Source organism: Cetorhinus maximus, unplaced genomic scaffold (assembly GCF_964194155.1).
Source record: "Cetorhinus maximus unplaced genomic scaffold, sCetMax3.hap1.1 HAP1_SCAFFOLD_724, whole genome shotgun sequence".
Lineage (NCBI taxonomy): Eukaryota > Metazoa > Chordata > Chondrichthyes > Lamniformes > Cetorhinidae > Cetorhinus > Cetorhinus maximus.
The window spans coordinates 25,512-92,500 of NW_027596666.1; the positions used below are offsets into that span (position 1 = coordinate 25,512).

The window sequence follows — 66,989 nt, forward strand, 5'->3', positions numbered from 1 at the left end:
CAGATCCGTCCTCCCGTTCCGTCCCTTAGTGACCCCGATCCGTCCCTTAGTGAACCCGATCCGTCCCGTGGTGACCCCGATCCGTCCCTTAGAGACCCCGATCCGTCCCTTAGAGACCCCGATCCGTACCTTAGTGACCCCGATCCGTCCCTTAGTGACCCCGATTCATCCCTTAGTGAACCCGATCCGTCCCCCCGATCCGTCCCTTTGTGACCCCGATCCGTCCCTTAGTTACCCTGATCCGTCCCTTAGAGACTCCGATCCGTCCCTTAGAGACCCCGATCCGACCCTTAGTGACCCCGAGCCGTCCTCCTGATCCGTCCCTTAAAGACCGCAATCCGCCCCTTAGTGACCCCGATCCGTCCCTTAGTGACCCCGATCCGTCCCCCCGATCCGTCCCTTATAGACCCCGATCCGCCCCTTAGTGACCCCAATCCGTGACCCCGATCCATCCCTTAGTGACCCCGATCCGTCCCTTAGTGACCCCGATCCATCCCTTAGAGACCCCGATCCGTCCCTTAGTGACCCCGATCCGTCCCCCCGATCCGTCCCTTAGAGACCCCGATCCGTCCCTTAGTGACTCCGATCCGTCCATTAGAGACCCCGATCCGTCCCATAGTGACCCCGATACGTCCCTTAGAGACCCCGATCCGTCCCTTAGTGACCCCGATCCGTCCCTTAGTGACTCCGATCCGTCCCTTAGTGACCCCGATCCGTCCCTTAGTGACCCCGATCCATCATTTAGTGACCCCGATCCGTCCCTTAGTGACCCGATCCGTCCCCCCGATCCGTCCCTTAGTGACCCCGATCCGTCCCTTAGTGACCCCGATCCGTCCCCCCGAGCCGTCCCTTAGAGACCCCGATCCGTCCCCCCGATCCGTCCCTTAGTGACCCCGATCCGTCCCCCCGATCCGTCCCTTAGAGACCCCGATCCGTCCCTTAGTCACCCCGATCCGTCCCTTAGAGACCCCGATCCGTCCCCCCGATCCGTCCCTTAGAGACCCCGATCCGTCCGTTAGTGACCCCGATCCGTCCCCCCGATCCATCCCTTTGAGACCCCGATCCGTCCGTTAGTGACCCCGATCCGTCCCTTAGATACCCCGATCTGCCCCTTAGTGACCACGATACGTCCCTTAGAGACCCCGATCATTCCCTTAGTGACACCGATCCGTCCGTTAGAGAACCCGATCCGTCCCATAGAGACCCCAATCCGTCCCTTAGAGACTCCGATCCGTCCCTTAGTGACCCCGATACGTCGCTTAGTGACCCCGATCCATCATTTAGTGACCCCGATCCGTCCCTTAGTGACCCGATCCGTCCCCCCGATCCGTCCCTTAGTGACCCCGATCCGTCCCTTAGTGACCCCGATCCGTCCCCCCGATCCGTCCCTTAGAGACCCCGATCCGTCCCCCCGATCCGTCCCTTAGTGACCCCGATCCGTCCCCCCGATCCGTCCCTTAGAGACCCCGATCCGTCCCTTAGTCACCCCGATCCGTCCCTTAGAGACCCCGATCCGTCCCCCCGATCCGTCCCTTAGAGACCCCGATCCGTCCGTTAGTGACCCCGATCCGTCCCCCCGATCCGTCCCTTTGAGACCCCGATCCGTCCGTTAGTGACCCCGATCCGTCCCTTAGATACCCCGATCTGCCCCTTAGTGACCACGATACGTCCCTTAGAGACCCCGATCATTCCCTTAGTGACACCGATCCGTCCGTTAGAGAACCCGATCCGTCCCATAGAGACCCCAATCCGTCCCTTAGAGACTCCAATCCGTCCCTTAGTGACCCCGATACGTCGCTTAGAGTCCCCGATCCGTCCCTTAGTGTCCCCGTTCCGTCCCTTAGTGACCCCGATCCGTCCCTTAGTGACCCCGATCCGACCCCCGATCCGTCCCTTAGTGACCCCGATCCGTCCCTTAGTGACCCCGATCCGTCCCTTAGTGACCCCGATCCGTCCCTTAGTGACCCCGATCCGTCCCTTAGTGAACCCGATCCGTCCCTTAGAGACCCCGATCCGTCTCTTAGTGACCCCGATCCGTCCCTTAGTGACCCCGATCCGTCCCTTAGAGACACCGATCCGTCCCATAGAGACACCGATCCGTCCCATAGAGACCCCGATCCATCCCTTAGTGACCCCGATACGTCCCTTAGAGACCCCGATCCGTCCCTAAGTGACGCCGATCCGTCCCTTAGTGATCCCGATCCGTCCCTTAGTGACCCCGATCCGTCCCCCCCATCCGTCCCTTAGTGACCCCGACCCGTCCCTTAGTGACCCCGATCCGTCCCTTAGTGACCCCGATCCGTCCCTTAGCGACCTCGATCCGTCCCTTAGAGACCCCGATCCTTCCCTTAGAGACCCCGATCCGTCCCTTAGTGACCCCGATCCGTCCCCCCGATCCGTCCCTTAGTGACCCGATCCTTCCTTTGTGACCCCGATCCGTCCCCCGGATCCGTCCCTTAGTGACCCAGATCCGTCCCTTAGAGACCCCGATCCGTCCATTAGAGACCCCGATCCGTCCCTTAGTGACCCCGATCCGTCCTTCCGATCTGTCCCTTAAGAGACCCCGATCCGCCCCTTAGTGACCGCGATCCGCCCCTTAGTGACCCCGATCCGTCCCTTAGTGATCCCGATCCGTCCCCCCGATCCGTCCCTTAGAGAACCCGATCCGACCCTTAGTGACCCCGATCCGTCCCTTAGAGACCCCGATCCGTCCCTTACTGACCCCGATCCGTCCCTTAGTGACACCGATCCGTCCCTTATTAACCCCAATCTGTTCCTTAGAGACCCCGATCCGCCGCTTAGTGACCCCGATCCGTCCCTTAGTGAACCCCATCCGTCCCTTAGAGACCCCGATCCATCCCTTAGAAACCCCGATCCGTCCCATAGTGACCCCGATCCGTCACTTAGCGACCCCGATCCGCCCCTTAGTGACCCCGATACGTCCCTTAGAGACCCCGATCGGTCCCTTAGTGACCCAGATCCGTCCCTAAGAGACCCCGATCCGTCCCCCGGATCCGTCCCTTAGTGACCCAGATCCGTCCCTTAGAGACCCCGATCCGTCCCTTAGAGACCCCGATCCGTCCCTTAGTGACCCCGATCCATCCTTCCGATCTGTCCCTTAAGAGACCCCGATCCGCCCCTTAGTGACACCGATCCGCCCCTTAGTGACCCCGATCCGTCCCTTAGTGACCCCGATCCGTCCCCCCGATCCGTCCCTTAGAGACCCCGATCAGACCCTTAGTGACACCGATCCGTCCCTTAGTGACCCCGATCCGTCCCTTAGAGACCCCGATCCGCCCCTTAGTGACACCGATCCGTCCCTTAGAGACCCCGATCCGTCCCTTAGAGACCGCGATCCGCCCCTTAGTGACCCCGATCCGTCCCTTAGAGACCCCTATCCGCCCCTTAGTGACCCTGATCCGTCCCTTAGAGACCCCGATCCGTCCCTTTGAGACCCCGATCCGTCCCTTAGAGACCCCGATCTGTCCCTTAGTGACCCCGATACGTCCCTTAGAGACCCCGATCCGTCCCTTAGTGACACCGATCCGTCCCTTAGTGACCCAGATCCGTCCTCCCGATCCGTCCCTTAGTGACCCCGATCCGTCCCTTAGTGAACCCGATCCGTCCCGTGGTGACCCCGATCCGTCCCTTAGAGACCCCGATCCGTCCCTTAGAGACCCCGATCCGTACCTTAGTGACCCCGATCCGTCCCTTAGTGACCCCGATTCATCCCTTAGTGAACCCGATCCGTCCCCCCGATCCGTCCCTTTGTGACCCCGATCCGTCCCTTAGTTACCCTGATCCGTCCCTTAGAGACTCCGATCCGTCCCTTAGAGACCCCGATCCGACCCTTAGTGACCCCGAGCCGTCCTCCTGATCCGTCCCTTAAAGACCGCAATCCGCCCCTTAGTGACCCCGATCCGTCCCTTAGTGACCCCGATCCGTCCCCCCGATCCGTCCCTTATAGACCCCGATCCGCCCCTTAGTGACCCCAATCCGTGACCCCGATCCATCCCTTAGTGACCCCGATCCGTCCCTTAGTGACCCCGATCCGTCCCTTAGAGACCCCGATCCGTCCCTTAGTGACCCCGATCCGTCCCCCCGATCCGTCCCTTAGAGACCCCGATCCGTCCCTTAGTGACTCCGATCCGTCCATTAGAGACCCCGATCCGTCCCATAGTGACCCCGATACGTCCCTTAGAGACCCCGATCCGTCCCTTAGTGACCCCGATCCGTCCCTTAATGACTCCGATCCGTCCCTTAGTGACCCCGATCCGTCCCTTAGTGACCCCGATCCATCATTTAGTGACCCCGATCCGTCCCTTAGTGACCCGATCCGTCCCCCCGATCCGTCCCTTAGTGACCCCGATCCGTCCCTTAGTGACCCCGATCCGTCCCCCCGATCCGTCCCTTAGAGACCCCGATCCGTCCCCCCGATCCGTCCCTTAGTGACCCCGATCCGTCCCCCCGATCCGTCCCTTAGAGACCCCGATCCGTCCCTTAGTCACCCCGATCCGTCCCTTAGAGACCCCGATCCGTCCCCCCGATCCGTCCCTTAGAGACCCCGATCCGTCCGTTAGTGACCCCGATCCGTCCCCCCGATCCATCCCTTTGAGACCCCGATCCGTCCGTTAGTGACCCCGATCCGTCCCTTAGATACCCCGATCTGCCCTTTAGTGACCACGATACGTCCCTTAGAGACCCCGATCATTCCCTTAGTGACACCGATCCGTCCGTTAGAGAACCCGATCCGTCCCATAGAGACCCCAATCCGTCCCTTAGAGACTCCGATCCGTCCCTTAGTGACCCCGATACGTCGCTTAGTGACCCCGATCCATCATTTAGTGACCCCGATCCGTCCCTTAGTGACCCGATCCGTCCCCCCGATCCGTCCCTTAGTGACCCCGATCCGTCCCTTAGTGACCCCGATCCGTCCCCCCGATCCGTCCCTTAGAGACCCCGATCCGTCCCCCCGATCCGTCCCTTAGTGACCCCGATCCGTCCCCCCGATCCGTCCCTTAGAGACCCCGATCCGTCCCTTAGTCACCCCGATCCGTCCCTTAGAGACCCCGATCCGTCCCCCCGATCCGTCCCTTAGAGACCCCGATCCGTCCGTTAGTGACCCCGATCCGTCCCCCCGATCCGTCCCTTTGAGACCCCGATCCGTCCGTTAGTGACCCCGATCCGTCCCTTAGATACCCCGATCTGCCCCTTAGTGACCACGATACGTCCCTTAGAGACCCCGATCATTCCCTTAGTGACACCGATCCGTCCGTTAGAGAACCCGATCCGTCCCATAGAGACCCCAATCCGTCCCTTAGAGACTCCGATCCGTCCCTTAGTGACCCCGATACGTCGCTTAGAGTCCCCGATCCGTCCCTTAGTGTCCCCGTTCCGTCCCTTAGTGACCCCGATCCGTCCCTTAGTGACCCCGATCCGTCCCCCCGATCCGTCCCTTAGTGACCCCGATCCGTCCCTTAGTGACCCCGATCCGTCCCTTAGTGACCCCGATCCGTCCCTTAGTGACCCCGATCCGTCCCTTAGTGAACCCGATCCGTCCCTTAGAGACCCCGATCCGTCCCTTAGTGACCCCGATCCGTCCCTTAGTGACCCCGATCCGTCCCTTAGAGACCCCGATCCGTCCCTTAATGACCCCAATCCGTCCCCCCGATCTGTCCCTTAGTGACCCCGATCCGTCCCTTTCTGACCCCAATCCGTCCCCCCGATCTGTACCTTAGAGAACCCGATCCGTCCCTTAGAGACCCCGGTTCGTCCCTTAGTGACCCCGATCCGTCCTCCCGATCCGTCCCTTAAGAGACCCCGATCCGCCCCTTAGTGACCCCGATCTGCCCCTTAGTGACCCCGATCCGTCCCTTAGTGACCCCGATCCGTCCCCACGATCCGTCCCTTAGTGACCCCGATCCGTCCCCACGATCCGTCCCTTAGTGACCCCGATCCGTCCCTTAGTGACCCCGATCCGTCCCCACGATCCGTCCCTTAGTGACCCCGATCCGTCCCCCCGATCCGTCCCTTAGAGACCCCGATTAGTCCCTTAGTGACCCCGATCCGTCCCTTAGTGACCCCGATCCGTCCCTTAGTGACCCCGATCCGTACTTTAGAGAGCCCGATCCGTCCCTTAGAGACCCCAATCCGTCCATTAGTGACCCCGATCGTCCCTTAGTTACCCCGATCCGTCCCGTAGAGACCCCGATCCATCCCATAGTGACCCCGATCCGTCCCTTAGTGACCCCAATCGTCTCTTAGTGACCCCGATCCGTCCCTTTGAGACCTCGATCCGTCCCTTAGTGACCCCGATCCGTCCCTTAGAGACCCCGATCCGTCCCTTAGAGACCCCGATCCATCACTTAGTTACCCTGGTCCGTCCCTTAGAGACTCCGATCCGTCCCTTAGAGACCCCGATCCGACCCTTAGTGACCCCCATCCGTCCACCCGATCCGTCCCTTAGAGAACCCGATCTGTCCCTTAGTGACCCCGATCCGTCGCCCCGATCCATTCCTTAGAGACCCCGATCCGTCCCTTAGTGACCCCGATCCGTCCCTTAGTGACCCCGATCCATCCCCCCAATCCGTCCCGTGGTGACCCCGATCCGTCACCCCGATCTGTCCCTTAGTGACTCCGATACGTCCTTTAGAAACCCCGATCCGTCCCTTAGTGACACCGATCCATCACTTAGAGACCCCGATCCGTCCCTTAGAGACCCCGATCCGTCCCTTAGTGACCCCGATTGTCCCTTAGAGACCCCGATCCGTCCCTTAGTGACCCTGATCCGTCCCTTAGTGACCCCGATCCGGCCCTTAGTGACCCCGATCCGTCCCTTAGTAACCCCGATCCGTCCCCCCGATCTGTCCCTTAGTGACCCCGATCCGTCCATTAGTAACCCCGTTCCGTCCCTTAGTGACCCCGATCCGTCCCGTAGATATCCCGATCCGTCCATTAGAGAACCCGATCCGCCCCATAGTGACCCCGATCCGTCCCTTAATGATTCCGATCCGTCCCCCCGATCCGTCCCTTAGTGACCCCGATCCGTCCCTTAATGATTCCGATCCGTCCCCCCGATCCGTCCCTTAGTGACCCCGATCCGTCCCTTAGTGACCCCGATCCGTCCCTTAGTGACACCCATCCGTCGCCCCGATCCGTCCCTAAGAGACCCCGATCCGTCCCTTAGTGACCCCGATCCGTCCCCCCGATCCATCCCTTAGAGACCCCGATCCGTCCCTTAGTGAACCCGATCCGTCCCTTATTGACACTGATCCGTCCCCCCGTTCCGTCCGTTATTGACACCGATCCGTCCCCCCGTTCCGTCCCTTATTGACACCGATCCGTCCCCCCGTTCCGTCCCTTAGAGACACAAATCCGTCCCTTAGTTACCCCGATCCGTCCCTTAGTGACCCCGATCCTTCCCTTAATGACCCCGATACGTCCCTTAGAGACCCCGATTCTTCCATTAGTGACCCCGATCTGTCCCTTAGTGACCCGATCCGTCCCCACGATCCGTCCCTTAGAGACACCGATCCGTCCCTTAGTGACCCCGATCCGTCCCTTAGTGACCCCGATCCGTCCCTTAGAGACCCCGATCCGCCCCTTAGTGACGCCGATCCGTCCCTTAGTGACCCCGATCCGTCCCTTAGAGACCCCGATCCGCCCCTTAGTGACCCCGATCCGACCCTTAGTGACCCCAATCCGTCCCCCCGATCCGTCCCTTAGTGACCCTGATCCGTCCCACCGTTCCGTCCCTTAGAGACACCGATCCGTCCCTCAGTTACCCCGATCCGTCCCTTAGTGACCCCGATCCTTCCCTTAATGACCCCGATACGTCCCTTAGAGACCCCGATTCTTCCATTAGTGACACCGATCCGTCCCTTAGTGACACCGATACGTCCCTTAGTGACCCCGATCTGTCCCTTAGTGACCCCGATCCGTCCCTTAGAGACCCCGATCCGTCCCTTAGAGACCCGATCCTCCACTTAGTGACCCCGATCCGATCCTTAGTGACCCCGATCTGTCCATAAGAGACCGCGATCCGTCCCTTAGTGACCCTGATCCGTCCCTTAGTGACCTCAATCCGTCCCACCGTTCCGTTCCTTAGAGACACCGATCCGTCCCTTAGTTACCCCGATCCGTCCCTTAGTGACCCCGATCCGTCCCTTAGTGACCCCGATCCGTCCCTTAGAGACCCCGATCCGCACCTTAGTGACCCCGATACGTCCCTTAGAGACCCCGATCCGTCCCTTAGTGACCCCGATCCGTCCCTTAGTGACTCCAATCCGTCCCTTAGTGACCCCGATCCGTCCCTTAGTGACCCCGATCCGTCCCTTAGTGACCCGATCCGTCCCCCCGATCCGTCCCTTAGTGACACCGATCCGTCCCTTAGTGACCCCGATCCGTCCCTTAGTGACACCGATCCGTCCCTTAGTGACCCCGATCCGTCCCTTAGAGACCCCGATCCACCCCTTAGTGACCCTGATCCGAACTTCGTGACCCCGATCCGTCCCACCGATCCGACCCTTAGTGACCCCGATCCGTCCCACCGTTCCGTCCCTTAGAGACACCGATTCTTCCATTAGTGACCCCGATCCGTCCCTTAGTGACCCGATCCATCCCCCCGATCCGTCCCTTAGTGACACCGATCCGTCCCTTATTGACCCCGATCCGTCCCTTAGTGACCCCGATCCATCCCTTAGAGACCCCGATCCGTCCCTTAGAGACCCCGATCCGCCCCTTAGTGACCCCGATCCGTTCCTTAGTGACCCCAATCCGTCCATAAGAGACCCCGATCCGTCCCTTAGTGACACCGATCCGTCCCTTAGAGACCCCGATCCGCCCCTTAGCGACCCCGGTACGTCCCTTAGAGACCCCGATCCGTCCCTTAGTGACCCCGATCCGTCCCTTAGTGACCCCGATCCGTCCCTTAGTGACCCCGATCCGTCCCCCCGATCCGTCCCTTAGTGACCCCGATTCGTCCCTTAGTGACCCAGATCCATCCCTTAGTGACCCCGATCCGTCCCATAGTGACCCCGATTCGTCCCTTAGAGACCCCGATCCGTCCCTTAGAGACCCCGATCCGTCCCTTAGTTACACCGATCCGTCCCTTAGTGACCCCGATCCGTCCCTTAGTGACCCCGATTCGTCCCTTAGTGACCCAGATCCATCCCTTAGTGACCCCGATCCGTCCCATAGTGACCCCGATTCGTCCCTTAGAGACCCCGATCCGTCCCTTAGAGACCCCGATCCGTCCCTTAGTTACACCGATCCGTCCCTTAGTGACCCCGATCCGTCCCTTAGTGACCCCGATCCGTCCCATAGAGACCCCGATCCGTCCCTTAGAGACCCCGATCTGTCCCTTAGTGACCCCGATCCGTCCATTAGAGACCCCGATCCGTCCCATAGTGACCCCAATTCTTCCCTTAGAGACCCCGATCCGTCCCTTAGAGACCCCGATCCGTCCCTTAGTGACACCGATCCGTCCCTTAGTGACCCCGATCCGTCCCTTAGTGACCCCGATCCGTACCCCCGATCCATCCCTTAGTGACCCCGATCCGTCACTTTGTGACCTCGATCCGTCCCCCCGATCCATCCCTTAGTGACTCCGATCATTCCCATCGAGACCCCGATCCGTCCCTTAGTGAACCCAATCCGTCCCTTAGCGACCCCGCTCCGTTCCTTAGAGACCCCGCTCTGTCCCTTAGTGACCGCGATCCGTCCCATAGAGACACCGATCCGTCACTTAGTGACCCCGATCCGACCCATAAGAGACCCCGATCCGCCCCTTAGTGACCCCGATCCGTCCCTTAGTGACCCCGATCCGTCCCTTAGTGACCGCGATCCGTCCCTTAGAGACACCGATCCGTCCCTTAGTGACCCCGATCCGTCCCTTAGAGACCCGGATCCCTCCCTTAGTTACCGCGATCCGTCCCCCCGATCCATCCCTTAGTGACCCCGATCCGTCCCATAGAGACCCCGATCCGTCCCTTAGAGACCCCGATCCGTCCCTTAGTGACCCCGATCCGTCCATTAGAGACCCCGATCCGTCCCTTAGGGACCCCGATCCGTCCCCCCGATCCATCCCTTAGTGACCCCAATCCATCCCTTAGTGACACCGATCCGTCCCTTAGTGACCCCGATCCGTCCCTTAGTGACCCCGATCCGTCCCATAGTGACCCCGATCCGTCGCTTAGAGATCCCGATCCGTCCCTTAGTGACCCCGATCAGTCCCTTAGTGACACCGATCCGTCCCTTAGAGACACCGATCCGTCCCTTAGTGACCCCGATCCGTCCCTTAGTGACCGCGATCCGTCCCTTAGAGACACCGATCCGTCCCTTAGAGACCCCGATCCGTCCCTTAGTGACCCCGATCCGTCCCTTAGAGACCCGGATCCCTCCCTTAGTTACCGCGATCCGTCCCCCCGATCCATCCCTTAGTGACCCCGATCCGTCCCTTAGTGACCCCGATCCGTCCCATAGAGACCCCGATCCGTCCCTTAGAGACCCCGATCCGTCCCTTAGTGACCCCGATCCGTCCATTAGAGACCCCGATCCGTCCCTTAGGGACCCCGATCCGTCCCCCCGATCCATCCCTTAGTGACCCCAATCCATCCCTTAGTGACACCCATCCGTCCCTTAGTGACCCCGATCCGTCCCTTAGTGACCCCGATCCGTCCCATAGTGACCCCGATCCGTCCCTTAGAGATCCCGATCCGTCCCTTAGTGACCCCGATCAGTCCCTTAGTGACACCGATCCGTCCCTTAGAGACACCGATCCGTCCCATAGAGACACCGATCCGTCCCATAGAGACCCCGATCCATCCCTTAGTGACCCCGATACGTCCCTTAGAGACCCCGATCCGTCCCTAAGTGACGCCGATCCGTCCCTTAGTGATCCCGATCCGTCCCTTAGTGACCCCGATCCGTCCCCCCCATCCGTCCCTTAGTGACCCCGACCCGTCCCTTAGTGACCCCGATCCGTCCCTTAGTGACCCCGATCCGTCCCTTAGCGACCTCGATCCGTCCCTTAGAGACCCCGATCCTTCCCTTAGAGACCCCGATCCGTCCCTTAGTGACCCCGATCCGTCCCCCCGATCCGTCCCTTAGTGACCCGATCCTTCCTTTGTGACCCCGATCCGTCCCCCGGATCCGTCCCTTAGTGACCCAGATCCGTCCCTTAGAGACCCCGATCCGTCCATTAGAGACCCCGATCCGTCCCTTAGTGACCCCGATCCGTCCTTCCGATCTGTCCCTTAAGAGACCCCGATCCGCCCCTTAGTGACCGCGATCCGCCCCTTAGTGACCCCGATCCGTCCCTTAGTGATCCCGATCCGTCCCCCCGATCCGTCCCTTAGAGAACCCGATCCGACCCTTAGTGACCCCGATCCGTCCCTTAGAGACCCCGATCCGTCCCTTACTGACCCCGATCCGTCCCTTAGTGACACCGATCCGTCCCTTATTAACCCCAATCTGTTCCTTAGAGACCCCGATCCGCCGCTTAGTGACCCCGATCCGTCCCTTAGTGAACCCCATCCGTCCCTTAGAGACCCCGATCCATCCCTTAGAAACCCCGATCCGTCCCATAGTGACCCCGATCCGTCACTTAGCGACCCCGATCCGCCCCTTAGTGACCCCGATACGTCCCTTAGAGACCCCGATCGGTCCCTTAGTGACCCAGATCCGTCCCTAAGAGACCCCGATCCGTCCCCCGGATCCGTCCCTTAGTGACCCAGATCCGTCCCTTAGAGACCCCGATCCGTCCCTTAGAGACCCCGATCCGTCCCTTAGTGATCCCGATCCGTCCCTTAGTGACCCCGATCCGTCCCCCCCATCCGTCCCTTAGTGACCCCGACCCGTCCCTTAGTGACACCGATCCGTCCCTTAGAGACGCCGATCCGTCCCTTAGAGACCGCGATCCGCCCCTTAGTGACCCCGATCCGTCCCTTAGAGACCCCTATCCGCCCCTTAGTGACCCTGATCCGTCCCTTAGAGACCCCGATCCGTCCCTTTGAGACCCCGATCCGTCCCTTAGAGACCCCGATCTGTCCCTTAGTGACCCCGATACGTCCCTTAGAGACCCCGATCCGTCCCTTAGTGACACCGATCCGTCCCTTAGTGACCCAGATCCGTCCTCCCGATCCGTCCCTTAGTGACCCCGATCCGTCCCTTAGTGAACCCGATCCGTCCCGTGGTGACCCCGATCCGTCCCTTAGAGACCCCGATCCGTCCCTTAGAGACCCCGATCCGTACCTTAGTGACCCCGATCCGTCCCTTAGTGACCCCGATTCATCCCTTAGTGAACCCGATCCGTCCCCCCGATCCGTCCCTTTGTGACCCCGATCCGTCCCTTAGTTACCCTGATCCGTCCCTTAGAGACTCCGATCCGTCCCTTGGAGACCCCGATCCGACCCTTAGTGACCCCGAGCCGTCCTCCTGAACCGTCCCTTAAAGACCGCAATCCGCCCCTTAGTGACCCCGATCCGTCCCTTAGTGACCCCGGTCCGTCCCCCCGATCCGTCCCTTATAGACCCCGATCCGCCCCTTAGTGACCCCAATCCGTCCCTTAGTGACCCCGATCCATCCCTTAGTGACCCCGATCCGTCCCTTAGTGACCCCGATCCGTCCCTTAGAGACCCCGATCCGTCCCTTAGTCACCCCGATCCGTCCCCCCGATCCGTCCCTTAGAGACCCCGATCCGTCCCTTAGTGACTCCGATCCGTCCATTAGAGACCCCGATCCGTCCCATAGTGACCCCGATACGTCCCTTAGAGACCCCGATCCGTCCCTTAGTGACCCCGATCCGTCCCTTAGTGACTCCGATCCGTCCCTTAGTGACCCCGATCCGTCCCTTAGTGACCCCGATCCATCATTTAGTGACCCCGATCCGTCCCTTAGTGACCCGATCCGTCCCCCCGATCCGTCCCTTAGTGACCCCGATCCGTCCCTTAGTGACCCCGATCCGTCCCCCCGATCCGTCCCTTAGAGACCCCGATCCGTCCCCCCGATCCGTCCCTTAGTGACCCCGATCCGTCCCCCCGATCCGTCCCTTAGAGACCCCGATCCGTCCCTTAGTCACCCCGATCCGTCCCTTAGAGACCCCGATCCGTCCCCCCGATCCGTCCCTTAGAGACCCCGATCCGTCCGTTAGTGACCCCGATCCGTCCCCCCGATCCATCCCTTTGAGACCCCGATCCGTCCGTTAGTGACCCCGATCCGTCCCTTAGATACCCCGATCTGCCCCTTAGTGACCACGATACGTCCCTTAGAGACCCCGATCATTCCCTTAGTGACACCGATCCGTCCGTTAGAGAACCCGATCCGTCCCATAGAGACCCCAATCCGTCCCTTAGAGACTCCGATCCGTCCCTTAGTGACCCCGATACGTCGCTTAGTGACCCCGATCCATCATTTAGTGACCCCGATCCGTCCCTTAGTGACCCGATCCGTCCCCCCGATCCGTCCCTTAGTGACCCCGATCCGTCCCCCCGATCCGTCCCTTAGAGACCCCGATCCGTCCCCCCGATCCGTCCCTTAGTGACCCCGATCCGTCCCCCCGATCCGTCCCTTAGAGACCCCGATCCGTCCCTTAGTCACCCCGATCCGTCCCTTAGAGACCCCGATCCGTCCCCCCGATCCGTCCCTTAGAGACCCCGATCCGTCCGTTAGTGACCCCGATCCGTCCCCCCGATCCGTCCCTTTGAGACCCCGATCCGTCCGTTAGTGACCCCGATCCGTCCCTTAGATACCCCGATCTGCCCCTTAGTGACCACGATACGTCCCTTAGAGACCCCGATCATTCCCTTAGTGACACCGATCCGTCCGTTAGAGAACCCGATCCGTCCGTTAGAGAACCCGATCCGTCCCATAGAGACCCCAATCCGTCCCTTAGAGACTCCGATCCGTCCCTTAGTGACCCCGATACGTCGCTTAGAGTCCCCGATCCGTCCCTTAGTGTCCCCGTTCCGTCCCTTAGTGACCCCGATCCGTCCCTTAGTGACCCCGATCCGTCCCCCCGATCCGTCCCTTAGTGACCCCGATCCGTCCCTTAGTGACCCCGATCCGTCCCTTAGTGACCCCGATCCGTCCCTTAGTGAACCCGATCCGTCCCTTAGAGACCCCGATCCGTCCCTTAGTGACCCCGATCCGTCCCTTAGTGACCCCGATCCGTCCCTTAGAGACCCCGATCCGTCCCTTAATGACCCCAATCCGTCCCCCCGATCTGTCCCTTAGTGACCCCGATCCGTCCCTTTCTGACCCCAATCCGTCCCCCCGATCTGTACCTTAGAGAACCCGATCCGTCCCTTAGAGACCCCGGTTCGTCCCTTAGTGACCCCGATCCGTCCTCCCGATCCGTCCCTTAAGAGACCCCGATCCGCCCCTTAGTGACCCCGATCTGCCCCTTAGTGACCCCGATCCGTCCCTTAGTGACCCCGATCCGTCCCCACGATCCGTCCCTTAGTGACCCCGATCCGTCCCCACGATCCGTCCCTTAGTGACCCCGATCCGTCCCTTAGTGACCCCGATCCGTCCCCACGATCCGTCCCTTAGTGACCCCGATCCGTCCCCCCGATCCGTCCCTTAGAGACCCCGATTAGTCCCTTAGTGACCCCGATCCGTCCCTTAGTGACCCCGATCCGTACTTTAGAGAGCCCGATCCGTCCCTTAGTGACCCCGATCCGTACTTTAGAGAGCCCGATCCGTCCCTTAGAGACCCCAATCCGTCCATTAGTGACCCCGATCGTCCCTTAGTTACCCCGATCCGTCCCGTAGAGACCCCGATCCATCCCATAGTGACCCCGATCCGTCCCTTAGTGACCCCAATCGTCTCTTAGTGACCCCGATCCGTCCCTTTGAGACCTCGATCCGTCCCTTAGTGACCCCGATCCGTCCCTTAGAGACCCCGATCCGTCCCTTAGAGACCCCGATCCATCACTTAGTTACCCTGGTCCGTCCCTTAGAGACTCCGATCCGTCCCTTAGAGACCCCGATCCGACCCTTAGTGACCCCGATCCGTCCTCCTGATCCGTCCCTAAAGAGAGCCCGATCCGTCCCTTAGTGACCCCGATCCGTACTTTAGAGAGCCCGATCCGTCCCTTAGAGATCCCCAATCCGTCCATTAGTGACCCCGATCGTCCCTTAGTTACCCCGATCCGTCCCGTAGAGACCCCGATCCATCCCATAGTGACCCCGATCCGTCCCTTAGTGACCCCGATCGTCTCTTAGTGACCCCGATCCGTCCCTTTGAGACCTCGATCCGTCCCTTAGTGACCCCGATTAGTCCCTTAGAGACACCGATCCGTCCCTTAGAGACCCCGATCCATCACTTAGTTACCCTGGTCCGTCCCTTAGAGACTCCGATCCGTCCCTTAGAGACCCCGATCCGACCCTTAGTGACCCCGATCCGTCCTCCTGATCCGTCCCTAAAGAGACACCGATCCGCCCCTTAGTGACCCCGATCCGTCCCTTAGTGACCCCGATCCGTCCCTTAGTGTCCCCGATCCGTCCCTTAGTGACCCCAATCCGTCCCACCGATCCGTCACTTAGAGACCCCGATCCGTCATTTAGAGACCCCGATCCGTCCCTTAGTGACCCCGATCCGTCCCTTAGTGACCCCGATCTGTCTCTGAGAGACCCCGATCCGTCCCTTAGTGACCCCGATCCGTCCCTTTGTGACCCCGATCCGTCCACCCGATCCGTCCCTTAGTGACCCCGATCCGTCCCTTAGAGACCCCGATCCGTCCCTTAGTGACCCCGATCCGTCCCTTAGTGACCCCGATCCGTCCCTTAGTGACCACGATCCGTCCCTTAGTGACCCCGATCCGTCCCTTTCTGAACCCGATCCATCCCCCCGATCCGTCCCTTAGTGAATCCGATCCGTCCCTTAGTGACCCCGATCCGTCCTCCCGATCCGTCCCTTAATAGACCCCGATCCGCCCCTTAGAGACCCCGATCCGTCCCTTAGTGACCCCGATCCGCCCCTTAGTGAATCCGATCCGTCCCTTAGAGACCCCGATCCGTCCCTTAGTGACCCCGATCCGTCCTCCCGATCCGTCCCTTAATAAACCCCGATCCGTCCATTAGTGACCCCGATCCGTCCCTTAGTGACCCCGATCCGTCCCCACGATCCGTCCCTTAGAAACCCCGATCCGTCCCTTAGTGACCCCGATCCGTCCCCCCGATCCGTCCCTTAGAGACCCCGATTAGTCCCTTAGTGACCCCGATCTGTCCCTTAGTGACCCCGATCTGTCCCCCCGATCCGTCCCTTAGTGACCCCGATCCGTCCCCCCGATCCGTCCCTTAGTTACCCCGATACGTCCCTTAGAGACCCCGATTCGTCAATTAGTGACACAGATCCCTCCCTTAGAGACACCGATCCGTCCCTTAGAGACCCCGATCTGTCCCTTAGTGACCCCTAAACGTCCCTTAGAGACCCCGATCCGTCCCTTATTGAACCCGATCCATCCCTTAGAGACCACGATCCGCCCCTTAGTGACCCCGATCCGTCCCTTAGTGACGCCGATCCGTCCCCCCCAATCCGTCCCTTAGTGACCCCGATCCGTCGCTTAGTGACCCCGATCCGTCCCCCCGATCCGTGCCTTAGTGATCCCGATCCGCCCCTTAGTGACCCCGATCCGTCCCTTAGTGACCCCGATCCGTGACCCCGATCCGTCCCTTAGTGACCCCGATCCGTCTCTTAGAGACCCCGATCCGTCCCTTAGTGACCCCGATCCATCCCCCTGATCCGTCCCTTAGAGACGCCGATCCGTCCCTTAGTGTCCCCGATCCGTCCCCCCGATCCGTCCCTTAGAGACCCCGATTCGTCCCTTAGTGACTCCGATCCGTCCCTTAGAGACCCCGATCCGTCCCATAGTGACTCCGATACGTCCCTTAGAGACCCCGATCCGTCCCTTAGTGACCCCGATCCGTCCCTTTGTGACTCCGATCCGTCCCTTAGTGACCCCGATCCGTCCCTTAGTGACCCTGATCCATCATTTAGTGACCCCGATCCGTCCCTTAGTGACCCGATCCGTCCCCCCGATCCGTCCCTTAGTGACCCCGATCTGTCCCTTAGTGACCCCGATCCGTCCCCCCGATCCGTCCCTTAGAGACCCCGATCCGTCCCCCCGATCCGTCCCTTAGTGACCCCGATCCGTCCCTTAGAGACCCCGATCCGTCCCCCCGATCCGTCCCTTAGAGACCCCGATCTGTCCGTTAGTGACCCCGATCCGTCCCTTAGAGACCCCGATCCGTCCCCCCGATCCGTCCCTTTGAGACCCCGATCCGTCCGTTAGTGACCCCGATCCGTCCCTTAGATACCCCGATCTGCCCCTTAGTGACCACGATACGTCCCTTAGAGACCCCGATCATTCCCTTAGTGACACCGATCCGTCCGTTAGAGAACCCGATCCGTCCCATAGAGACCCCAATCCGTCCCTTAGAGACTCCGATCCGTCCCTTAGTGACCCCGATACGTCGCTTAGAGTCCCCGATCCGTCCCTTAGTGTCCCCGTTCCGTCCCTTAGTGACCCGTATCCGTCCCTTAGTGACCCCGATCCGTCCCCCCGATCCGTCCCTTAGTGACCCCGATCCATCCCTTAGTAACCCCGATCCGTCCCTTAGTAACCCCGATCCGTCCCTTAGTGACCCCGATCCGTCCCTTAGTGAACCCGATCCGTCCCTTAGAGACCCCGATCCGTCCCTTAGTGACCCCGATCCGTCCCTTAGTGACCCCGATCCGTCCCTTAGAGACCCCGATCCGTCCCTTAGTGACCCCAATCCGTCCCCCCGATCTGTCCCTTAGTGACCCCGATCCGTCCCTTAGTGACCCCGATCCGCCCCTTAGTGAATCCGATCCGTCCCTTAGAGACCCCGATCCGTCCCTTAGTGACCCCGATCCGTCCTCCCGATCCGTCCCTTAATAGACCCCGATCCGCCCCTTAGTGACCCCGATCTGCCCCTTAATGACCCCCATCCGTCCCTTAGTGACCCCGATCCGTCCCCCCGATCAGTCACTTAGAGACCCCGATTCGTCCATTAGTGACCCCGATCCGTCCCTTAGTGACCCCGATCCGTCCCCACGATCCGTCCCTTAGAGACCCCGATCCGTCCCTTAGTGACCCCGATCCGTCCCCCCGATCCGTCCCTTAGAGACCCCGATTAGTCCCTTAGTGACCCCGATCTGTCCCTTAGTGACCCCGATCTGTCCCCCCGATCCGTCCCTTAGTGACCCCGATCCGTCCCCCCGATCCGTGCCTTAGTGATCCCGATCCGTCTCTTAGTGACCCCGATCCGCCCCTTAGTGACCCCGATCCATCCCTTAGAGACCCCGATCCGTCCCTTAGTGACCCCGATCCGTCCCTTAGTGACCCCGATCCGTCCCTTAGAGACCCCGATCCGTCCCTTAGTGACCCCGATACGTCCCTTAGAGACCCCGATCGGTCCCTTAGTGACCCCTATCCATCCCTTAGAGACCCTGATCCGACCCTTAGAGACCCCGATCCGTCCCTAAGTGACACCGATCCATCCCTTAGTGACCCCGATCCGTCCCTTGGAGACCCCGATCATCCATTTTGTGACCCCGATCCATCCCTTAGAGACCCCGATCCGTCCCTTAGTGACCCCGATCCGTCCCTTAGTGACCCTGATCCGTCCCTTAGAGACCCCGATCCGTCCCTAAGAGACCCCGATCCGTCCCTTAGTGACCCCGATCCGTCCATTAGAGACGCCGATCCGTCCCTTAGTGACCCCGATCCGTCCCCTCGATCCGTCCCTTTGAGCCCCCGATCCGACCCTTTGTGACCCCAATCCGTCCCTTAGAGACCCCGATCCATCCCTTGGAGACCCCGATCCGTCCCTTAGTGACCCCGATCCGTCCCCCCGATCCGTCCATTAGAGACCACGATCCGTCCCTAAGTGACCCCGATCCGTCCCCACGATCCGTCCCTTAGAGACCCCGATCCATCCCTTAGTGACCCCGATCCATCCCTTAGTGACACCGATCCGTCCCTTAGTGACCCCGATCCGTCCCTTAGAGACCCCGATCCGTCTCCCCGTTCCGTCCCTTAGTGACCCCGATCCGTCCCTTAGATACCACGATCCGCCCCTGAGTGACCCCGATACGTCCCTTAGAGAACCGATCCGTCCCTTAGAGACCCCGATCCGTCCCTTAGTGACCCAGATCCATCCCTTAGAGACCCCGATCCATCCCTTAGAGACCCCGATCCGTCCCTTAGTGACCCCGATCCGTCCCTTAGAGACCCCGATCCGTCCCCCCGATCCGTCACTTAGTGACCCCGATCCGTCCCTTAGTGACCCCGATCCGTCCCTTAGTGACTCCGATCCGTCCCTTAGTGGCCCCGATCCGTCCCTTAGAGACCCCGATCCGTCCCTTAGAGACCCGATCCGTCCCTTAGTGACACCGATCCGTCCCTTAGTGACCCCGATCCGTCCCTTAGTGACCCCGATCCGTCCCTTAGCGACCTCGATCCGTCCCTTAGAGACCCCAATCCGTCCCTTAGAGACCCCGATCCGTCCCTTAGGGACCCCGATCCGTCCCCCCGATCCGTCCCTTAGTGACCCGATCCGTCCCTTTGTGACCCCGATCCGTCCCCCGGATCCGTCCCTTAGTGACCCAGATCCGTCCCTTAGAGACCCCGATCCGTCCATTAGAGACCCCGATCCGTCCCTTAGTGACCCCGATCCGTCCTTCTGATCTGTCCCTTAAGAGACCCCGATCCGCCCCTTAGTGACCCCGATCCGTCCCTTAGTGACCTCGATCCGTCCCCCCGATCCGTCCCTTAGAGAACCCGATCCGACCCTTAGTGACCCCGATCCGTCCCTTAGAGACCCCGATCCGTCCCTTACTGACCCCGATCCGTCCCTTAGTGACAGCGATCCGTCCCTTATTAACCCCAATCTGTTCCTTAGAGACCCCGATCCGCCGCTAAGTGACCCCGATCCGTCCCTTAGTGAACCCCATCCGTCCCTTAGAGACCCCGATCCGTCCCTTAGAAACCCCGATCCGTCCCATAGTGACCCCGATCCGTCACTTAGCGACCCCGATCCGCCCCTTAGTGACCCCGATACGTCCCTTAGAGACCCCGATCGGTCCCTTAGTGACCCCGATCCGTCCCTAAGAGACCCCGATCCGTCCCTTTGAGACCCCGATCCGTCCCTTAGTGACCCCGATACGTCCCTTAGTGAACCCGATCCGTCCCGTAGTGACCCCGATCCATCCCGTAGTGACCCCGATCCATCCCGTAGTGACCCCGATCTGTCCCTTAGATACCCCGACCTGTCCCTTAGAGACCCCGATCCGTCCCTTAGAGACCCCGATTCCTCCCTTAGTGACCCCGATCCGTCCCTTAGTGACCCCGATCCGTCCACACGATCCGTCCCTTAGAGACCCCGATCCGTCCCTTAGTGACCCCGATCCGTCCCCACGATCCGTCCCTTAGTGACCCCGATCCGTCCCTTAGTGACACCGATCCGTGCCTTAGAGACCCCGATCCGTCCCTTAGTGCCCCCGATCCGTCCCCCCGATCCGTCCCTTAGTGACCCTGATCCATCCCTTAGAGACCCCGATCCGTCCCTTTGAGACCCCGATCCGTCCCTTAGAGACCCCGATCTGTCCCTTAGTAACCCCGATACGTCCCTTAGAGACCCCGATCCGTCCCTTAGTGACCCCGATCCGTCCCTTAGTGACCCCGATCCGTCCTCCCGATCCGTCCCTTAGTGACCCCGATCCGTCCCTTAGTTACCCTGATCCGTCCCTTAGAGACTCCGATCCGTCCCTTAGAGACCCCGATCCGACCCTTAGTGACCCCGATCCGTCCTCCTGATCCGTCCCTTAGAGACCGCAATCCGCCCCTTAGTGACCCCGATCCATCCCTTAGTGACCCCGATCCGTCCCCCCGATCCGTCCCTTATAGACCCCGATCCGCCCCTTAGTGACCCCGATCCGTCCCTTAGTGACCCCGATCCGTGACCCCGATCCGTCCCTTAGTGACCCCGATCCGTCCCTTAGAGACCCCGATCCGTCCCTTAGTGTCCCTGATCCGACCCCCCGATCCGTCCCTTAGAGACCCCGATCCGTCCCTTAGTGTCCCCGATCCGTCCCTTAGTGAGCCCGATCCTTCCCTTAGAGGCCCCGATCCGTCCCTTAGTGACCCCGATCCGTCCCTTAGTGACCCCGATCCTTCCCTTAGAGACCCCGATCCGTCCCTTAGTGACCCCGATCCGTCCCTTAGTGACCCCGATCCGTCCCTTAGTGACCACGATCCGTCCCTTAGTGACCCCGATCCGTCCCTTAGTGACCACGATCCGTCCTTTAGAGACCCCGATCAGTCCCTTAGTGACCCCGATCCGTCCCCCCGATCCGTCCCTTATAGACCCCGATCCGCCCGTTAGTGACCCCGATCCGTCCCTTAGTGACCCCGATCCGTGACCCCGATCCGTCCCTTAGTGACCCCGATCCGTCCCTTAGTGACCCCGATCCGTCCCCCCGATCCATCCCTTAGTGACCCCGATCCGTCCCTTAGTGACCCCGATCCGTCCCTTAGTGACCCCGATCCGTCCCATAGAGACACCGGTCCGTCCCTTAGTGACCCCGATCCGTCCCTTAGATACCCCGATCTGCCCCTTAGTGACCACGATACGTCCCTTAGAGACCCCGATCATTCCCTTAGTGACACCGATCCGTCCGTTAGAGAACCCGATCCGTCCCTTAGAGACTCCGATCCGTCCCTTAGTGACCCCGATACGTCGCTTAGAGTCCCCGATCCGTCCCTTAGTGTCCCCGTTCCGTCCCTTAGTGACCCCGATCCGTCCCTTAGTGACCCCGATCCGTCCCCCCGATCCGTCCCTTAGTGACCCCGATCCGTCCCTTAGTGACCCCGATCCGTCCCTTAGTGACCCCGATCCGTCCCTTAGTGAACCCGATCCGTCCCTTAGAGACCCCGATCCGTCCCTTAGAGACCCCGATCCGTCCCTTAGTGACCCCGATCCGTCCCTTAGAGACCCCGATCCGTCCCTTAGTGACCCCAATCCGTCCCCCCGATCTGTCCCTTAGTGACCCCGATCCGTCCCTTTCTGACCCCGATCCGTCCCCCCGATCTGTACCTTAGAGAACCCGATCCGTCCCTTAGAGACCCCGGTTCGTCCCTTAGTGACCCCGATCCGTCCCCCCGATCTATAGCTTAGAGAACCCGATCCGTCCTTTAGAGACCCCGATCCGTCCCTTAAGAGACCCCGATCCGCCCCTTAGTGACCCCGATCTGCCCCTTAGTGACCCCGATCCGTCCCTTAGTGACCCCGATCCGTCCCCACGATCCGTCCCTTAGTGACCCCGATCCGTCCCCACGATCCGTCCCTTAGTGACCACGATACGTACCTTAGAGACCCCGATCTGTCTCTGAGAGACCCCGATCCGTCCCTTAGTGACCCCGATCCGTCCCTTAGTGACCCCGATCCGTCCCTTAGAGACCCCGATCCGTCCCTTAGAGACCCCGATCCGTCCCTTAGTGACCCCGATCCGTCCCTTAGTGACCCCGATCCGTCCCCCCGATCTATACCTTAGAGAACCCGATCCGTCCTTTAGAGACCCCGATCCGTCCCTTAAGAGACCCCGATCCGCCCCTTAGTGACCCCGATCTGCCCCTTAGTGACCCCGATCCGTCCCTTAGTGACCCCGATCCGTCCCCACGATCCGTCCCTTAGTGACCCCGATCCGTCCCCACGATCCGTCCCTTAGTGACCCCGATACGTACCTTAGAGACCCCGATCTGTCTCTGAGAGACCCCGATCGGTCCCTTAGTGACCCCGATCCGTCCCTTAGTGACCCCGATCCGTCCCTTAGAGACCCCGATCCGTCCCTTAGAGACCCCGATCCGTCCCTTAGTGACCCCGATCCGTCCCTTAGTGACCCCGATCCGCCCCTTAGTGACCCCGATCCGCCCCTTAGAGACCCGGATCCGTCCCTTAGTGACCCCGATCCGTCCTCCCGATCCGTCCCTTAATAGACCCCCATCCGTCCCTTAGTGACCCCGATCCGTCCCCCCGATCAGTCACTTAGAGACCCCGATCCGTCCCTTAGTGACCCCGATCCGTCCCTTAGTGACCCCGATCCGTCTCTTAGTGACCCCGATCCGTCCCTTAGTGACCCCGATCCGTCCCCCCGATCCGTCCCTTAGAGACCCCGATTAGTCCCTTAGTGACCCTGATCTGTCCCTTAGTGACCCCAATCTGTCCCCCCGATCCGTCCCTTAGTGACCCCGTTCCGTCCCCCCGATCCGTCCCTTAGTGACCCCGATCTGTCCCATAGTGACCCCTATACGTCCCTTAGAGACCCCGATCCGTCCCTTATTGAACCCGATCCATCCCTTAGAGACCACGATCCGTGCCTTAGTGATCCCGATCCGTCTCTTAGTGACCCAGATCCGTCCCTTAGTCACCCCGATCCGTCCCTTAGAGACCCCGATCCGTCCCTTAGACACCCCGATCCATCCCTTAGTGACCCCGATCCGTCCCTTAGTGACCTCGATCCGTCCCTTAGTGACCCCGATCCGTCCCTTAGAGACACCAATCCATCCCTTAGTGACCCCGATCCGTCCCTTAGTGACCCCGATCCGTCCCTTAGAGACCCCGATCCTCCCCTTAGTGACCCCGATCCGTCCCTTAGACACCCCGATCCGTACCTTAGTGACCCCCAACCGTCCCCCCGATACGTCCCTTAGAGACCCCGATCCGTCCCTTAGAGACCCCGATCCGCCCCTTAGTGACCCCGATCCGTTCCTTAAGAGACCCCGATCCGCCCCTTAGTGACCCCGATCCGCCCCTTAGTGACAGCGATCCGTCCTCCCGATCCGTCCCTTAGAGACCCCGATCCGTCCCTTAGTGACCCCGATACGTCCCTTAGAGACCCCGATGCGTCCCTTAGTGACCACTATCCATCGCTTAGTGACCCCGATCCGTCCCTTAGTGACCCCGATCCGTCCATTAGAGACCCCGATCCGTCCCCCCGATCCGTCCCTTAGTGACCCCGATCCGTCCCCCCGATCCGTCCCTTAGAGACCCCGATCCGTCCCTTAGTGACCCCGATCCGTCCCTTAGAGACACCAATCCATCCCTTGTAGACCCCGATCCGTCCCTTAGAGACCCCGATCCGTCCCTTAGTGACCCCGATCCGTCCCTTAGTGACCCCGATCCATCCCTTAGTGACCCTGATCCCTCTCCCCGATCCGTCCCTTAGTGACCCCAATCCGTCCCTTAGAGACCCCGATCCGTCCCTTAGTGACCCCGATCCATCCCTTAGTGACCCCGATCAGTCCCTTAGAGACCCCGATCCGTCCCTTAGCGACCCCGATCCGTTCTCCCGATCCGTCCCTTAGAGACCCCGATCCGTCCCTTAGTGACTCCGATCCGTCTCTTAGTGACCCCGATCCGTCCCTTAGAGACCCCGATCCGTCTCCCCGATCCGTCCCTTAGTGACCCCGATCCGTCCCTTAGAGACCCCGATCCGTCCCCCCGATCCGTCCCTTAGAGACCCCAATCCGTCCCTTAGTGACCCCGATCCGTCCCTTAGAGACCCCGATCCGTCCCCCCGATTCGTCCCTTAGAGACCCCGATCCGTCCCTTAGTGACCCCGATCCGTCCCTTAGTGACCCTGATCCGTCCCTTAGAGACCCCGATCCGTCCCTTAGAGACCCGATCCGTCCCTTAGTGACCCGGATCCGTCCCTTAGTGACCGCGATCCGTCCCCCCCATCCGTCCCTTAGTGACCCCGATCCGTCCCTTTGTGACCCCGATCCTTCCCCCCGATCCGTCCCTTAGTGACCCCGATCCGTCCCTTAGAGACCCCGATCCGTCACTTAGAGACCCCGATCCGTCCCTTAGTGACCCCGATCCGTCCTCCCGATCCGTCTCTTAAGAGACCCCGTCCACCCCTTAGTGACCCCGATCCGCCCAATAGTGACCCCGATCAGTCCCTTAGTGACCCCGATCCATCCCCCCGATCCGTCCCTTAGAGACCGCGAACCGCCCCTTAGTGACCCCGTTCCGTCCCTTAGTGACCCCGATCCGTCCTCCCGATCCGTCCCTTAGAGACCCCGATCCGTCCCTTAGTGACCCCGATCCGTCCCTTAGTGACCCCGATCCGTCCCCCCGATCCGTCCCTTAGAGACCCCGATCCGTTCCTTAGTGACCCCGATCCGTCCCCCCGATCCATCCCTTAGAGACCCCAATCCATCCCTTAGTGACCCCGATCCGTCCCTTAGTGACCCCGATCCGTCCCCCCGATCCGTCCCTTAGTGACCCCGATCCGTCCCCCCGATCCGTCCCTTAGTGACCCCGATCCGTCCCTTAGTGACCCCGATCCGTCCCTTAGTGACCCCGATCCGTCCCTTAGTGAACCCGATCCGTCCCTTAGAGACCCCGATCCGTCCCTTAGAGACCCCGATCCGTCCCTTAGTGACCCCGATCCGTCCCTTAGAGACCCCGATCCGTCCCTTAGTGACCCCAATCCGTCCCCCCGATCTGTCCCTTAGTGACCCCGATCCGTCCCTTTCTGACCCCGATCCGTCCCCCCGATCTGTACCTTAGAGAACCCGATCCGTGCCTTAGAGACCCCGGTTCGTCCCTTAGTGACCCCGATCCGTCCCCCCGATCTATAGCTTAGAGAACCCGATCCGTCCTTTAGAGACCCCGATCCGTCCCTTAAGAGACCCCGATCCGCCCCTTAGTGACCCCGATCTGCCCCTTAGTGACCCCGATCCGTCCCTTAGTGACCCCGATCCGTCCCTTAGTGACCCCGATCCGTCCCCACGATCCGTCCCTTAGTGACCCCGATCCGTCCCCACGATCCGTCCCTTAGTGACCCCGATACGTACCTTAGAGACCCCGATCTGTCTCTGAGAGACCCCGATCCGTCCCTTAGTGACCCCGATCCGTCCCTTAGTGACCCCGATCCGTCCCTTAGAGACCCCGATCCGTCCCTTAGAGACCCCGATCCGTCCCTTAGTGACCCCGATCCGTCCCTTAGTGACCCCGATCCGTCCCCCCGATCTATACCTTAGAGAACCCGATCCGTCCTTTAGAGACCCCGATCCGTCCCTTAAGAGACCCCGATCCGCCCCTTAGTGACCCCGATCTGCCCCTTAGTGACCCCGATCCGTCCCCACGATCCGTCCCTTAGTGACCCCGATCCGTCCCCACGATCCGTCCCTTAGTGACCCCGATACGTACCTTAGAGACCCCGATCTGTCTCTGAGAGACCCCGATCCGTCCCTTAGTGACCCCGATCCGTCCCTTAGTGACCCCGATCCGTCCCTTAGAGACCCCGATCCGTCCCTTAGAGACCCCGATCCGTCCCTTAGTGACCCCGATCCGTCCCTTAGTGACCCCGATCCGTCCCCACGATCCGTCCCTTAGTGACCCCGATCCGTCCCCACGATCCGTCCCTTAGTGACCCCGATACGTACCTTAGAGACCCCGATCTGTCTCTGAGAGACCCCGATCCGTCCCTTAGTGACCCCGATCCGTCCCTTAGTGACCCCGATCCGTCCCTTAGAGACCCCGATCCGTCCCTTAGAGACCCCGATCCGTCCCTTAGTGACCCCGATCCGTCCCTTAGTGACCCCGATCCGTCCTCCCGATCCGTCCCTTAATAGACCCCCATCCGTCCCTTAGTGACCCCGATCCGTCCCCCCGATCAGTCACTTAGAGACCCCGATCCGTCCCTTAGTGACCCCGATCCGTCCCTTAGTGACCCCGATCCGTCCCTTAGTGACCCCGATCCGTCCCCCCGATCCGTCCCTTAGAGACCCCGATTAGTCCCTTAGTGACCCTGATCTGTCCCTTAGTGACCCCAATCTGTCCCCCGATCCGTCCCTTAGTGACCCCGTTCCGTCCCCCGATCCGTCCCTTAGTGACCCCGATCTGTCCCTTAGTGACCCAGATCCGTCCCTTAGTCACCCCGATCCGTCCCTTAGAGACCCCGATCCGTCCCTTAGACACCCCGATCCATCCCTTAGTGACCCCGATCCGTCCCTTAGTGACCCCGATCCGTCCCTTAGAGACACCAATCCATCCCTTAGTGACCCCGATCCGTCCCTTAGTGACCCCGATCCGTCCCTTAGAGACCCCGATCCTCCCCTTAGTGACCCCGATCCGTCCCTTAGACACCCCGATCCGTCCCTTAGTGACCCCCAACCGTCCCCCCGATCCGTCCCTTAGAGACCCCGATCCGTCCCTTAGAGACCCCGATCCGCCCCTTAGTGACCCCGATCCGTTCCTTAAGAGACCCCGATCCGCCCCTTAGTGACCCCGATCCGCCCCTTAGTGACAGCGATCTGTCCTCCCGATCCGTCCCTTAGAGACCCCGATCCGTCCCTTAGTGACCCCGATCCGTCCCTTAGTGACCCCGATCCGTCCCCCCGATCCATCCCTTAGAGACCCCGATCCGTCCCTTAGTGACCCCGATACGTCCCTTAGAGACCCCGATCCGTCCCTTAGTGACCACTATCCATCCCTTAGTGACCCCGATCCGTCCCTTAGTGACCCCGATCCGTCCATTAGAGACCCCGATCCGTCCCCCCGATCCGTCCCTTAGTGACCCCGATCCGTCCCCCCGATCCGTCCCTTAGAGACCCCGATCCGTCCCTTAGTGACCCCGATCCGTCCCTTAGAGACCCCAATCCATCCCTTGTAGACCCCGATCCGTCCCTTAGAGACCCCGATCCATCCCTTAGTGACCCGATCCGTCCCTTAGTGACCCCGATCCATCCCTTAGTGACCCTGATCCCTCTCCCCGATCCGTCCCTTAGTGACCCCGATCCGTCCCTTAGAGTCCCCGATCCGTCCCTTAGTGACCCCGATCCATCCCTTAGTGACCCCGATCAGTCCCTTAGAGACCCCGATCCGTCCCTTAGCGACCCCGATCCGTTCTCCCGATCCGTCCCTTAGAGACCCCGATCCGTCCCTTAGTGACCCCGATCCGTCTCTTAGTGACCCCGATCCGTCCCTTAGTGACCCCGATCCGTCCCTTAGAGACCCCGATCCGTTTCCCCGATCCGTCCCTTAGTGACCCCGATCCGTCCCTTAGAGACCCCGATCCGTCCCCCCGATCCGTCCCTTAGAGACCCCAATCCGTCCCTTAGTGACCCCGATCCGTCCCTTAGAGACCCCGATCCGTCCCCCCGATTCGTCCCTTAGAGACCCCGATCCGTCCCTTAGTGACCCCGATCCGTCCCTTAGTGACCCCGATCCGTCCCTTAGAGACCCCGATCCGTCCCGTAGAGACCCGATCCGTCCCTTAGTGACCCGGATCCGTCCCTTAGTGACCGCGATCCGTCCCCCCCATCCGTCCCTTAGTGACCCCGATCCGTCCCTTTGTGACCCCGATCCTTCCCCCCGATCCGTCCCTTAGTGACCCCGATCCGTCCCTTAGAGACCCCGATCCGTCACTTAGAGACCCCGATCCGTCCCTTAGTGACCCCGATCCGTCCTCCCGATCCGTCCCTTAGTGACCCCGATCCGTCCCTTAGAGACACCAATCCATCCCTTAGTGACCCCGATCCGTCCCTTAGTGACCCCGATCCGTCCCTTAGAGACCCCGATCCTCCCCTTAGTGACCCCGATCCGTCCCTTAGACACCCCGATCCGTCCCTTAGTGACCCCCAACCGTCCCCCCGATCCATCCCTTAGAGACCCCGATCCGTCCCTTAGAGACCCCGATCCGTCCCTTAGTGACCACTATCCATCCCTTAGTGACCCCGATCCGTCCCTTAGTGACCCCGATCCGTTCCTTAAGAGACCCCGATCCGCCCCTTAGTGACCCCGATCCGCCCCTTAGTGACAGCGATCTGTCCTCCCGATCCGTCCCTTAGAGACCCCGATCCGTCCCTTAGTGACCCCGATCCGTCCCTTAGTGACCCCGATCCGTCCCCCCGATCCATCCCTTAGAGACCCCGATCCGTCCCTTAGTGACCCCGATACGTCCCTTAGAGACCCCGATCCGTCACTTAGTGACCACTATCCATCCCTTAGTGACCCCGATCCGTCCCTTAGTGACCCCGATCCGTCCATTAGAGACCCCGATCCGTCCCCCCGATCCGTCCCTTAGTGACCCCGATCCGTCCCCCCGATCCGTCCCTTAGAGACCCCGATCCATCCCTTAGTGACCCCGATCCGTCCCTTAGAGACCCCAATCCATCCCTTGTAGACCCCGATCCGTCCCTTAGAGACCCCGATCCATCCCTTAGTGACCCCGATCCGTCCCTTAGTGACCCCGATCCATCCCTTAGTGACCCTGATCCCTCTCCCCGATCCGTCCCTTAGTGACCCCGATCCGTCCCTTAGAGACCCCGATCCGTCCCTTAGTGACCCCGATCCATCCCTTAGTGACCCCGATCAGTCCCTTAGAGACCCCGATCCGTCCCTTAGCGACCCCGATCCGTTCTCCCGATCCGTCCCTTAGAGACCCCGATCCGTCCCTTAGTGACCCCGATCCGTCTCTTAGTGACCCCGATCAGTCCCTTAGTGACCACGATCCATCCCTTAGAGACCCCGATCCGTCTCCCCGATCCGTCCCTTAGTGACCCCGATCCGTCCCTTAGAGACCCCGATCCGTCCCCCCGATCCGTCCCTTAGAGACCCCAATCCGTCCCTTAGTGACCCCGATCCGTCCCTTAGAGACCCCGATCCGTCCCCCCGATTCGTCCCTTAGAGACCCCGATCCGTCCCTTAGTGACCCCGATCCGTCCCTTAGTGACCCCGATCCGTCCCTTAGAGACCCCGATCCGTCCCGTAGAGACCCGATCCGTCCCTTAGTGACCCGGATCCGTCCCTTAGTGACCGCGATCCGTCCCCCCCATCCGTCCCTTAGTGACCCCGATCCGTCCCTTTGTGACCCCGATCCTTCCCCCCGATCCGTCCCTTAGTGACCCCGATCCGTCCCTTAGAGACCCCGATCCGTCACTTAGAGACCCCGATCCGTCCCTTAGTGACCCCGATCCGTCCTCCCGATCCGTCTCTTAAGAGACCCCGTCCACCCCTTAGTGACCCCGATCCGCCCAATAGTGACCCCGATCAGTCCCTTAGTGACCCCGATCCATCCCCCCGATCCGTCCCTTAGAGACCGCGAACCGCCCCTTAGTGACCCCGTTCCGTCCCTTAGTGACCCCGATCCGTCCTCCCGATCCGTCCCTTAGAGACCCCGATCCGTCCCTTAGTGACCCCGATCCGTCCCTTAGTGACCCCGATCCGTCCCCCGATCCGTCCCTTAGAGACCCCGATCCGTTCCTTAGTGACCCCGATCCGTCCCCCCGATCCATCCCTTAGAGACCCCAATCCATCCCTTAGTGACCCCGATCCGTCCCTTAGTGACCCCGATCCGACCCCCGATCCGTCCCTTAGTGACCCCGATCCGTCCCCCCGATCCATCCCTTAGTGACCCCGATACGTCCCTTAGAGACCCCGATCCGTCCCTTAGTGACCCCGATCCATCCCTTAGAGACCCCGATCCGTCCCTTAGAGACCCCGATCCGTCCCTTAGTGACCCCGATCTGTCCCTTAGTGACCCCGATCTGTCCCTAAGTGACCCCGATCCGTCCCCCCGATCCGTCCCTTAGTGACCCCGATCCATCCCCCCGATCCGTCCCTTATTGACCCCGATCCGTCACTTAGTGACCCCGATCCGTCCCTTAGAGACCCCGATCCGTCACTTAGTGACCCCGATCCGTCCCCCCGATCCGTCCCTTATTGACCCCGATCCGTCCCTTAGTGACCCCGATCCGCCCCTTAGTGACCCCGATCCGCCCCTTAGTGACCCCGATCCGTCCCTTAGTGACCCCGATCCGTCCCTTAAGAGAACCCGATCCGCCCCTTCGTGACCCCAATCCGCCCCTTAGTGACCCCGATCCGTCCCTTAGTGACCCCGATCCATTCTCCCGATCCGTCCCTTAGAGACCCCGATCCGTCCCTTAGAGACCCCGATCCGTCCCCCCGATTCGTCCCTTAGAGACCCCGATCCGTCCCTTAGTGACCCCGATCCGTCCCTTAGTGACCCCGATCCGTCCCTTAGAGACCCCGATCCGTCCCGTAGAGACCCGATCCGTCCCTTAGTGACCCGGATCCGTCCCTTAGTGACCGCGATCCGTCCCCCCCATCCGTCCCTTAGTGACCCCGATCCGTCCCTTTGTGACCCCGATCCTTCCCCCCGATCCGTCCCTTAGTGACCCCGATCCGTCCCTTAGAGACCCCGATCCGTCACTTAGAGACCCCGATCCGTCCCTTAGTGACCCCGATCCGTCCTCCCGATCCGTCTCTTAAGAGACCCCGTCCACCCCTTAGTGACCCCGATCCGCCCAATAGTGACCCCGATCAGTCCCTTAGTGACCCCGATCCATCCCCCCGAGCCGTCCCTTAGAGACCGCGAACCGCCCCTTAGTGACCCCGTTCCGTCCCTTAGTGACCCCGATCCGTCCTCCCGATCCGTCCCTTAGAGACCCCGATCCGTCCCTTAGTGACCCCGATCCGTCCCTTAGTGACCCCGATCCGTCCCCCCGATCCGTCCCTTAGAGACCCCGATCCTTCCCTTAGTGACCCTGATCCGTCCCTTAGTGACCCCGATCCGTCCCCCCGATCCGTCCCTTAGAGACCCCGATCCGTTCCTTAGTGACCCCGATCCGTCCCCCCGATCCAGCCCTTAGAGACCCCAATCCATCCCTTAGTGACCCCGATCCGTCCCTTAGTGACCCCGATCCGTCCCCCCGATCCGTCCCTTAGTGACCCCGATCCGTCCGCCCGATCCGTCCCTTAGTGACCCCGATACGTCCCTTAGAGACCCCGATCCGTCCCTTAGTGACCCCGATCCGTCCCACCGATCCGTCCCTTAGTGACCCCGATCCGTCCCCCCGATCCGTCCCTTAGTGACCCCGATACGTCCCTTAGAGACCCCGATCCGTCCCTTAGTGACCCCGATCCATCCCTTAGAGACCCCGATCCGTCCCTTAGAGACCCCGATCCGTCCCTTAGTGACCCCGATCTGTCCCTTAGTGACCCCGATCTGTCCCTAAGTGACCCCGATCCGTCACTTAGTGACCCCGATCCGTCCCTTAGAGACCCCGATCCGTCACTTAGTGACCCCGATCCGTCCCCCCGATCCGTCCCTTATTGACCCCGATCCGTCCCTTAGTGACCCCGATCCGCCCCTTAGTGACCCCGATCCGCCCCTTAGTGACCCCGATCCGTCCCTTAGTGACCCCGATCCGTCCCTTAAGAGAACCCGATCCGCCCCTTCGTGACCCCAATCCGCCCCTTAGTGACCCCGATCCGTCCCTTAGTGACCCCGATCCGTTCTCCCGATCCGTCCCTTAGAGACCCCGATCCGTCCCTTAGTGACCCCAATCAGTCCCTTAGTGACCCCGATCCGTCCCCCCGATCCGTCCCTTAGAGACCCCGATCCGTCCCTTAGTGACCCCGATACGTCCCTTAGAGACCCCGATCCGTCCCTTAGTGACCCCGATCCGTCCCTTAGTGACCCCGATCCGTCCCTTAGTGACCCCGATCCGTCCCTTAGTGACCCCGATCCGTCCCTTAGAGACCCCGATCCGTCCCTTAGAGACCCCGATCCGTCCCTTAGTGACCCCGATCCGTCCCTTAGTGACCCCGATCCGTCCCTTAGTGACCCCGATCCGTCCCTTAGTGACCCCGATCCGCCCCTTAGAGACCCCGATCCGTCCCTTAGTGACCCCGATCCGTCCTCCCGATCCGTCCCTTAATAGACCCCCATCCGTCCCTTAGTGACCCCGATCCGTCCCCCCGATCAGTCACTTAGAGACCCCGATCCGTCCCTTAGTGACCCCGATCCGTCCCTTAGTGACCCCGATCCGTCCCTTAGTGACCCCGATCCGTCCCTTAGTGACCCCGATCCGTCCCCCCGATCTGTCCCTTAGAGACCCCGATTAGTCCCTTAGTGACCCTGATCTGTCCCTTAGTGACCCCAATCTGTCCCCCCGTTCCGTCCCTTAGTGACCCCGTTCCGTCCCCCCGATCCGTCCCTTAGTGACCCCGATCTGTCCCTTAGTGACCCCTATACGTCCCTTAGAGACCCCGATCCGTCCCTTATTGAACCCGATCCATCCCTTAGAGACCACGATCCGTGCCTTAGTGATCCCGATCCGTCTCTTAGTGACCCAGATCCGTCCCTTAGTCACCTCGATCCGTCCCTTAGAGACCCCGATCCGTCCCTTAGACACCCCGATCCGTCCCTTAGTGACCCCGATCCGTCCCTTAGTGACACCGATCCGTCCCTTAGAGACACCAATCCATCCCTTAGTGACCCCGATCCGTCCCTTCGTGACCCCGATCCGTCCCTTAGAGACCCCGATCCTCCCCTTAGTGACCCCGATCCGTCCCTTAGACACCCCGATCCGTCCCTTAGTGACCCCCAACCGTCCCCCCGATCCGTCCCTTAGAGACCCCGATCCGTCCCTTAGAGACCCCGATCCGCCCCTTAGTGACCCCGATCCGTTCCTTAAGAGACCCCGATCCGCCCCTTAGTGACCCCGATCCGCCCCTTAGTGACAGCGATCCGTCCTCCCGATCCGTCCCTTAGAGACCCCGATCCGTCCCTTAGTGACCCCGATCCGTCCCTTAGTGACCCCGATCCGTCTCCCCGATCCATCCCTTAGAGACCCCGATCCGTCCCTTAGTGACCCCGATACGTCCCTTAGAGACCCCGATCCGTCCCTTAGTGACCCCGATCCGTCCCTTAGTGACCCCGATCCGTCCCTTAGTGACACCGATCCGTCCCTAAGTGACACCGATCCATCCCTTAGTGACCCCGATCCGTCCCTTGGAGACCCCGATCATCCCTTTTGTGACCCCGATCCATCCCTTAGAGACCCCGATCTGTCCCTTAGTGACCCCGATCCGTCCCTTAGTGACCCCGATCCGTCCCTTAGAGACCCCGATCCGTCCCCCCGATCCGTCCCTTAGTGACCCCGATCCGTCCCCCCGATCCGTCCCTTAGAGACCCCGATCCGTCCCTTAGTGACCCCGATCCGTCCCTTAGAGACCCCAATCCATCCCTTGTAGACCCCGATCCGTCCCTTAGAGACCCCGATCCGTCCCTTAGTGACCCCGATCCGTCCCTTAGTGACCCCGATCCATCCCTTAGTGACCCTGATCCCTCTCCCCGATCCGTCCCTTAGTGACCCCGATCCGTCCCTTAGAGACCCCGATCCGTCCCTTAGTGACCCCGATCCATCCCTTAGTGACCCCGATCAGTCCCTTAGAGACCCCTATCCGTCCCTTAGCGACCCCGATCCGTTCTCCCGATCCGTCCCTTAGAGACCCCGATCCGTCCCTTAGTGACCCCGATCCGTCTCTTAGTGACCCCGATCCGTCCCTTAGTGACCCCGATCCGTCCCTTAGAGACCCCGATCCGTCTCCCCGATCCGTCCCTTAGTGACCCCGATCCGTCCCTTAGAGACCCCGATCCGTCCCTTAGAGACCCCGATCCGTCCCCCCGATCCGTCCCTTAGAGACCCCAATCCGTCCCTTAGTGACCCCGATCCGTCCCTTAGAGACCCCGATCCGTCCCCCCGATTCGTCCCTTAGAGACCCCGATCCGTCCCTTAGTGACCCCGATCCGTCCCTTAGAGACCCCGATCCGTCCCTTAGAGACCCCGATCCGTCCCTTAGAGACCCGATCCGTCCCTTAGTGACCCGGATCCGTCCCTTAGTGACCGCGATCCGTCCCCCCCATCCGTCCCTTAGTGACCCCGATCCGTCCCTTTGTGACCCCGATCCTTCCCCCCGATCCGTCCCTTAGTGACCCCGATCCGTCCCTTAGAGACCCCGATCCGTCACTTAGAGACCCCGATCCGTCCCTTAGTGACCCCGATCCGTCCTCCCGATCCGTCTCTTAAGAGACCCCGTCCACCCCTTAGTGACCCCGATCCGCCCAATAGTGACCCCGATCCGTCCCTTAGTGACCCCGATCCATCCCCCCGATCCGTCCCTTAGAGACCGCGAACCGCCCCTTAGTGACCCCGTTCCGTCCCTTAGTGACCCCGATCCGTCCTCCCGATCCGTCCCTTAGAGACCCCGATCCTTCCCTTAGTGACCCTGATCCGTCCCTTAGTGACCCCGATCCGTCCCCCCGATCCGTCCCTTAGAGACCCCGATCCGTTCCTTAGTGACCCCGATCCGTCCCCCCGATCCATCCCTTAGAGACCCCAATCCATCCCTTAGTGACCCCGATCCGTCCCTTAGTGAACCGATCCGTCCCCCCGATCCGTCCCTTAGTGACCCCGATCCGTCCCCCCGATCCGTCCCTTAGTGACCCCGATACGTCCCTTAGAGACCCCGATCCGTCCCTTAGTGACCCCGATCCATCCCTTAGAGACCCCGATCCGTCCCTTAGAGACCCCGATCCGTCCCTTAGTGACCCCGATACGTCCCTTAGAGACCCCGATCTGTCCCTAAGTGACCCCGATCCGTCCCCCCGATCCGTCCCTTAGTGACCCCGATCCATCCCCCCGATCCGTCCCTTATTGACCCCGATCCGTCCCTTAGTGACCCCGATCCGTCCCTTAGAGACCCCGATCCGTCACTTAGTGACCCCGATCCGTCCCCCCGATCCGTCCCTTAGTGACGCCGATCCGTCCCTTAGTGACCCCGAACCGTCCCTTATTGACCCCGATCCGTCCCTTAGAGACCCCGATCCGTCCCTTAGTGACCCCGATCCGTCCCTTAGAGACCCCAATACGCCCCTTAGTGACCCCGATCCGTCCCTTAGAGACCCCGATCTGTCCCTTAGTGACCCCGATCCGTCCCCCCGATCCGTCCCTTAGAGACCCCGATCCGTCCCTTAGTGACCCCGATCCGTCCCTTAGAGACCCCAATCCATCCCTTGTAGACCCCGATCCGTCCCTTAGTGACCCCGATCCGTCCCTTAGTGACCCCGATCCGTCCCCCCGATCCGTCCCTTAGAGACCCCGATCCGTCCCTTAGTGACCCCGATCCGTCCCTTAGTGACCCCGATCCATCCCTTAGTGACCCTGATCCGTCTCCCCGATCCGTCCCTTAGTGACCCCGATCCGTCCCTTAGAGACCCCGATCCGTCCCTTAGTGACCCCGATCCATCCCTTAGTGACCCCGATCCGTCCCTTAGAGACCCCGATCCGTCCCTTAGTGACCCCGATCCGTTCTCCCGATCCGTCCCTTAGAGACCCCGATCCGTCCCTTTGTGACCCCGATCCGTCTCTTAGTGACCCCGATCCGTCCCTTAGTGACACCGATCCGTCCCTTAGAGACCCCGATCCGTCTCCCCGATCCGTCCCTTAGTGACCCCGATCCGTCCCTTCGAGACCCCGATCCGTCCACCCGATCCGTCCCTTAGAGACCCCAATCCGTCCCTTAGTGACCCCGATCCGTCCCTTAGAGACCCCGATCCATCCCTTAGTGACCCCGATCCGTCCCTTAGAGACCCCGATCCGTCTCCCCGATCCATTCATTCCTGATCCTAACCACTCGATTGACCCTGTCTCCCCCACACCCTCAAGACAGTGCGTTCCAGATCCTAACCACTCTATTGACCCTGTCTCCTCCACACTCTCAGACAGTGCGTTCCAGACCCTAACCACTCGATTGACCCTGTCTCCTCCACACTCTCAGACAGTGCGTTCCAGACCCTAACCACTCGATTGACCCTGTCTCCCCCACACTCTCAGACAGTGCATTCCAGATCCTGACCACTCGATTGACCCTGTCTCCCCCACACTCTCAGACAGTGCGTTCCAGATCCTGACCACTCGATTGACCCTGTCTCCCCCACATTCTCAGACAGTGCGTTCCAGATCCTAACCACTCGATTGACCCTGTCTCCCCCACACTCTCCGACAGTGCGTTCCAGATCCTAACTACTCGCTGTGTGAAAAAGTTTCTCCTGTCGCCATTGCTTCTTTTCCTAATCCCCTTAAATCTGTGTCCCCTCTGGTTCTCCATCCTTCCACCAATGGGAACAGTTCCTCCCTCTCCACTCTGTCCAGACCCCTCACGGTTTTGAACACCTCGATCAAATCTCCTCTCGACCTTCTCTTCTCCAAGGAAAACATTCCCAACTTCTCCAATCTCTCCCCGTGAACTGAAGTTCCTCATCCCTGGAACCATTCTCGTCAATCTTTTCCACACTCTCCCCAACACCTTCACATCCTTCCTAAAGTGCGGAGCCCAGAACTGGACACAACACTCCAGCTGAGCATGAACCTGTGTCTTAAACCAGCTCAACACACCCTCCCTGCTCTTGTACTCTCTGCCCCTATTAATAAAGCCCAGGATACTGTCTGCTTTATGACCCGCTCTCTCAACCTGTGTCTCATACACGTTTAACATGACGTCCTTGACATGCAGCAGGGATTGATTCCTCCACCGATTCACTCTCAGCTTTCCCCCCCATGAAGTGGGTCTCTGTTAGAATGAAAGGTTAAGCAGGAGAGAGCCCTGCTTCACTTCATTCCGGACGGAGCGATGACCAGCCTTCGACAGTCAGCCACGGTGTCAGCACTCGAGAAACCTCTGAACTGGCCGACGTGACTGACATCACCAACACAGGTCCACACCTTTCAGTGCAGAGCTGGGAGAGAGACATTCAGAGCGCCTCAGCGGACATGAAGGTAGGCGGAAGAGGTGATGAGCCTCGGGAGAAGCTCAGGGAAGAGCAGGAGGTGGCGGCGTCAGGGACGGGAGTGAGAACAAGCGAGGGGGATGTCTCACCCTGGAAACTCCTTCAAAGCTGAGGGTTTGGCCTGGGACGTGGAAGGAGGCTGAAAGCAACAGCAAATGCAGGAGGCGGGAAAGTTTGGGTGTCGGAGGGGAGAGTTTTGGGATATTACGGCCCGGCCCACTGCTACGCATCGAACGCAAGGATATAAACTGGTGTGAATTTTATGATGATTTAATCCGTGAATATCCACACTCATTTTCGAGAACGCTTTTATACAGAGTTACTTTATCAGCAAGGACACAGTCGAAGCTAACGTTCTCCCCCTGGTGCCAGTACTGAGGGAGTGCTGCACTGTCGGAGTGAGATGTATATACTCTAGGATTTGAGCTCCATAATCGACACTGACACTGCCCCGGTGCCAGTACTGAGGGAGTGCTGCACTGTCGGAGGGAGATGTATATACTCTAGGATTTGAGCTCCATAATCCAGGCTGACACTCCCCCCCGGTGCCAGTACTGAGGGAGTGCTGCACTGTCGGAGGTGCAGTCTTTCAGTTGATGCACTAAGCCATTACCCTGTCTGATTTGATCCCAGGGTTGCTATTGGATATTGTGTAAGGGAGATTTCCCCAGTGTCCAGGAATCAATACTTGCCTCACAGTCAAAAACATGTAAACAGGAGCATTGGGATCTCTAGTTATTAATAGTGGTGACAGTTTAATAAGGCCATTAAGGAAGCAACCCGAGCATTGTGGGTTACTTCTGGAGGCTTAGAATGTAAAGTAGTGTGTTGTACCAAACCTCTGTTAGACCACATTGGGAGCAATGTGCATAGTTGTGGTCTCCGTATCCCTCGGTCATACCACAATTTGAGCGCTGTGCACAGTTCTGGTATCAATTCCCTCGGTCAGACCACACTCGGAGCACTGTGCACAGTTCTGGTCTACATTTCCCTCAGTTAGACCACACTCGAATCACCGTGCCCAGTTCTGGTCTACATTTCCCTCGGTTAGACCACACATGGAGCGCTGTGCACATGTCTGGTATCAATTCCCTCAGTCAGACCACACTTGGAGCGCTGTGCACAGTTCTGGTCTCCACATTATAAGTATACATAGCCACTAGGCAAGGTGGGAAAGAGTTTAAAAGGATGATTCCAGAACTGCAGGGTTGTAGGTATAGGAAGATACGAGCAGTTCATGGCTCAATCAGAACAAACAGCTATGTATTGGAGATATTTAAAATGATGAAAGGTATTTATAGAATTAAGACTGAGAGTGATTAACTTTCTGGTGAAGGGGAAAACTAGAGGATCATCGATAGGATAGGGTCACTAATAAATCTAGTTAGGGGGGAATCAGGAGAAATATCTAGAGGGTCATCGATAGGATAGGGTCACTAATAAATCTAGTCAGGGGGGCATCAGGAGAAATATCTAGAGGGTCATCGATAGGATAGGGTCACTAATAAATCTAGTCAGGAGAATCAGGAGAAATATCTAGAGGATCATCGATAGGATAGGGTCACTAATAAATCTAGTCAGGAGAATCAGGATAAATATCTAGAGGATCATCGATAGGATAGGGTCACTAATAAATCTAGTCAGGGGGGCATCAGGAGAAATATCTAGAGGGTCATCGATAGGATAGGGTCACTAATAAATCTAGTCAGGGGGGACCAGGAGAAATATCTAGAGGATCATCGATAGGATAGGGTCACTAATAAATCTAGTCAGGGGGGCATCAGGAGAAATATCTAGAGGGTCATCGATAGGATAGGGTCACTAATAAATCTAGTCAGGGGGGAATCAGGAGAAATATCTAGAGGATCATCGATAGGACAGGGTCACTAATAAATCTAATCAGGGGGGAACAGGAGAAATATCTAGAGGGTCATCGATAGGATAAGGTCACTAATAAATCTAGTCGGGGGGGGATCAGGAGAAATATCTAGAGGGTCATCGATAGGATAGGGTCACTAATAAGTCTAGTCAGGGGAGAATCAGCAGAAATATCTAGAGGGTCAACGATAGGATAGGGTCACTAATAAATCTAGTCAGGGGAGAATCAGGAGAAATATCTAGAGGGTCAACGATAGGATAGGGTCACTAATAAATCTAGTCAGGGGGGAATCAGGAGAAATATCTAGAGGATCATCGATAGGACAGGGTCACTAATAAATCTAATCAGGGGGGAACAGGAGAAATATCTAGAGGGTCATCGATAGGATAAGGTCACTAATAAATCTAGTCGGGGGGGGATCAGGAGAAATATCTAGAGGGTCATCGATAGGATAGGGTCACTAATAAGTCTAGTCAGGGGAGAATCAGGAGAAATATCTAGAGGGTCAACGATAGGATCGGGTCACTAATAAATCTAGTCGGTGGGGGATCAGGAGAAATATCTAGAGGGTCATCGATAGGATAGGATCACTAATAAATCTAGTTAGGGGGGAATCAGGAGAAATATCTAGAGGGTCATCGATAGGATAGGGTCACTAATAAATCTAGTCAGGGGGGGATCAGGAGAAATATCTAGAGGGTCATCGATAGGATAGGGTCATTAATAAATCTAGTCAGGGGAGAATCAGGAGAAATATCTAGAGGGTCATCGATAGGATAGGGTCACTAATAAATCTAGTCAGGGGCGATCAGGAGAAATATCTAGAGGATCATCGATAGGATAGGTTCACTAATAAATCTAGTCGGGGGGGATCAGGAGAAATATCTAGAGGATCATCGATAGGATAGGTTCACTAATAAATCTAGTCAGGGGGGGATCAGGAGAAATATCTAGAGGATCATCGATAGGATAGGGTCACTAATAAATCTAGTCAGGGGCGATCAGGAGAAATATCTAGAGGGTCATCGATAGGATAGGATCACTAATAAATCTAGTCAGGGGGGGATCAGGAGAAATTTCTGTACCTTGGGAGTGCGGAGAATGTGGAAGTTGCTACCACAGGGAGTTTCTCCGGCGGACTAGCAGAGATACGGTTTTATGTTCGGGGGGTTGGTGGGGAGCTGTAGGAACACACGAGGGAGAAAAAGAACAGGAGGATTTGGGGAGGGGGTGAAATGATGGGTGAGATGGGAGGAGGCTCGTTGGAAGTAGAAACTCTGGCACCGAACTCTCGGGTTGACTGGCCCCTCTTCCCTTCTAACCACATGATCTGGGGATTTACCACATCGCTGTTAGTGGGATCTTGCTGTGTGTAGATCTGCTGCCGTTTTGCTATTGCAAGAGCTGCTGCTGTAAGATGCCGAGTGTCGCTTTGTGGGTCTCGTGAAGAGGCCCTGAGTCTTCAGTAGTCCAACAGTTTGTGTTTATGACCTTTTTGTAACTATTTACAGGTGTACAGTATAAGGTCTAAGCTAGGGGCTGTCTCCGTGCTTGTTCACACACACGGCTCTGTCCAGTACAAGACTGTTTCGGATCCAGTCACGGTGTTCCTTTGCATCACAGTGTGGCTGGTACTGTACTCAGTCCCGCGTTACCTCTTCCTGTGCTCTTGTACAGCAGTCACTGTGCTTCACCCAGCTGTGAAGCTCTGTGCAGCCTCCCGAGGCCATGTGGAAGGTGCTCGATGTAGACGATCAGTCTCCCACCGACAGGATCAGCCCAGCTCTGCCCAGCCTCTTCAGCTGGTCACATCCCTGAGGGGAGAACTTATTCCTTCTCAATCTGTGCACAGAGAAAGACATCATTCAGCAACGTCTGCAGTGATTCACCCACCGCAGCCCACACGACACCCCCTCTCAGAGAGACAGAGCAACCCTTCACCATACCCGCCCCAGACCGCAGGCAGAGTGAAAGAGATGGCAGGAAGAGTAGAAATGATTTAACCGGAGAGAGATTTCAGAAATCTGAGGTGCAGAGGGATCTGGGTGTCCAGGTACATGAATCGGGGAAAATTAGTACCCAGATGCAGCAAGTGATTCGGGAGGCAAATGGCCTTTATTGCGAGGGGGATGGGGTATAAAAGCCGGGAAGTCTCAATCCAAGTGTACAGGGCACTGGGGAGTCCACACCTGGAGCGCCGTGGACAGTTTCAGTCTCCTGACTTAAGGAGGGACAGACTGGCATTGGAGGCCGTTGGGAGAAGGTTCACTGGGCTGATTCCCGGGATGAAGGGGGTTTGTCTGATGAGGAAAGGTTGAGCAGGTTGGGCCCTGTACCCATTGGAGTTTAGAAGAATGAGAGGTGATTTTATTGAAACAGATAAGATCCTGAGGGAGGACAGGGTGGAGGCTGAGGGGATGTTTACCCCCCTCATGGGGGAATCTAGAACGAGGGGGAGGGGGAGACACAGTTTCAGAATGAGGGGTCTCTCGTTGGAGACGGAGATGAGGAGGAATTTCTTCTCTCCGAGGGTGGTCAGTCTGTGGAATTCTCTCCCCCCCACTCAGAGAGCAGTGGGGTCCGGGGCGTTGAATATATTCGAGGCTGAGTTAGACAGGTTTCTGATCGACAGGGTGATGGTGGATTGGTGGTAATGTCACTAGAAATGAATAGACATAATGTCACTAGGTTAACGCCCTGGGGACCCGGGTTCGATCCCCACCCCCGGCCGCTGGTGGGGTTTAAATCCGTTGAATAAAATCGGGAGTTGAAAGCCAGTCTGGGTAACGGGGACAGTAAAACTATCATCGTGAGTCGTAAAGACTCATCGGGGTCACTCATGTCCCTTTAGGGAAGAAAATCAGCGGTCCTTACCCACTCTGGCCCTACACGTGACTCCAGACCCCACAGCCGTGCGGTTGGCTCTTAACTGCCCATGGGGATTGGCCGAGCTCAGTTCAAGGGGCAATTAGGGAGGGGCAACAAAAGCTGGTCTTCCCGACAATGCTCACACCCTGGGAGTTGGGGTGGGGGGGAGGACAGAAAGGAGAGAGGAGCTGAGGCCACAATCAGATCAGCCACCATCTTATCGAATGGGGTGGAGCAGGCCCGAGGGGCCGAATGGCCTCCCTCCCGCTCCTGTTTTACTACGATCGGCACCTGGACCCACTTCCCCACCCTCATCGGTTCCTGTTCGCGACGGAGAGAGGGGAGAGCGAAAGCGATAACCTGATCTCCTTCAGGCTCGGGCTGGTCTTGACCAAGTGGCTGAGGGCGTCGATCGAGGCATCACCGATGGAGTTGTAGGGAAGGGTTAGCTCGGTGATCGAATGCCTGCCGACAAGCACCCTAATCAGGTCCTGCACGCCCACATCCCCCACCGCTGCTGTGTCCAACCTGCGTGAGGGGGGAGAGACACGGGTTAGATCAACACGTAGGTACATGAGCGAACCAGATGAGTCTTTACGACGCTGCCTCACACCGTATTCTTAAATCACTGGATCACTGGCTCAGGTAAAACGCTGGCTCAGGTCCCAGCTCCCTTTCTCTTCACTCATTCACCACAGGAGGTGGGGGAGGCCGGGCTTTTATTGCCCAACCCCAGTTGCCCCACCAAAGGTGGGAGGGGCGGTGAGCTGCCCATCCCAATGATGGGGCGCCCACACACACTGTCGGGAGGATGTGGAGGCCTGGGAGAGTGTGCGGAGGAGGTTTCCCATAACGGGGGATGAGGGACTTCAGTTCAGGAGGGGACAGAGCTGGAGGAGCCAGTGGTGGGAGGGTTGAGGGGTGGGGTCATTCTCCTCGGAGCAGAGAAGGTTGCGGGAGATGGTGGCCGGATGAGGAACTTGTTTGACGCGGAGAATCGGGGATTAATTGCGCTTCCGTATCCAATCCTCCTCCATCTCCATCTGGAGCGCCATGTCCAATTCCGGGTGCCACACTTTCGGAAGGAGCTGGGAGAAGGGGCAGTGGAGAACAGCAACCCCCTCCCCCACTCCACCATTGACGAGGGGCTTCAGTCTGCGCGGAGGGAGAGAGAGAGAGAGAGAGAGGCCGGGAGGAGCCGGGGGTCCTCGTTCTCCTCGGAGCGGAGAAGGTTAAGGGGGAGATCGAATCGAGGCGTTCGGAATCGGGAAGGGTCTGCGATGAGGGAGGGGGGGGTCAATGAGGAGAAACTGTTCCTGGTGGCTGGAGGGTCGGGAACCAGAGGGACACACAGATTGAGGGCGATCGGGGGAAAGAACCAGAGGGGGACGGGGGTTGGTGGGGGTGGGGATGGGGGGAGATGGGGGTTGGGGTGGGGGTGAGTGAGGTTGGGGGGAGGGTGGGGGAGATGGGTGAAGGTTTAGTTTTAAACACAGCGAGTTGTTGTGATCTGGAAGGCGCTGCCTGAAAGGGCGGCAGAAGCAGATTCAATCGGCATTTTCAAAAAGGGGAAATCGGATAAATACTGGAAGGGGGAACATTGACAGGGAGGGGGATTTATTGGACAGCCCGTTCACAGGGGCTAGCACAGCCAAGATGGGCCGAACGGGCTCTCCCTGTGCCCCATGGATTTACGATGGGAGAATCCTGGCCCTGGACCGTACCTCAGAGTCTGCAGCTGACAGGCAGAGCGCCCCAGACCAGCGGAGAGGAGGCTCAGCCCCTGGTCCCCAATCGGATTGTCCTTCAGGTGGAGGGTAGTCAGGTCCCTGCTTGAGCGGAGGAAGGAAGCCAGCGCTTCGCAGGAGGCGTGTGTGAGCGAGACGTCCTGTAGCCTGCGCAAGAGGGATGATAACAACTGGTTAGAAATCAATAACTGTGGCTACAAGAGCAGGTCAGAGGCTGGGAATCCTGCGGAGAGTCACTCACCTCCTGACTCCCCAAAGCCTGTCCACCATCTACAAGGCACGAGTCAGGAGTGTGATGGAATACTCCCCACTTGCCTGGATGAGTGCAGCTCCCACAACACTCAAGAAGCTCAACACCGTCCAGGACAAAGCAGCCCCGCTTGATCAGCACCTCATCCACAAACATTCACTCCCTCCACCACCGACACACAGTAGCAGCAGCGTGTGTACCATCTATAAGATGCACTGCAGGAACTCACCATGACTGGGGAGAGGGTATCACAGACGCTAACTCTTTTAGCTCACAAACAATGAGACTAAATGACCCAAGTCAGGGTCAAAGGGAAAGGGCAGACTGCAGACTGCACTCTGTACCAGGAAGAGCCAGAGTCAGCTGGTGTAGTAAACAAATACTGAGGGAGGGAGGGAGTCCCGCAGTTTGGAGACTGAGGGAGGGAGGGAGGGAATCCCACAGTTTGGAGGCTGAGGGAGGGAGGGAGTCCCACAGTTTGGAGACTGAGGGAGGGAGGGAGTCCCACAGATTGGAGGCTGAGGGAGGGAATCCCACAGTTTGGAGACTGAGGGAGGGAGGGAGTCCCACAGTTTGGAGACTGAGGGAGGGAGCCCCACAGTTTGGAGGCTGAGGGAGGGAGCCCCACAGATTGGAGACTGAGGGAGGGAGGGAGTCCCACAGTTTGGAGGCTGAGGGAGGGAGTCCCACAGTTTGGAGACTGAGGGAGGGAGGGAGTCCCACAGTTTGGAGGCTGAGGGAAGGAGCCCCACAGTTTGGAGGCTGAGGGAGGGAGCCCCACAGTTTGGAGGCTGAGGGAGGGAGCCCCACAGTTTGGAGGCTGAGGAAGGGTGCCCCACAGTTTGGAGGCTGAGGGAGGGAGCCCCACAGTTTGGAGGCTGAGGGATGGTAGGTGAGGAACGTTTGTTGTGAGCTGAGGATGGGCCGGGCGGCCAGGGCCAGAAACCGAGTGGACCCCCCACCGAGCGTTTGTGCGTTTGTCCCTGAGAGATATCGTCTGGATCGGGAGCTGTGCCCATCCTCTCCCCGTGTCCATCCTCTCCCCGTGTCCATCCTCTCCCCGTGTCCATCCTCTCCCCGTGTCCATCCTCTCCCCGTGTCCGTCCTCTCCCCGTGTCCATCCTCTCCCCGTGTCCATCCTCTCCCCGTGTCCATCCTCTCCCCGTGTCCATCCACTCCCCGTGTCCATCCTCTCCCCGTGTCCATCCTCTCCCCGTGTCCATCCTCTCCCCGTGTCCACCCTCACCCCGTGTCCATCCTCTCCCCGTGTCCATCCTCTCCCCGTGTCCATCCTCTCCCCGTGCACATCCTCTCCCCCGTGTCCACCCTCACCCCGTGTCCACCCTCTCCCCGTGTCCATCCTCTCCCCGTGTCCATCCTCTCCCCGTGTCCACCCTCACCCCGTGTCCATCCTCTCCCCGTGTCCACCCACTCCCCGTGTCCATCCTCTCCCCGTGTCCAGCCTCTCCCCGTGTCCATCCTCACCCCGTGTCCACCCTCTCCCCGTGTCCATCCTCTCCCCGTGTCCACCCTCTCCCCGTGTCCACCCACTCCCCGTGTCCATCCTCTCCCCGTGTCCATCCTCACCCCGTGTCCATCCTCTCCCCGTGTCCATCCTCTCCCCGCGTCCATCCTCTCCCCGCGTCCACCCTCTCCCCGTGTCCATCCTCTCCCCGTGTCCATCCTCTCCCCCGTGTCCATCCTCTCCCCGTGTCCATCCTCTCCCCGTGTCCACACTTTCCCCGTGTCCATCCTCTCCCCGTGTCCATCCTCTTCCCGTGTCCACACTCTCCCCGTGTCCACACTCTCCCCGTGTCCACACTCTCCCCGTGTCCATCCCCTCCCCTGCTGAGCCCCCGAGCTCCTCTCCTTCCCCTCCGGCCTACCAGAGCTTCTCAATCTGGCTGTGAGACTCCTCCATCGCCTGGAAGATCAGCTGGGCTCCTTCATCCTTCAGCTCGTTGCTGCTGAGGTCCAGGTTCCTCAGAGCGGGGTTGTCCCGGAGAGCCGCTCCCAGAGCCATTCCGGAACGTTCCGTTAGTGTCGTGCTGCTCAGCCTGCGGAGAGAGAGAGGGAGAGAGGGCTGACGGAGGGAGAGAGGGAGGTCACGTTGGCCAAGAGTGAGAAAATTCGATCAACTGAGGGAAAAACCGGCTTCCCAGGGTCAAAATCCCACCTTCCACCCTCCATAAACTCATCCAAAATCCTGACCTCTCCGTCCCGACTCACACCAGGTCCAGGCCAACCGGGAGCCAACCTCCCCCTGGAGGTTTCCCCTCTGACCTCTCCCCCATCGTCCAGCCATTAACCGGCAAACACAACCTTCCCGGTTAAACACCGTCTCCCGGCAACACTCGGAAAACCAACCCCAATTCTCAACCCCCATTGACCGGCGGCCAAGCAGACACTTCTCCCCCGTTCCCGACATATTCCCGACTGGTCGAGGGAAGTGACCGGAAACGACTCCGTGACTTTCCCCCACAGCAGAGCCTCAGTTCCCGGAGACTCCGAGCCCATCCCAGAGAATTCCCAAACCTCCGACCAGCCGAGTCCGCTCCATCTGCCCCCCGCTGACCCACCCCCACTCCCAGTCCGGCAACTCCTCCATTTCACCATCCTCACCCTCCTGTTCCAATCCCTCCCTCACCCCCTCCCTCCCTATCTCTGTAACCTCCTCCAGCCCCTACAATTCTCATTCTCCTCTTCAAATCCCTCCCTCACTCCCTCCCTCCCTATCTCTGTAACCTCCTCCAACCCCTAATATTCTCACCCTCCTGTTCAAATCCCCCCCTCACCCCCTCCCTCCCTATCTCTGTAACCTCCTCCAGCCCCTACAATCCTCACCCTCCTGTTCAAATACCTCCCTCACCCCCTCCCTCCCTATCTCTGTAACCTCCTCCAGCCCCTACAATTCTCATCCTCCTGTTCAAATCCCTCCCTCACACCCTCCCTCCCTATCTCTGTAACCTCCTACAACCCTCCGAGATCTCTGCGCTCCTCCGATTCCGGCCGCTCGAGCAGCTCCTGATTCCCATCGCTCCGCCATTGGCGGCCGGGCCTTCAGCTGCCTGGGGTGGGGGTCCTAATCTCTGGAATTCCCTCCTAAACTTCCCCACCCCTCTCCCTCTCTCTCTCTCTCTCTCTGTCTCTCTCTCTCTCTGTCTCTCACTCTCTGTCTCTCACTCTCTATCTCTCTCTGTCTCTCACTCTCTCTCTCTCTCTGTCTTGCTCTCTCTGTCTCTCTCTCTCTGTCTCTCACTCTCTCTCTCTGTCTCTCTCTCTCTGTCTTTCTCTCTCTCTGTCTCTCACTCTCTATCTCTGTCTCTCTCTCTCTCTGTCTCTCTCTCTCTCTGTCTCACACTCTGTCTCGCGCTCTCTCTCCGCCTCTCTCTCTAGCTCTCTCTCTCTGCCCCTCTCTCCATCTCGCTCTCTCCTCCAGGTTAAAATCTCCCCCTCGGAGTTTGGTTGTTTGTCCTGCTAGTGCCTTAGGTGGCACGGGTGTGACAGATTGGGCCTGAAATCAGCCCCTTGGAGGCAGCTCAGTGTGTGCAAGATGTGATATGAATCGAAGGTGTTTCTCCAGTCAGTACCCACCTGAGGGTGTGCAGTTTACAGGTGCGACTACCCATCTTTTTCAGGAGCTTCTCCACCCCCACGTCCTCCAGAGGGTTAAAGCTCAGGTTAAGTTCCTTCAGGGTCTGGTTCTGGGCCAGAGCAGAAGCCAGATCATCGCAACATCCCTTGGTCAGATCGTTCGATTCCAGCCTGGGTCAGCGTCAGGGAGATGGGAAGAGGCAGGAACTCAGCAAAGACATTTCTGATCAAACCTCATTCTGCAGCTCTCCGCGTACACATTATCTACCCCCATATCAACACCCTGAGAGTGCAGCACTCCGCGTACACATTATCTACCCCCATATCAACACCCCGAGAGTGCAGCACTCCGCGTACACCATATCTACCCCCATATCAACACCCCGAGAGTGCAGCACTCCGCGTACACCATATCTACCCCCATATCAACACCCTGAGAGTGCAGCTCTCCGCGTACACCATATCTACCCCCATATCAACACCCCGAGAGTGCAGCACTCCGCGTACACCATATCTACCCCCATATCAACACCCCGAGAGTGCAGCTCTCCGCGGACACCATATCTACCCCCATATCAACACCCCGAGAGTGCAGCACTCCGCGTACACCATATCTACCCCCATATCAACGCCCCGAGAGTGCAGCACTCCGCGTACACCATATCTACCCCCATATCAACGCCCCGAGAGTGCAGCACTCCGCGTACACCATATCTACCCCCACATCAACACCCCGAGAGTGCAGCACTCCGCGTACACCATATCTACCCCCATATCAACGCCCCGAGAGTGCAGCACTCCGCGTACACCATATCAACGCCCCGAGAGTGCAGCTCTCCACGTACACCATATCTACCCCCATATCAACACCCAGAGAGTGCAGCACTCCACGTACACCATATCTACCCCCATATCAACACCCCAAGAGTGCAGCACACCACGTAGACCATGTCTACCCCATATCAACACCCCGAGAGTGCAGCACTCCGCATAAACCATATCTACCCCATATCAACACACTGAGAGTGCAGCACTCCGTGTACACATTATCTACCCCCATATCAACACCCCATGAGTGCAGCACTCCGCGTACACCATATCTACCCCCATATCAACACCCCGAGAGTGCAGCACTCAACGTATGCCACATCTACCCCCATATCAACACCCTGAGAGTGCAGCACTCCGCGTACACCATTTCAACATCCATATCAATACCCTGAGAGTGCAGCACTCAACGTACACCATATGTACCCCCATATCAACACCCCGAGAGTGCAGCACTCTGTGTTCACCATCTCAACAACCATATCAATACCCTGAGAGTGCAGCACTCAACATACACCATAACTACCCCCATATCAACACCCCGAGAGTGCAGCACTCCGCATACACATTATCTACCCCCATATCAACACCCTGAGAGTGCAGCACTCTGCATACACATTATCTACCCCCATATCAACACCCCTAACACTAACCCTAACCCTAACCTTCCAAATCCACGACCACAACCATCTAGAAAGACAAGGGCAGCAGACACATGGGAACATCACCATCTGGAAGTTCCATTCCGAGCCACTCACCATCCTGACTTGGAAATATATCAGCCATTCCTTCACTGTCGCTAGGTCAAAATCCTGGAACTCCCTCCCTAACAGCGCCGTGGGTGTACCTACACCACAGGGACAAAATCCCGGAACTCCCTCCCTAACAGCGCCGTGGGTGTACCTACACCACACGGACAAAATCCTGGAACTCCCTCCCTATCAGCGCCGTGGGTGTACCTACACCACACAGACAAAATCCCGGAACTCCCTCCCTAACAGCGCCGTGGGTGTACCTACACCACAGTGACAAAATCCTGGAACTCCCTCCCTAACAGCGCCGTGGGTGTACCTACACCACACGGACAAAATCCCGGAACTCCCTCCCTAACAGCGCCGTGGGTGTACCTACACCACACGGACAAAATCCCGGAACTCCCTCCCTAACAGCGCCGTGGGTGTACCTACACCACAGGGATAAAATCCCGGAACTCCCCCCCTCTCCCTGCCGCAGTCCCGAACTGTGTTGACTCCCTCCCTCCACTCCGTCCCTCAATCCCTCCCCCGACCCCACTCACTTGAGGCTCTCGATCCGGCACCTGGGATCCTCCAGGACTTGGCAGAGTTGGGAAAGCCCGGCATCTTTGAGGGAATTGTCATTCAGGTCCAGGTGAGTCAGGGTCCAGCTGCCTCTTACTGCACGGGCCAGGATGGGTCCTGAGGCGCTGGTCAGTCTGCTGTTGCTCAACCTACATCGAGTGAAAGGAAGGAGGAGGCTGAGGGTGAGAGGAACGCGACCCTTCACCTTAATCCCGGCTTCTCCCGGGGCCAGGTCTTCCCGAACCAAATGAGATGGAGTTTACCCTCCCCCCTCCCTCTGGAGTCCTGGTCGGACTGGGTCAACTCTGGAGCGTCGTTAATCCTGATTCAATCAGGAAAACAGGAACATCATCCCAGACCCTTGACCCTGGTCTCCGAGCTGGAGGATTGTCCAGGCCCTCAGAGAGAGGGGATCCGCGTGGAGGAAGCTTAATCAGGGATGAGGGGCCTCAGATGAGGCGGAGAGAGAGAGAGAGAGACTGGGAGGAGCCGGGGGTCCTCGTTCTCTTCGGAGCGGAGAAGGTTAAGGGGGAGATTGAATCGAGGCGTTCGGAATCGGGAAGGGTCTGTGATGGGGGGATTGGGGGTCAATGAGGAGAAACTGTTCCTGGTGGCTGGAGGGTCGGGAACCAGAGGGACACACAGATTGAGGGCGATCGGGGGAAAGAACCAGAGGGGGACGGGGTTGGTGGGGAGGGGGAGGGGGTGGGGGAAATGGGGGTTGGGGTGGGGGTGAGTGGGGGTGGGGAGGGGGGGAGATGGGGGTTGGGGTGGGGGTGAGTGGGGGTGGGGATGGGGGGAGATGGGGAAAGGTTTAGTTTTAAACACAGCGAGTTGTTGTGATCTGGAAGGCGCTGCCCGAAAGGGCGGTGGAAGCAGATTCAATCGGCATTTTCAAAAAGGGGAAATCGGATAAATACTCAAAGGGGGAACATTGACAGGGAGATAGAGGGAGGAAGAGGAGGAGGGAGTGAGAGGGAGATGGAGGGAGGGAGGGGTTTGTTGGAGTGTGGGATTAATTGGATCGTCGATTCACAGGGCTAGCACGACATGACAGACCCAATGGCCTCCTTCTGTGCTGTATCACTCCCACTCCCCTGAGGGTGAGTGGACCATGTCCAGCCTCGTGTCCTCACCAGCCCCCTGTCCGTAACATACCCCCCCCCACCCCACCAATCCCCAGACGGCCCCCATCCCGTGGGATTATCCTTACCCCAGTTTCTCCAGTTGACATGCTGTCTCCTGCAGTTCGGTGCAGAGAGTTTGCAGGCCAGAATCGCCCAGATCGCTGTTATTCCCCAGCTCCAGGCTGGTGAACTGGGGATTGACTCGCAGGACAGTCACCAACTCCTCACAGGATTTCACCGACAGCTGATTACTACAAACCCTGGGAACGTCAGAGAGATAGACAGAGACAGAGAGAGAGACAGAGAGAGACAGGGAGAGAGAGAGACAGGGGGAGAGAGAGAGAGAGTGAGAGACAGGGAGAGAGAGAGACAGACAGACAGACAGACAGAGAGAGAGAGACAGAGAGAGAGAAAGCCACAGAGAGACAGTCAGAGAGAGTGAGAGAGAGAGACAGAAAGAGAGAGACAGACAGAGGGAGAGAGAGACACAGAGAGAGAGCGACACAGTGAGAGAGAGAAAGAGACAGACAGAGAGAGAGACAGAGAGAGAGAGACAGACAGAGAGAGAGAGAGAGACAGAGACAGAGAAAGCGACAGAGACACAGAGAGACAGCCAGAGAGAGTGAGATAGAGAGAGACAGAAAGAGAGAGACAGACAGAGGGAGAGAGAGAGAGACACAGAGAGAGAGCGACACAGTGAGAGAGAGAGAGAGACAGACAGAGAGAGAGACAGAGAGAGAGAGACAGACAGAGAGAGAGACAGACAGACAGAGAGAGAGACAGACAGACAGAGAGAGAGAGACAGAGACAGAGAAAGCGACAGAGACACAGAGAGAGAGACAGCCAGAGAGAGTGAGAGAGAGAGACAGACAGAGGGAGAGAGAGAGAGACACAGAGAGAGAGCGACACAGTGAGAGAGAGACAGACAGAGAGAGAGACAGAGAGTGAGAGACACAGACAGAAAGAAAGAGACAGAAAGAAAGAGACAGAGAGAGAGAGACAGAGGGAGAGAGACAGAGAGGGAGAGACGGTTAGGAGAGGAGGGAGTGTCATCGGGAACTGGGGGCATTACAGGGGGAATTTGGTAACAGGGAATGGGATAGGGATTACAGGGATTGAGGGGGAGTTATAGGGAGTAAGGAGGGGTAATAGGGAGTGAGGAGGGGTTATAGGGAATGAGGAGGATTTATCAGGAGTTAGGAGGGGTTATAGGGAGTGAGGAGAGATCATGGGGAGTGAGGAGGAGTTATTGTGTGAGGAGGGGGTATTGGGAGTGAGGAGGGTTTAGAGGTGGTGAGAAGGGGGTATTGGGAGTGAGGAGGGTTTAGCGGTGGTGAGGAGGGGGTATTGGGAGTGAGGAGGGCTTATATGTAGTGGGGAGGGGGTATTGGGAGTGAGGAGGGGTTAGAGGTGGTGGAGAGGAGGTATTGGGAGTGAGGAGGGTTTAGAGGTGGTGAGGAGGGAGTATTGGGAGTGAGGAGGGATTAGCGGTGGTGGGGAGGGGGTATTGGGAGAGAGGAGGGGTTATAAGTGGTGAGGAGGGGGTATTGGGAGTGAGGAGGGCTTATATGTAGTGGGGAGGGGATATTGGGAGTGAGGAGGGGTTAGAGGTGGTGGAGAGGAGGTATTGGGAGTGAGGAGGGGTTAGAGGTGGTGAGGAGGGGCATTGGGAGTGAGGAGGGGTTAGAGGTGCTGGGGAGGTGGTATTGGGAGTGAGGAGGGGTTAGAGGTGGTGGGGAGGGGGTATTGGGAGTGAGGAGGGGTTAGAGGTGGTGGGAGGGGGTAGAGGTGGTGGGGAGGGGTATTGGGAGTGAGGAGGGGTTAGAGGTGGTGGCGTGGTGGTATTGGTAGTGAGGAGGGGTTAGAGGTGGTGGGGAGGGGCTATTGGAAGTGAAGAGGGGTTAGAGGTTGTGGGGAGGGGTATTGGGAGTGAGGAGGGGTTAGAGGTGGTGGGGAGGGAGTATTGGGAGTGAGGAGGGGTTATTGGGGGGGTATTGGGAGTGAGGAGGGGTTAGAGGTGGTGGGGAGGGGGTATTGGGAGTGAGGAGGGGTTATTGGGGCGCTATTGGGAGTGAGAAGGCGTGATAGAGGTTGAGGAATGTTCTGGTGTAGGGGTGAGGGGAGAGGTGGTGGGAAGGGGGTCAGGAGGAGCTATGGATCTATTGAATGTTTTCTGCTGTGAATCTTGGGTGAAATTCAGTCAGGTCTGATTCATTTTACTCACTGAAGGGTTGTGAATAAGCCTCCTGGTTTCCTCAGCTCCGCACAGAGTTTCTGCATTCCCACATCTCCCAGGTTATTGTTATCGAGCCTAGAGATGATGGCGTTAAATCAGACACAGGTTATGCAAGAACATGGAATGGGAGTTGAGACATCGGCCTTTAAAGAGGCAGTTAGGGGATTAGAGGGAGGGTCTTTGATGGGAGGGTTAGGGGATTAGAGGGAGGGTCTTCGATGGGAGAGTTAGGGGATTAGAGGGATGGTCTTCGATGGGAGTGGTAGGGGATTAGAGGGAGGGTCTTCGATGGGAGAGTTAGGGGATTAGAGGGATGGTCTTCGATGGGAGGGTTAGGGGATTAGAGGGAGGGTCTTCGATGGGAGAGCTGGGGATTAGAGGGATGGTCTTCGATGGGAGGATTAGGGGATTAGAGGGATGCTCTTCGATTGGGGGAGTTAGGGGGTTAGAGGGAGGGTCTTCGATGGGAGCGTTAGGGGATTAGAGGGATGGTCTTGGATGGGAGAGTTAGAGGATTAGAGGGATGGTCTTCGATGGGAGAGTTAGGGGATTAGAGGGATGGTCTTCGATGGGAGGATTAGGGGATTAGAGGGATGGTCTTCGATGGGAGGATTAGGGGATTAGAGGGATGGTCTTCGATGGGAGGATTAGGGGATTAGAGGGATGGTCTTCGATGGGGGAGTTAGGGGATTAGAGGGATGGTCTTTGATGGGAGAGTTAGGGGATTAGAGGGATGGTCTTCGATGGGAGAGTTAGGGGTTTAGAGGGATGGTCTTCGATGGGGGAGTTAGGGGATTAGAGGGATGGTCTTCGATGGGGGAGTTAGGGGATTAGAGGGATGGTCTTCAATGCGGGAGTTAGGGGATTAGAGGGATGGTCTTCAATGCGGGAGTTAGGGGATTAGAGGGATGGTCTTCGATGGGTGGGTTAAGAGTTGAGAGGGGTGGTCTTTTATCGGGGATTTCGGCTGATCTGGAATGCACTGATGGCCTAACTAGTATTTTCCTGTTTGGTGTAACCTTCCTGCTCTCATGATCTGAATGTGGGTCTGCTTCCTGAATCCCCTTATCTCCCTGTCCAGTCTCTGTATCCTCAGGTCCCACACGGTTCCTCTCCGGTTTCTGACTGCTAACGTTTATTGTATCTTCACTTCGCCTTGTTTGTGCCTCTGAACTAAATTACCGCATGTGTTTCTATCCACTGACATCCTCCTGTCAGTCAACAGCTTTCTCGCTCACTCTCAACCACACAGCCTGTTTTACTATCAACAGCTGCTGCATTAATTCCAAACCACTGATATGTACCACTAACAGCTAGGGAGCCAGTCCTGAGGCCTGTGGAACACCACAACTTTCCACTCGCTAAAACACCCACTGAATATTACTCATCGCTTCCTGTCACTATGCAATTTGGGCCCGGTTTGTCTCTCTCCCTTGGATCCCATAGGTGTTTGATTTTCTGTGCAGTCTGTCATGTGGGACTGAGTGACTGTCAACATCCTGGGTGGTTACCATTAACCAGAAACTGAACTGGGACCAGCCATATAAACACTGTGGCTACAAGAGCAGGTCAGAGGCTGGGAATCCTGCGGAGAGTCACTCACCTCCTGACTCCCCAAAGCCTGTCCACCATCTACAAGGCACAAGTCAGGAGTGTGATGGGACACACCCCACTTGCCTGGATGAGTGCAGCTCCCACAACACTCAAGAAGCTCGACACCGTCCAGGACAAAGCACCCCCCGCTTGATCGGCACCCCATCCACAAACATTCACTCCCTCCACCACCGACGCACAGTAGCAGCAGTGTGTGTACCATCTACAAGATGCACTGCAGGAACTCACCAAGGCTCCTTCGACAGCACCTTCCAAACCCACGACCACTACCATCTAGAAGGACAAAGGCAGCAGACACATGGGAACCCCACCACCTGGAAGTTCCCCTCCAAGGGAGTATGAGGAGCCAGGTACTAAATTAAAAAGCAGAGCCTCAAAGGTAATAATCCCTGGGATATTACCTGAGCCATGTGCAAATTGGCATTTGGGTGAATCAGATCAGGGAGATGAATGCTTGGTGCAGAGACCGGTGTGGGGAGAACTGGCTTCCGGTCCGTGGAACCCTGGCACCAGTACTGGGGAACGTGGGGAGGCTGCGCTGTTGGGAAGGATTTCATCTGAACTGTTGCTGGAACCAGTGCTCTAGTGAGTCGTATAACTAGGGAAGTAGAGAGGGCTTTAAAGGAAGTGAGGGGTCAGGAAAGGAACATGTAGAGGAAGATTGAGTAAATTAACGGAAAATGACAAGGCAATTGGTCAAGGTGGAGATAACGGTAAAATGATAATCAGAGAATGGAGGCAGGGAGGGACAGTGATCACAAACTTAAGAGTTTGCCAGCAGGGAGGGCCACAGTTTATAAAGATAGTAAGAAAAACTGAATTAAGGGCCCTGCGTCTGAATGCCCACAGCACTTGCAATAAAACAGGTGAATTTCTACTTGAGCAAGTAATTCATACGCTTGATCCGATAGCCATTTGAGAGACGTGACTACAAGGAGACCAAATCTGGATATCCAAGGGGACGTGGCATCCAGGAACGACAGGAAGCTGGGGAAAAGGTGGTGGGGTAGCTCCGTTAATTTAAAGAGGGCCGTTAGTGCTGCAGCAAGACATGACCCTAGGTCTTTAGGTCAAAATATAGAGTCAGTTTATGTGGAATGATGAAAGGGCAAGGGGGAGTAAACATTGGTGTTTATCGGCAATGGAGAATTTATTAACGGGGAACGAGGAAATGGCAGAGAAACTAAACAAATGCTTTGTGTCAGTCTTCATGGTGACAATACTACAATGGTCCCAGAAATAATGGAGAACCAAGGGGCTAGTGTAAATGAGGAACTGCATGATACTGATATTAGTAAAAATAAAATAGTATGAGAGAAATTAATGGGATTGAAAGTAGATAAATCCCCTGGACCTGATGCTCTACACCCCAGAGTGTTGGAAGAGGTGGCTGCAGAGATTGTAGACGCATTGATGGTCATCTTTGAAAATTCTGTAGACTCTGGAATGCTTCCTGCAGATTGGAAGGTGGGAAATGTAATCCCGCTCTTTAAGAAAGGTGGGGGAGGGAAAATGGGGAGTTACAGACCTGTTAGTCTGACACCCAGTAGTGGGGAAAATGCTAGACTCTATAATCAAGGATGTGATAACAGGACACTTAGAAAATAATGATAGGATTAGGCAGAGTCAAACTTGAGTTTATGAAAGGGAAATCATGTTTAACAAACCTGTTGGAGTTTTGTGTAACTAGCAGGATAGATAAGGGGGAGCCAGTAGATGTGGTATATTTAGATTTTTAGAAAGCTTTCGATAAGGTCCCACACAAGAGGTTACTCAGCAAAAATAGAGCAGGTGGGATTGGGGGAATATACCGGCATGGATTGAGGATTGGGTAACGAACAGGGAACAGAGAATAGGGATAATCGGGTCAATCTCAGGTTGGCCAGGCTGTGACTAGTGGGGTTACCATCAGGATCAGTGCTTTGGGCCCCAGCTATTCACAATCTATATCAACGATTTGGATGTGGGCACCAGATGTAATGTTTCCAAGTTTGCTGATGACACAAAACTTGGTGGGAATGTGAGTGATGAGGGGGGTGTTAAGAGGCTTCAAGGCGATTTAGACAGGTTGAGTGAGTGGGCAAATACAGTATAACGTGGATAAGTGTGAAGTGATCCACTATGGTAGGAAAAACAGAATGGCAGAGTATTATTTAAATGGTGATAGATTGGGAAATGTTGATGTACAAAGGGACCTGGGTGTCCTTGTACACCAGTCACTGAAAGCAGGCGTGTAGGTGCAGCAGGCGGTTAGGAAGGCAAATGGTATATTGACCTTCATTGTGAGAGGACTTGAGTACAGGAGCAAGGATGTCTTACTGCAGCTGTACAGGGCCTCGGTGAGACCACATCCGGAGTATTGTGTGCAGTTTTGGTCTCCTTACCTAAGAAAGGATAGATGTGACACAGAGGGAGTGCAGTGAAGGTTCACCAGACTGAGTCCTGGGATGGAGGGATTGTCGAGTGAGGAGAGATTGGGCTGACTAGGCCCTGTATTCACTGGAGTTTAGAAGAATGAGGGGATCTCATTGAAACGTATAAAATTCTGACAGGGCTGGACAGACTGGACGCAGGGATGGACAGACTGGACGCGGGGATGGACAGACTGGACGCGGGGATGGACAGACTGGACGCGGGGATGGACAGACTGGACGCGGGGATGGACAGACTGGACGCGGGGATGGACAGACTGGACGCGGGGATGGACAGACTGGACGCGGGGATGGACAGACTGGACGCGGGGATGGACAGACTGGATGCGGGGATGGACAGACTGGACGCGGGGCTGGACAGACTGGACGCGGGGATGATGTTTCCTCTGGCTGGGCGAGGGGTCTAGAACACGGGGTCACAGTCTGAGGATACGGGGAAGACCATTTAAGATTGAGATGAAGAGGAGTTTCTTCACTCAGAGGGTGAAGAAATCTCCCCAGAGGACTGTGGAATCTCAATCATTGAGCATTAAAGACCGAGATCAATAGGTATTAAAAACATCAAGGGAGACCGGGGTAGTGCAAGTTAATGCTGCTGAAGTAGATCAGCCATGATCTCATTGAATATTGGGCAAGGATTGAAGGGCTGAATGGCCTACTCCTGCTCCTATTTTTTACGTTCTTAAGCCGCTCACCATCCTGACTTGGAAATATATCGGCCGTTCCTTCACTGTCGCTGGGTCAAAATCCTGGAACTCCCTCCCTAACAGCGCCGTGGGTGTACCTACACCACACGGACAAAATCCTGGAACTCCCTCCCTAACAGCGCCGTGGGTGTACCTACACCACACGGACAAAATCCTGGCCCTCCCTAACAGCGCCGTGGGTGTACCTACACCACACGGACAAAATCCTGGAACTCCCTCCCTAACAGCGCCGTGGGTGTACCTACACCACACGGACAAAATCCTGGAACTCCCTCCCTAACAGCGCCGTGGGTGTACCTACACCACACGGACAAAATCCTGGAACACCCTCCCTAACAGCGCCGTGGGTGTACCTACACCACAGGGACTGCAGCGGTTCAAGAAGGCAGCTCACCCACCACCTTCTCAAGGGGGTAATTAGGGATGGGCAATAAAATGCTGGGCCTGTTGGAAATTGGAAAATGCTTTACTCAAGTCCATGTAGCCTACATCTACCACACTCCCCTCATCGACCCTCCTCCTTGTTACCCCCTCAACAAATTCTATACAACCCTCCCCTTTCACAGGAGGAATTGACTCGCGACTTGGAGCGGGGGGGGGATGTTTTGCATGGACCATGGGGTGGGGTGGGGGGGTGGGGGGGTGGCGAGAGAGTGGGAAGAGGGCCGGGCTGGCGGGAGTGAGGGTTAATTCGGTAGGTTCTTCGAGGGGCAGGGGGTGGGCCGAAGGGCCTCCTGCTGTGGTGGTGCCCTTACCTGATCTCTTTGCACTTGCTGAGGTGGGGGAGGAGCTGGTCAAGCCCCTCTGGCTGGGCAATGGCAGAGCTGGCGTCCAGGCACTCGGCGCGGTCCAGGCACTCCAGGGCATAGGCCAGAGCGGAGCAGTCGACGGGGTTGAGGTGCTGGGCCGAGAGGTCCAGGGCGGCGCTGGGCCCCAGCGTGCGCTGGACCAGGCCCCTGTGCTGGGCCTCGAAGAGGCGGTGGAGGGCCTGGAGCAGGGCCCTCTTGTCCCCCCTCTCCGCCGACCCCCGGGTCCACTCCTGCAGCCAGTCCAGGACCAGCGAGCAGGGCCGGCGGGCCAGGCCTCCCAGGGGCCCATCCAGGGCGTGGGTGTTGGCCGGGTTGGCCAGGCCCGACAGGAAGCGGGCGAAGACCTCGTAGCGCCCGTCCGGGCAGGCCCCCACCTCCTCCAGGGCCCGGCCCAGCTCCCCCGGCTGGACGCCCAGGAAGAAGCGGAGGGCGGCCAGGAACTCCTGGACGGTCAGGTGGAGGAAGCTGAAGGCCGGCTGGTTCGAGCCGGCGTCCCTCTCCAGGAACTCGGTCAGGAAGCCCGAGAGGAAGGGGGAGGAGCCCAGGCTGTGCTCCCTCAGATCCGGCTGGTAGAAGACCAGGCGCCGCCGCTTGACCCCGGCGTAGGCCAAGCCGCCGACTCTGAGGATGGCCCGCTTCAGGTGGGGGGTATGGCGGGCGTGGTTGGTCAGCAGGTTGGCCAAGAAGACGCCAAAGAGCTGGGTGATGGTCCTCGGGGGTGGCCGGCGCTCGGACTCGCCCTTTCTGCGGGCAAATTGGCCCTCCAAGGCCGAGCAGAGGATCCAGCAGTAGGAAGGGTTGAAGCAGAGGGTGTAGAGCACCCCGTGGCCCCTCACGTGCCGGTAGACCCTCAGGCCCTCCGCCCGCTGGCCGTAGAACTTCTCGAAATAGCGGCGCCGCTGCCGGGGGAAGAAGCCCAAGACCTCGGCGTGGCCCTGGATGCCGGCACGCTCCAGGGTCTTGAGGGAGCCAGGCCGGCTGGTCACCAGGACCGAGCAGCCCCTCAGCAGCTCCCGGCTCACCAGCCCGGCCACGAGGGCGGGGACGGAGTGCAGCCCCTCGGGGTCGCGGCACCGGGCGTCAAAGTCCAGCTCCTCCCGGCTCTCGTCCAGCCCGTCCAGGACGAAGAGGACCTGGCCCGGCTGCCGGAGGATCTGGTGCACCCACGCCTCCAGGAAGGGGTGCCGGCTGACGATGAGGCCTACCAGGCTGCGCTTGCCCTCCAGCAGGTTCAGCTCGCGGAACTGGTAGTGGAAGACGAAGGAGAACTGGCGGCAGACCTTGCCGGCCGCCCAGTCGTGGAGCAGCTTCTGCACCATGGTGGTCTTGCCGATGCCGGGGACGCCGGACACCACCACCACCCAGGGGGCGGGGCCCGGCTGGGGGCCAGAGTAGGTCCGGCGGAAGAGGTGCTCAGCCCGCACGGGCCGGGAGGAGGCTGGACCCCCGGACGCCCGGGAGGAGAGGCTCTCATGGATGTTGGCCGCGTCCATCATCTCGTTGTAGCGGCTGCCGCCCAGCCGCTGGGTGGTCACCACGATCAGCTCAGTGTAGCGCTCCTCCAGCCTGACCACCCTCCTGGCCTTCCTCCGCCCCCACGGCACCTTGTGCTGGTCAAACCGCGACGTCCAGTCGGTCAGCCAACGTTTCAGCTCCGCCTGGCAGGCTACAAGGTGGGGGGGAAATGTCAAAGGGCACAGGGTCAGGGCAATGCTTCACTCTCCCCCTCAACCCCCATCCCGCTACCTCCGCCACCTCTCCCCCAGCCCACTCCGGGTCACCTTGGCCCACTCCTTACTTGGAGGATGCCTCCCCCTCCCCCATCCCCACCCCCCCCACCCCGCCCCCCACAGGCGCTGACCGCTTGCTGGGGTCACAGGTCACCACAGGCGCTGACCGCTCGCTGGGGTCACAGGTCACCACAGGCGCTGACCGCTCTCTGGGGTCACAGGTCACTATAGGCACTGACCACTCACTGGGGTCACAAGTCACCATGGCACTGACTTCTCACTGGGGTCACAGGTCACCACAAGCACTGACCACTCACTGGGGTCACAGGTCACCACAGGTGCTGACAGCTCACTGGGGTCACAGGTCACCACAGGCACTGACCACTTACTGGGGTCACAGGTCACCACAGGTGCTGACTGCTCACTGGGGTCACAGGTCACCATAGGCGCTGACCGCTCGCTGGGGTCACAGGTCACCACAGGCACTGACCACTCACTGAGGTCACAGGGCAGCACAGGCACTGACCACTCACTGGGGCCACAGGTCACCACAGGCACTGACGTCTCACTGGGGTCACAGGTCACCACAGGCACTGACCGCTTGCTAGGGCCACAGGTCACCACAGGCACCGACCACTCTCTGGGGTCACAGGTCACCACCCGGGATGCAAGGGAATGGGGCTCCTGCTACAGCCGTCTCCCTCACCGGTGTCCGAGACAGAAAAGCGGTGAGCGAGCGGGATAGGATGAGGAGCACTACCCGCCTGTCTCTCTCTCTCTCTCTCTCTCTCTCTCCGAGCTGCTTTGCTGGTCACTCATTGCCTCGCAGCTGCGGGACTGACCACCCGTCCAAGCGCGCGCCCCCGACCTGAACCTCAGCCTCGTGGATGCACCATGGTAACTCCAGCTGCTCTCCGAGTCCCACGACTCGGAGCTCGAGTGTCTGCAGCTGCAGGTATCGGCACGGAGAGAAACTTCACTCTCACAGACCTAAAAAGGTTGAGGACTCGCCCGAACCTTTCAACAGCTCAGAGCCTCCCAAAAAAACTGGGCAATGGGAGCACCTCTCAGTTATAATGGTGGCGGGAAAACAGGCGTAGCCAATTGGCACACAGCAAGATCCCACAACTAAAGCGATGTGACGGGGACCCAGGTCATCTCCTTTCAGTGATGTTGCTTGAAAGCTAAATATTGAGCGGACTGCCCCCTTCTAGTTGAGGCCATCGGGTCATTTACATTCACCTGAGAGGGCAAATGGGGCAATGGTTTAATTTCTCACCCCAAAGAGAGCACCAACGACAGTGCAGCACCCCCACAGTACTGACCCTCTGACAGTGCGGCACTCCCTCAGTACTGACCCTCCGACAGTGCAGCACTCCCTCAGTACTGACCCTCCGACAGTGCAGCACTCCCTCAGTACTGACCCTCCGACAGTGCAGCACTCCCTCAGTACTGACCCTCTGACAGTGCAGCACTCCCTCAGTATTGACCCTCTGACAGTGCAGCACTCCCTCAGTACTGACCCTCTGACAGTGCGGCACTCCCTCAGTACTGACCCTCTGACAGTGCAGCACTCCCTCAGTATTGACCCTCTGACAGTGCGGCACTCCCTCAGTACTGACCCTCTGACAGTGCAGCACTCCCTCAGTACTGACCCTCCGACAGTGCAGCACTCCCTCAGTACTGACCCTCCGACAGTGCAGCACTCCCTCAGTACTGACCCTCCGACAGTGCAGCACTCCCTCAGTACTGACCCTCTGACAGTGCAGCACTCCCTCAGTACTGACACTCTGACAGTGCATCACTCCCTCAGTACTGACCCTCTGACAGTGCAGCACTCCCTCAGTACTGACCCTCTGACAGTGCAGCACTCCCTCAGTACTGACCCTCTGACAGTGCATCACTCCCTCAGTACTGACCCTCTGACAGTGCAGCACTCCCTCAGTACTGACCCTCTGACAGTGCAGCACTCCCTCAGTACTGACCCTCTGACAGTGCATCACTCCCTCAGTACTGACCCTCTGACAGTGCAGCACTCCCTCAGTACTGACCCTCTGACAGTGCAGCACTCCCTCAGTACTGACCCTCTGACAGTGCATCACTCCCTCAGTACTGACCCTCTGACAGTGCATCACTCCCTCAGTACTGACCCTCTGACATGGCGACACACACAATCCCTTTGTTCAAAGCTGAATTAGTGAAATGGTAAGCATGTTCCCGTACCTTTAAGGTGCCTTGACAGATGATGTCCTTCCCTGTGCAAATCAATTTCCTTCAAAAGAATCGGCGCTGTTGGACAGGAAGTGGAAAACTTATTAACGACTGATCAACAGGAAAATGTTAATACAATTGCTGTAAAACTTGGACAGGTACAGCACAGGGTTAGATACAGAGTAAAGCTCCCTCTACTCTGTCCCCATCAAACACTCCCAGGACAGGTACAGCGCGGGGTTAGATACAGAGTAAAGCTCCCTCTACACTGTCCCCATCAAACACTCCCAGGACAGGTACAGCACGGGGTTAGATACAGAGTAAAGCTCCCTCTACACTGTCCCCATCAAACACTCCCAGGACAGGTACAGCACGGGGTTAGATACAGAGTAAAGCTCCCTCTACACTGTCCCCATCAAACACTCCCAGGACAGGTACAGCACGGGGTTAGATACAGAGTAAAGCTCCCTCTACACTGTCCCCATCAAACACTCCCAGGACAGGTACAGCACGGGGTTAGATACAGAGTAAAGCTCCCTCTACACTGTCCACATCAAACACTCCCAGGACAGGTACAGCACAGGGTTAGATACAGAGTAAATCTCCCTCTACACTGTCCCCATCAAACACTCCCAGGACAGGTACAGCACGGGGTTAGATACAGAGTAAAGCTCCCTCTACACTGTCCCCATCAAACACTCCCAGGACAGGTACAGCACAGGGTTAGATACAGAGTAAATCTCCCTCTACACTGTCCCCATCAAACACTCCCAGGACAGGTACAGCACGGGGTTAGATACAGAGTAAAGCTCCCTCTACACTGTCCCCATCAAACACTCCCAGGACAGGTACAGCACGGGGTTAGATACAGAGTAAAGCTCCCTCTACACTGTCCCCATCAAACACTCCCAGGACAGGTACAGCACGGGGTTAGATACAGAGTAAAGCTCCCTCTACACTGTCCCCATCAAACACTCCCAGGACAGGTACAGCACGGGGCTAGATACAGAGTAAAGCTCCCTCTACACTGTCCCCATCAAACACTCCCAGGACAGGTACAGCACGGGGTTAGATACAGAGTAAATCTCCCTCTACACTGTCCCCATCAAACACTCCCAGGACAGGTACAGCACAGGGTTAGATACAGAGTAAATCTCCCTCTACACCGTCCCCATCAAACACTCCCAGGACAGGTACAGCACGGGGTTAGATACAGAGTAAAGCTCCCTCTACACCGTCCCCATCAAACAGTCCCAGGACAGGTACAGCACGGGGTTAGATACAGAGTAAATCTCCCTCTACACCGTCCCCATCAAACAGTCCCAGGACAGGTACAGCACGGGGTTAGATACAGAGTAAAGCTCCCTCTACACTGTCCCCATCAAACACTCCCAGGACAGGTACAGCACGGGGTTAGATACAGAGTAAATCTCCCTCTACACTGTCCCCATCAAACACTCCCAGGACAGGTACAGCACGGGGTTAGATACAGAGTAAAGCTCCCTCTACACCGTCCCCATCAAACACTCCCAGGACAGGTACAACACGGGGTTAGATACAGAGTAAATCTCCCTCTACACTGTCCCCACCAAACACTCCCAGGACAGGTACAGCACGGGGTTAGATACAGAGTTTTTGGGAGCTGTGGGAGTTCAGGGGTTGTTGGAGATATTCCGGGACTGACTTACCCTCAGTTTGCAGCTCGGACAGGATGACTGTCAGGGTGGAGGGCTGGTCAGCGCTGCCGGGCAGGAGAGACAGGATTTCCCACAGGACCATCATCGCCTGTCTGCCCTTCTCCTGGAGACTGCTGACCGATTTCTCAGCACATTCCTTCTCTCCTTTCGTCCGCAGGCTATACAACTCCTGCAAAGGGGAGGGCGTTAGGGTCACAGAGCTAGATTCCTCAAACTGAGACTCACTCCCTCCCTCCCTCAGCCTCCAAACTGAAACTCCCTCCCTCCCTCCCTCAGCCTCCAAACTGAGACTCCCTCCCTCCCTCAGCCTCCAAACTGTGGGGCTCCCTCCCTCCCTCAGCCTCCAAACTGAAACTCCCTCCCTCCCTCCCTCAGCCTCCAAACTGAGACTCCCTCCCTCCCTCAGCCTCCAAACTGTGGGACTCCCTCCCTCCCTCAGCCTCCAAACTGTGGGACTCCCTCCCTCCCTCAGCCTCAAAACTGTGGGACTCCCTCCCTCCCTCAGCCTCCAAACTGTGGGACTCCCTCCCTCAGCCTCCAAACTGTGGGACTCCCTCCCTCAGCCTCCAAACTGTGGGACTCCCTCCCTCCCTCAGCCTCCAAACTGAGACTCACTCCCTCCCTCCCTCAGCCTCCAAACTGTGGGACTCCCTCCCTCCCTCAGCCTCCAAACTGTGGGACTCCCTCCCTCCCTCCTCCAGCCTCCAAATTGAGACTCACTCCCTCCCTCCCTCAGCCTCCAAACTGAGACTCCCTCCCTCCCTCAGCCTCCAAACTGTGGGACTCCCTCCCTCCCTCCCTCAGCCTCCAAACTGAGACTCCCTCCCTCCCTCAGCCTCCAAACTGAGACTCCCTCCCTCCCTCCTTCAGCCTCCAAACTGAGACTCCCTCCCTCCCTCAGCCTCCAAACTGAGACTCCCTCCCTCCCTCAGCCTCCAAACTGTGGGACTCCCTCCCTCCCTCAGTCTCCAAACTGTGGGACTCCCTCCCTCCCTCAGCCTCCAAACTGTGAGACTCCATCCCTCCCTCAGCCTCCAAACTGTGAGACTCCCTCCCTCCTTCAGCCTCCAAACTGTGGGACTCCCTCCCTCCCTCAGCCTCCAAACTGTGGGACTCCCTCCCTCACCCAGCTCCAAACTGTGGGACTCCCTCCCCCCCTCCTTCAGCCTCCAAACTGTGGGACTCCATCCCTCCCTCAGCCTCCAAACTGTGGGACTCCCTCCCTCCCTCAGCCTCCAAACTGTGGGACTCCCTCCCTCACCCATCTCCAAACTGTGGGACTCCCTCCCCCCCTCCCCTCCCCTCCCAACCATTGCCTTACCTCTGCTTCCTGTTCCGTGTACACCCCTCTCTCCTTCAGCTGTTGTATGACCTCGAACACGTGGTCCTGGACGAGGGTGACCAGTTCAGGTTGGAAATACTCGTAAACCCAGAGGAACTGCATTTCTCCCAGCGGCTCAAAGGTCTCGTGTAGCTTCACAACTGCGCGGGGAGAGGAACAAAAAACACTTGTGAGTGAAGCCATCGCTGCTCTTGTGTGAGTGGAGCACCCCTCACCCCCCTTCCACCCTCCCCCGCTCCCTGGGGGCAGGGGCTTCACTCCAGGCCCAGGCTCCATTCCCGGCCTGGTCTGGGTTCACCTGATCCCTCGTCTCCGCGCGCCACCCACGAGCTGTGTCACCAGCGGGTGGCCGCTGAAGGGAGCGGGATTGGACCGCTAGTGGAGGGGGGCGGGGGGGGGGAGTGGGTGTGTTGGGGGGTCAACCTTCCTCACCTCGCGAGGTCCTCTCGCACCCTGAGGCACATCCGCCGCCCGCCATCCTCACTCGAGCCCGTCACGCTCAGCTTCACCATCCGCACCGCAACCCTGAAGGGTAAAGAGTGTGTTAAGCATTTCACCAACACAGTCGGTGACACCCCCCACTTAGACCCTTCCCTCTCCCCTCCCCTACCCTCCCCCACTCCGTGTCCCCTCGCACCCGGGCTGACTGCTGCTGGTGGGATCTTGCTGTGCACCCGACCCGTTTCCGCGTCACGTCGGGTGCCGGTCTTCCCCCTCCCTGCTCCGTCCCCGTCTCTCCTCCCCACCCTGGATTTATCACTGAGCATCTCATCCCTGCGGCTCCCCCCTTGCCCACTACCTCTGGTCTCTCCCGCGATTGGGAGGAGCTTATCCCCATCGGCCTTATTGAAACCCCTTTCATTATCTTAAAGAGCTCGATCAGGCCCCCACACACCCCCCTGCCTTCT

General features: G+C 58.3%; 1 protein-coding gene across 1 annotated transcript; it reads right to left on the reverse strand.

Moving 5' to 3' along the window:
* Positions 1-41,275: 41,275 nt before the first annotated feature.
* On the reverse strand, positions 41,276-60,726 carry LOC144674609 (NACHT, LRR and PYD domains-containing protein 12-like). The gene is made up of 11 exons (XM_078535880.1): positions 59,122-60,726; positions 57,869-57,949; positions 56,032-56,081; positions 53,528-53,614; positions 51,390-51,563; positions 50,155-50,325; positions 48,030-48,200; positions 46,322-46,492; positions 44,162-44,332; positions 42,798-42,965; positions 41,276-41,411 (listed from the first exon to the last, which is right to left on the reverse strand). The coding sequence occupies exons 1-11, from the start codon at positions 60,595-60,597 to the stop codon at positions 41,324-41,326; spliced, it is 2,808 nt and encodes a 935-aa protein (XP_078392006.1). The 5' UTR covers positions 60,598-60,726; the 3' UTR covers positions 41,276-41,323.
* Between the last annotated feature and the right edge of the window lie 6,263 nt (positions 60,727-66,989).

Coding starts and splice junctions, on each gene's coding strand:
- LOC144674609 (XM_078535880.1), bottom strand. CDS start 60,597: ATGATGGACGCGGCCAACATCCATGAGAGCCTCTCCTCCCGGGCGTCC. Junction 56,082..57,868: donor CCAGTCTGTCCATCCCCGCG/TCCAGTCTGTCC, acceptor GTCTCCTTGTAG/TCACGTCTCTCAAATGGCTA. Junction 41,412..42,797: donor CCGAGCCTGAAGGAGATCAG/GTTATCGCTTTC, acceptor CTCTGTGCACAG/ATTGAGAAGGAATAAGTTCT.